This window comes from Anolis carolinensis, chromosome 3 (assembly GCF_035594765.1).
Source record: "Anolis carolinensis isolate JA03-04 chromosome 3, rAnoCar3.1.pri, whole genome shotgun sequence".
Taxonomy (NCBI): domain Eukaryota; kingdom Metazoa; phylum Chordata; class Lepidosauria; order Squamata; family Dactyloidae; genus Anolis; species Anolis carolinensis.
This window is the reverse complement of record NC_085843.1, coordinates 128339063-128411151: the sequence shown is the minus strand read 5'-3', so window position 1 is coordinate 128411151 and position 72089 is coordinate 128339063. Positions and strand designations below refer to the sequence as shown.

The following is a 72089-nucleotide window of genomic DNA, read 5'->3' as shown; positions in this document are numbered from 1 at the left end:
AATGCAAATATATCTTCCAAATTTCAAGAAATAATCAAGGCTTAATAACAAAGGAAAACTGAAAAATAAAAGTTCTCCACCACACTAACCTTGTTGGTAACACTAGTTTTGCTGCATCTCATGTCGAAGTGAAGTTCTGTCCTTGGAGGAGGAGGAGGAGGAGGAGGAGGAGGAGGAGGAGGAGGAGGAGGAGGAGGAGGAGGAGGGTACTCTAGGTGAAGAGGGAAATATGGTCCAAGTGACCCTCCAGGACAATCTTTATTTTCTTGTGCTTGTTTCTTCCTGATATAACATTTGGGCTGAATTGCCTTCTTGACGTCTGAGAATCATTTGGTTTGGTTCTGAGCAGCTCTGCATTTGTGAACCTTCTTCCTATATTCTCCAACTTCCCTTACCATGGTAAAAAGGTTACAGCTTTCTGAGATAGCACCCACATCAAGAAAAGCATGGGACTGGATGTATGCAAGCTCAGAACAAAAGAACAGAGGGAATTAATTGGAGGGGGGAGAGTGGTCTCGTCCTTTCCCCTTCCCTTTTCTGTAGTATTGGCTGCTGGGAAATATAATGTTCAGAAGAGCCATGGACATTGCAGTTGCCTTGGAATTTTTTTCGAGGGAATTACCTGAAATCTTTTGCACCCTTTAATGAAATCTAGTACACTAGAATGGGGAGGGTGAGAATAAACTTCTTTACTTTCTCTCTCCCTACTTGGTAGTAGTGGAGCACCAGCCTGATAGGTTATGAAGGAAGGAGAAATTGGCCTATCAGATGGAGCATTGGACTGACTTGGTAAAAGGTGATATAGGATGGAAATTCTTCTCCAGATTATATTAAAATTCACATGGACAAAAATAAAGGTAAAAGTAAAGGTTTCCCCTGACATTAAGTCCAGTCGTGACCGACTCTGCGGGTTGGTGCTCATCTCCATTTCTAGGCTGAAGAGCTGGTGTTGTCCATAGACACCTCCAAGGTCATGTGGCCGGCATGACTGCATGGAGCGTTGTTACCTTCCCGCCGGAGCGGTACCTATTGATCTACTCACATTTGCATGTTTTCAAACTGCTAGGTTGGCAGGAGCTGGGGCTAACAGCGGACGCTCATTCTGCTCCCGGGATTTGAACCTGGGACCTTTTGGTCCGCAAGTTCAGCAGCTCAGTGCTTTAACACACTGTGCCACCAGAGACCCCCTGGACAAAAATACAAGTGTCTTAATGTTTATCTCATACTTCACCTTGTATTTCTGAATCTGAAATACAAATTTCAGTGATGTTCACCACCACCTCCTGAGCATGCCTTTTCTTGCTTTCCTTTAATCCTTGCCAGTGTAGTTTAAAGTACATAACCTCTTGAATGGGGCAAATATCAGTCATAAAAGTGAAAAATTCAGCCAAAAAATAAAGTCATATTACTCCTGCTCTGGTTTGGGAATACACATTAAATGGACCTCAAATCCACATTGTGAACACTATTATTTTCAATGCTAATATTCACAAACTTCACACTGGCTTTCTTCCAATGGGACCCTATTCCAGGAAGTCCACAGATTTGCTCTTTTATTAATAATTACAGAGGAGTATTTCCTTTCAGGAAGGGCTGTATCTAAACTGTGTATATTCTGGAAAGAATATAGTTTCTTTTCTGATTATATCTTGGAAAGAAACTGCCTACATAGCTGTCCTGAGAATAACTCCTTCCATCAATGGAAGGAGAATAACTCCTTCCAAAAAATGAAGGAATTACTGAGCGGCATTCCATGGACGCCGATATTAAAAAACAAGGGAGTTAAGGATGGATGGGAGTTTTTCAAAAGTGAAATACTCAAGGCGCAAATGCAAACAGTGCCAACAAAGAAGAAAAATAAGACAAGTGCAAAGAAGCCAGAATGGATGTCCAAAGAACTTCTAACTGAGCTAAAGCTCAAAAGTGACATGCACAAGAAGTGGAAAAGGGGAGAAATCACCAAAGAAGAATTCAAACGTATAGCCAACTCCTGTAGGGAAAAGGTTCGCAAGGCTAAAGCGCAAAATGAGCTCAGGCTTGCCAGGGACATAAAAAACAACAAAAAAGGTTTTGTTGCTTATGTTGGTAGAAAAAGGAAGAAAAAGGAGGCGATAGGGCCACTGCAAGGAGTAGATGGGGTGATGGTGACAGGGGATAGGGAAAAGGCAGAACTGCTTAATGCCTTCTTTGCCTCGGTCTTCTCACAAAAAGAAAGCCATCTTCAACCTCAGCAACATGGAATGGACGAAGGATTGGGGGAAATCCAACCCCAAATAGGGAAACAAGTTGTCCAGGAACACCTGGCCACTCTAAACGAATTCAAGTCCCCAGGGCCAGATCAGCTACATCCAAGAGTATTGAAGGAACTAGCGGAAGTTATTTCAGAACCACTGGCAATCATCTTCGAGAGTTCTTGGAGAACAGGAGAAGTCCCAGCAGATTGGAGGAGGGCGAATGTGGTCCCTATCTTCAAGAAGGGAAAAAAGAACGACCCAAACAATTACCGTCCGGTCAGCCTCACATCAATACCAGGCAAGATTCTGGAAAAGATCATTAAGGAAGTGGTCTGCAAACACTTAGAAACAAATGCGGTCATTGCTAATAGTCAACACGGATTTACCAAAAACAAGTCATGCCAGACTAATCTGATCTCTTTTTTCGATAGAGTTACGAGTTGGGTCGATACAGGGAATGCCGTGGATGTAGCATATCTAGATTTCAGTAAGGCCTTCGACAAAGTCCCCCACGACCTTCTGGCAAACAAACTAGTAAAATGTGGGCTAGACAAAACTACGGTTAGGTGGATCTGTAATTGGCTAAGCGAACGAACCCAAAGGGTGCTCACCAATGCGTCGTCTTCATCATGGAAAGAAGTGACAAGTGGAGTGCCGCAGGGCTCCGTCCTGGGCCCGGTTCTGTTCAACATCTTTATTAACGACTTAGACGAAGGGTTAGAAGGCACGATCATCAAGTTTGCAGATGACACCAAACTCGGAGGGATAGCTAACACTCCAGAAGACAGGAGCAGAATTCAAAACGATCTTGACAGACTAGAGAGATGGGCCGAAACTAACAAAATGAAGTTCAACAGGGACAAATGCAAGATACTTCACTTCGGCAGAAAAAATGGAAATCAAAGATACAGAATGGGGGACGCCTGGCTTGACAGCAGTGTGTGCGAAAAAGATCTTGGAGTCCTCGTGGACAACAAGTTAAACATGAGCCTACAATGTGATGCGGCAGCTAAAAAAGCCAATGGGATTTTGGCCTGCATCAATAGGGGAATAACGTCTAGATCCAGGGAAGTCATGCTCCCCCTCTATTCTGCCTTGGTCAGACCACACCTGGAATACTGTGTCCAGTTTTGGGCACCGCAGATGAAGGGAGATGCTGACAAGCTGGAAAGCGTCCAGAGGAGGGCAACTAAAATGATTAAGGGTCTGGAGAACAAGCCCTATGAGGAGAGGCTTAAAGAGCTGGGCATGTTTAGCCTGCAGAAGAGAAGGCTGAGAGGAGACATGATAGCCATGTACAAATATGTGAGGGGAAGTCATAGGGAGGAGGGAGCAAGCTTATTTTCTGCTGCCCTGCAGACTAGGACACGGAACAATGGCTTCAAACTACAGGAAAGGAGATTCCACCTGAACATCAGGAAGAACTTCCTCACTGTGAGGGCTGTTCGGCAGTGGAACTCTCTCCCCCGGGCCGTGGTGGAGGCTCCTTCTTTGGAGGCTTTTAAGCAGAGGCTGGATGGCCATCTGTCGGGGGTGCTTTGAATGCGATTTCCTGCTTCTTAGCGGGGGGTTGGACTAGATGGCCCTTGAGGTCTCTTCCAACTCTACTATTCTATGATTCTATGATTCTATGATTCTATCAGCTCAGATGCCATAAATGTTTCAGTTCTCTCAACAGGGCAATAATATCACTGCATCTCTCTTCCTCTGGGGAACAGAATAGCAGCAATTTGGACATTCGGTAAAAGCACAGCCAATTCCTACAAGAGTACACAAGTACAATAGTGATGACGGACAAGTTTGGAAAAGTTAAATTTTGGATTTAAATTCAAAGGGTCTTGCCACAAGTATGGTCAGGTGGCTGTGGTTTCTAGAAGTAACTTTTCCAAGTTCTTCTTCAGAGTTTTGGATCAGTACTTGGAAAATACAGGTTCAAACTGAGTCATTGAAAGTCACTGGGTAACATTAGATTATACATACTCTCTATCTGATCCATCTTGTAGGGATTTAGGAAGAGATCATGAGGAAGAAGCAAGTTGTTTATATCACTGGAGGAAAGGAAGAAAAAAAATACTATTGCAGCACAAAGTCCATATTAAAACTCAAAGTGGGGTACTGGAATGTATGAAGTAAAATCTGTTCTCTCTCTCTCTCTCTCTATGCATGATTCCTCCTATTCAGTTCACACAGCCCACATAGGTAACTGGCAATCCTTTCTGGGCAACTGTGGACGGGATGCCAAACCATTTAGTAGGACAGATAAAGTCTACTACATAATAAATATACATTATAGAATTATGTAAGTTTTAAATCACTTTCATTGTTATGGCTCCATTCTAAGCAATCACAGATCTTGCAGCTTACAGAAGTACTTAAAATCCTTCCATGAAATAAATATACTAAAACACTTTAAGAAAAGGACTGAGGTTTAAAACCAGTTCAATTCTGTAGTGTAGATTCATGGCTCATTGGAGAATGTATTTCATATTAGGGAATAGAGGTCTCTGGCACAGAAATTTAGCTACTTCACCAAACTATAAGTTAGTCTACATGGAGCCACAAGAAAATGGTATGAAACTTACACTAGCAAGTTAATTTGGATTTGCCATTTTTGTTCAATTATTATTATCAATAGACTAAATAATGTTGCTACCTCTTCTCTTTTTTCAGACGCAATCCATGTTGCTAATTCAAAACTTAAGATACACTTCGAGAACCATCCTGATCTGTGTAGACTTGGTTTTATTCCATAACTATAATGTTTTCAATAAACAGTTTTCTATTACTGCTTTGTGTTCAGCCAGGCAACAACATTACTGATTAAAAGGCTTTTTAAAATCAAGGTGGGAAAATGTAACAGATATTCTTTACTTTCCAAGAGTAAACATAGATCCATATGCAAACTGAAAATGCAGTCTAAATATCTGTTTGAAAAGATTGTTATAGGCCAGCTTTAGTACTGTAAAGATCACGGTCACTATTTTCTACATTTAATTTCATATATACAGTTCCACCTCAGGTATCCTGAGTTTCTGGATAATCCTCTATGGTTGACATCCTGTTAGTGACATGCACAAGTATGGAGAGTAATGTTTTGGGCAAAAGACAATGGCCATGTCCAACTGAAGGAACATAGATGCACATGTGGGATTATTACGCAGTAGTAGCTTGTGAATACACATTGCCTTCATGCTTTGCTTTTGCCTATTGCCAATCACAGTAGTACAATGGGTTATCAACAATGAGCATTGACCATTGATCCAGATACATTATGCTACGTGGGTATTCAGGACAGGGACTGCTGGCAAATATATAAGATGTGCTAAAGTGATGTGATGAAGTGATAGGATCCCAACTCATGTATCTGATGAAGTGGGCTATTGCCCATGCATTTTTTTTTTCCGTGTCAGGAGCAACCTGAGTCACTTCTGGTGTGAGAGAATTGGCCGTCTGCAAGGACGTTGCCCAGGGGGCACCCAGATGTTTTGATGTTTTTACCATCCTTGTGGAAGGCTTCTCTCATGTCCCCACATGGAGCTGGAGTTGATAGAGGGAGCTCATCCGTGCTTTCCCCGGGTGGGATTCGAACCTGGCAGCCTTCAGGTCATCAACCCAACCTTCAGGTTACAAGGCTTTAACCCATTACGCCACCAGAGGCTCCTGCCCATGCAATCACATGCGGCAATAAATGACTAAATCCTGAATTTCATTACAAAATTTTAACATAGTTGCTCCTTTCAAGAAGATTTTCCTTCGGATATCTAATATACTTCAAAATAATCTTGGTTGTTTCTAACTACAGGTTGGGTATCTGTTATCTTAAATAATATACATGGAATTCATTGATGTTTTGTATATGCTTTATACACATAGCCTGAAGATAATTTTTTATATAATATTTTAATAAGCATGTTTATGAAACAAACTTTGTATAGCATGAGCAAAGGTATCACTATCTCAGCCACTCCTATGGACAATTTTGGAATTTGGAATATTTTATGCTTTAGAGTTCTGGATTAGCGTTGCCCAACCTGTACATCCTGTGAATAACCCAAAGAAACATGTGTACCAGATCCCTAAGCAAAGTACAGCAATTATCGAACCAGTTGCATCACAGCATTGCTCAAGCATATCTGAGATTGTTGGAGATTGTGTTGTAATAAATGTGGAAGAGTTCACATTTACTCTTGGAGGGGAGTGCTTCATAATCTAATCTGGGTTTTGGATTATTCAAACAGAGAGTTATTCAATCCTTGACCTTCCAATGAGGGGGAAAAGACTTAGGTTCAAACATGCTAAACATAATATATCGGACACAGAAATGGAGTGAATTTTGTTTCTGGACAATGTATGTTTCTAAACAGTGTGTAGGATAGAGAAATACTTCAGTTCATTTGCATATGTCTTGAAAGGAACATTAAGAAGCCCAGTTAGAGCGCTGTGCAATCTTTTGAGGAATGACCCAGCTTTTCCTCAAACTTGATGATTTCTGGAACTATTTAATAGAATAATTATAAATTGTCTTTAAAAGTAGCTAGTCCCTATTCCAATTTAAGTAATTAAAAGTATTTAGGTATTTTTAATAATACATTTTAAAGAGTAACTTTACATTCCTGTTTCTCAAAAAAAGGTAGAGTAGTAACTTTTAGTGACTTAGGGAAATAATATGAATTCAGCAGTATGAGTCTATACTAGTTGAGGGATTCTGGAAGTTGCAGTCCACAAACAACGTTTTAAACCTTTGGAAATAGCTAACAGTATTCATTGTTGTTTATGTAAAAGATTGTAAGGATTTTATTATGCTGTTAGCAAGAACAAAGGATTTTCCATTGAGAACGGAGCAAGTGGGGAGAAACAAATATAACAGCTGTCATGCTGATATTCAAACACGTTTGTTTGTATATGACACTGGATCCGACAAATTTTACTATGAAGGTGGACAAACAGGATTACAACAGAATGGCATGAATGGGTCATAATGAAATCTAAAACCAGGCAAAACTCGTCTGAACTCCTTTTGACCCTAAGGCCTGGACTATACAGCTATTAAAAAAATCAAGCTGCAAGTAGAATAATATTCTTTTATAAAATCAGTCCAGCCTATTGTCAAAAGCAAGAGGAAAGTTGTGTGTTATTATCATGGTTTTCAGGCTGTAGCGTTGGAAGACTGAGCTCATGTTTAGTGTGGGAATGCGAGGCTGTGCCTGGCCTTAAGCCAATCAGAGGTTTTGGAGTCTCGAAATTGCTAGCAGTTAGTTGAAACAGGTGCACGCAATAAAGAAGTCAAAAATAAAGAAATACAACAACTGGACTGTATTAGCCAAAAGCTCCTATTAATCAGGACTGTGCAAATATTCATCATAATTGAAATACCTCCCAAAAATTGGGTTGTGGTTTTTTTTAAAAAAAAATTAAAATATTCAGTTCTTAAGCACTATTATTTATTAATTTACTATATTTGTACCTCTTTCTATCTCACCCTGAAGGGGACTCAGAGTGGCTTACATTTAGGCACTGCTAAAACATCATCATCATCTTTCTGGAAGCATTTGAATTTGGATTCATGTCGTAGTTTTTTGCTAGTAAACATGGAAGAGCTATAGTTCTTTTTAGAAACTGAAGCAAACGAAGAAGAGAAGTGCTGTGGCACTGAAGGTGGAATTTGCACACTTGTGCAACATGGTTTACACAAAGCCTTCAAAAACTCCTATAGTGTGCATCTACACAGTAGACCTAACTGCTATGGCTCAGTGCCATGGAATCCTGGGATTTCTAGTTTGGAAAGGCACCAGGGTTATTTGACAGAGAAGGCTACAGACCTTTTAAAACTTTAACTCCCATGGTTCCATAGCACTGAGTTAGGAAATCAGGAGCTGTTTATATATTTGGAAGCCTACCAATATACATCCAAGAAAATATATCTTCTCCCTTCCTGCTCCATTTGTTTCCATTTTCAGCATCCCTAGCCTCAGACTGCAGTATTGGCATATAAAAAGTGAGCTCCTCTCCCTCTGTAAAAAGAAGAAGAAAGAAATGAAATGAAATGAAATAACAATGGAAAGATATGAAAGAAAGGAAAGACAAAGGCAGATGGACCACACAGTAGATTCTGTGCAGATCCATGCAAATATTTGTATCTGAAAGCAGAAATATTTTACAACTCTATTAATGATCACCAGATTGTGGTTGAACTGTTGAGAACGAAACAGTGCAAAGCAGTCAGAAAAACAGGATAAACCCAGTTTAAAATATAAAGAGCATCTAGAGAGATTATTTAGTTTGCAAATTGAACAAAACACATCTTGAAGCACCTTCAAGACAAACAGATTAATGGAAGCATTGGGTATTGTGGACTAGAGCCCAATTCAAGTCCTCCACCACTTACATTACAGTAAGTTGCAATTTCCAGTATCACCAAAATTCCTTATTGTGTCTTACTGCAGCAGACTTAAAAAGCTCCATCTCTACAATGTACTGTTTGCTGAAATAGTTGTTTCTGTATTGCAACAGCACTTTGTGTAAACTGAAACCTGTTTTCCATCTAGCAAATCCCATGGTGCGTTTCTGAAATTCTTTTAACGCTGAAATGTAATCAGCACTACCATGGTCTGTATATAGTAGCATAAAAAGATGACTCCCCCCTATTCACTTCACACATTTTATCAGTGATACCTTTGAGAACTCGTTCCCATTTCATGACCAATTTGTAAACGCCAGGAATCTTAGCAATAGGGCCTTAGCCCTTTCATGTTTTCTTCTCCTCCTATAATTTAGGAGCATTTTCTTATTTTTCTAGCTCATTTATGTTTTCTGATGGGTTATGGCAGCCCACCACCTTTTTGGTTCTGGGAAGCTTCCTATTTGAGATTTTGAAAATGTCCACCAAAATTTGCGTAAGAACCAAAAGCAATCTGATTCAAACCTGACTGCAGCTATATAATTGCACAACCAGACAAGAACAAAGCAGCTGTACATCTGATGGGATCTGATCCCTTTAGGGTGTTTAGGCTTCTACACAACCTATATGTGCCTGTCTATGAATCTCTAGTAGAACCAGAAAAATGCTATTATCATTCCCATCTTTGTTCTGCTAAACATTTAAAGCTTGTATACAATAAGAACAAGACAGAGTGAATTTCACAAAGTTCTTCCCATTCCCACATTGGAAAAGGACACAAGGATGGAATTGACAAGACTCTATATTTGGAAGTCCTAACCACAAATTCAGAAGTTATTTTGCTTCGCTATGTCTATAGATGCTCACTGGAGATTTTAGAAGAATATAATTCTCACAGTAAATAATCAAAGGGAAAATAACAGGCTCTTGCCATACAGTTGTGTGACCAGGTAGCCTCAGAGCAGTAATTTAAAATGAAATAGTATAAATTAAACCATGAAGAACTGTTCTTAAAAGTGTTTAACAGCTAATTATATGTATTGCTTTAACATGCCTGGAATGTCTTTCGGTCGCATCAGACAGGGCAATTTGCCCATTGTACGCTGCTTGCTCTCCCCTTTCACCACAGAGCCTATTACACAATGCACATCTACTTCCGGCTGGGCTCTGTGGCGAAAGGGAAAGCAAGTAGTGTGCACTGGCACTGTGGCAACACGAGAGGCTTCCTGTGTTGCCTTTGAAACCATGGGAGGAAGCCAGGCAGCAAACGTTTCCACTCATGGGATGAGCTTTTGAGAAAGTCAGGCAATGTGGGGCATAAGGCGACAGGTTCTCCACACCTCCCACTGGAACCCCACGGATTCACCATGATGCATGGTAAATCCCAACGTCAATGTGATAAGGTCGTTTGAGAAGATACATACCTAACACTACATGATAGTTCAGTGCACTATAGTTTACTATGGTGGAAGCTCCTTCTTTGAAGGCTTTTAAACTGAGGCTGGATGCCCATATTTTGGGGGTACTTTGATTGGGTTTTTCTTACATGGCAGGGGATTGGACTAGATGCCACATGTGGTCTCTTTCAACTCTATGATTCTATGATTGTATTTCACATTAGAATGTAGACAAATCTCTCCAAAAGATAAATCCCAGTATGTAACTCTGTTTATAAACCATACAAGGAAAAAACCGAAGCCTGGACAAACAGAGACAGATGCAGAGACACTCTTTTGTATATGTAGAGCAAATTTAGAAATAAGAAAAATTCACACTAAAATACTATGGGTTCAATTAAGATAAAATATTTTGCAAGAATAGGACTTACTATTTGTTTGGTGAAGCCTTTCCAATGTTGCTTGTGGTTAGATAATATATCGGACATTACGATATATTTGGGACAAATAACCCTGGTCTTGCTCTCTTTCCATCAGCAAGTTAAACATTTTATACATTATATGATTATAGAAGCAAGATTATGTACAAAAACAGAGCCAAACTACTCACAAAAGAAAATTTGATTATGAACATTCTAGAATTGGCAAAAACGGACAGCTTTCTTGTTTGGTAAAGGAGAAGTCAACTGGCAACTCTGCAAAATAATGAGAACCATTCCTATTATTCATAACAAAAAAGAGGTAAAAATATTTGCCAGTTTTGAAGATTAAGTTAAATATTGATAGTAAGATAGAATAAACAATAGTTTTTAAGATGGGAGGTGGAAAGTACGTTTTAATTTTTTAATTTTATGATTCTTGTTTTCAGAGGGAATGGTGGGGGAAGTTAGTTTTAACAGGTGTATAAGTAATATAAGTAATGTATTGGAAAATTACTGACTATACAAATTGTAAAATAATATTTTATTGCTTGGAGTGAAAGTAATAAATATATAGATAAAAATTATGCCATGTAACTTTTAGAAGCAGACTTGGATAGGTTTTTTAATGCTGTGCGGTGTTATTTTTAAGGTTTGTATGTTGTCTTTTAATGACTTCATATTTTGAAATGTTACTGATTTGAATTGTATCATTTGTTTTAAAAATAACTTAGATTTAGATCTTTATTGAAGCTTTTGTATCATTTTAATCGGTGTCATTTTTAACATGCTGCTAGTCATCTTGAGTCTCATTATTGAGAGAAATTATTAAAGTATAAATAAAAAATAACTACAATTTGGATAGTCATGAATGGCCAACCCCTGATTTTCAAGAACTAAATGGGAAGCAGCAGTTGTACATCGCTATCGTGCAGATATTTTTTTTAAAAAATAATAGAGCTTATTGATTCCTAGTAATCAGCTCAGGAGTTGAGATCTATACTGGGGCTGTTCAGTAGCTGTCAGTGAAAGAAAGGGAAGCCGCAAAGGGGTGGGGATAGTTTTCGCATTTCTATTAGTCTGCAATGTAGAATAATTCTGCATGGAATCCTGGGATTTAAGTTTGGTGAGAGACTGTAACACTCTGGCAAAAAATTCTAAATGTTCTTCTTTACACTGAATATCCCAGGATTATTCCATAAGACGCAAACACAGCAATTAATTCAGAATTGTATTTTGCTATTATTCCAATAAAACTTTTTTTCATTTTTCAAGGTATTAACATATAGTTAAATAATATGTAATTGTTTCAGATTTTTACAGATTTCTATTCATCAGTTTTTCATCCTGTACTGTTTTGCTATTCCATCATTTTAATTGTTTTGTAACATTTCAGCTACTCCTGCTCCCTTCTCTTACCTCTTTCCTGTAGGTTACACTGAAAAAACCCTTGGTTGCTAAAGAAACAGATATGCATTTCAGAAACAAATACATAACCACTGGTCTTCAATACAGTGCTTCTTCCTGCTTCTGGGTTAATGCTATCAGAAGTCAATTCCATTCTATTCAATGAGATTTCCTCTCTATTAATTGGGTTCAAGATTGTAGTGGTGGCAGCCTGTAGTTCACATGTCAGTGAGGTGATGAACTTTAAAACGTTTGGCTGAACTTCCCAGGAACTATCCAAGGTGCTGTATATATTTCAAGAATAGGATTCAGCATTACAGATAGTTGCCCTTAAAGTTCAGACTAAATCTGGAGTGGATTCCCATGGAAGCTAGTAGCCCCTACCAGCTATAAACTAAAGCTACAATTTAACACATATTTACTTTGGAATGCTATTGTACCCTATGGATCTTACTTCTGTGTTTTCTTGCCTAAAACTCTGTTTTCCAGAACCCTAACTCAGAATGATTATTTTTCTTCATATTGGGTAGTGTTTAACTGTGAAATTTGACTATCCAAAATAATTATGACTCTCAATTTGGATAATTTAAAGAAAAGGGACTGGCTACATTGACAGGGAATAGGGCTATAAAATACTACTTATAAGGATGGCTGTGTATTTCTCCAGTATCAGAGGCAATGATTATCTGTATATTACTTTCTCAGTAATGTGAGTTAGGAGTTGCAGTTACATTCATGTATTGCTGCTAGATATCCCATAGGCAACTGTTAAGCCACTGTGGAAACAATATTCTTTGCTGTGATCCAGAAGAGCGTTTCTTGAGTTTGCTTGCCCCATGAGTGTGGACATTTCTACACACATTCTAATGGAATACAATTCTTCATGCATTCCACTCCACTACAGGAAGATTCACAAGCTGAAACAAAAGCCAAGTAATTGGTTGTTGTTAACTGTCTTCAGGTTGAACTCAATTTATGGTGGCCCTCTGAATGAGAAACCTCCAAGTCACTCTGCCTTCAACTGCCCTGCTGATGTTTTCTAAACTCAGTGCTTCTGTGACTGAGTATATCTATCTGGAATGTGGTCTTCCTCATTTTCAGCTTCTCTTCACTTTCATCAAGTGTAATCATATTTTTATTGAGTCATATATTTTCAAAATATGGTCAAAATGCAACAGCCTCAGTTTAGTCATCTTGTCTTCCAGAGAGACTTCAAGCCCGATTTGTTCCAGGGCCAATTTATTTCTTTTCTGCAGTCTATGATATCCGCAAAACTCTTCCCCATCACATCTCAAATGAGCTGATTTTCTTACTATCATCATGTTTCACTGTCCAGCTCTCACAACTTAGTAAAGTGTAATAATCATCCCATTTAATATACTCTGTTTCAACACATATGAGACACCTCTTTAATTGGGTCTAGACAATTCTGCCTATCTTCTGGCTAGAGATCAGTATCTAGAGGCCCAATCCCATCTACTGTGGATTCCCCAGCTGGCTTTCAAAATGGTTAGTTGAATTCGCAGACTTAAAGCATGTGATCAATATACTTACACTTTTTTATCAAAAATAATCATCACAAGAAACAATATTTTATTTAAAAGATAAGAGAAATACATCGATACAGTGCTACCAGGTTACTGGATTATGAAAAGTACCTGTGTATCCTAAAAACAAAAAAAAAAATACTTCTCTAGTAATCAGTGTAAATTTACATAATATTGAAATACATTTGCTGACCAACAGAGTCCTTGAAATCTGGAAAACAAAGAACACTAACCAAATTATATCTAACCAAACAGCATAAACTAATTACATCTCTGGGATTTTGTTGAGGTTGGCTGAAAAGCAGATCTTCTAGTTCTTCCTTTTTCCTATTCTCTCCTTAACTAAGTCCTGACATGTAAGCAAGGAAGTCTTGGGACTTTGCTGAGTGATTTCCTCCTCCATGTATTCAGCCTGTTCCTCATTCCTATTTCCCCTTCTAAAGTTCAAGTCAACTTGCAGGCACCAATTAAAAAATCAGGCTGGCTCACTGCTTACACTATCTAACGGAAAAGTATTGTTCTACTTTGTCCCCATCTTATGTGAGTACATAGCCAGATGTACAATCCAAAATACTCATCCTTCCTTTAAAGCTCCCAACAGCTTGTTTCCGGTGCATCATTGAGTGGCCTTTTTCCTGTATGTATCCTTTTATTAAGAGATCATCCAGAAAATTTTGTCTTTGTATTCCACTAATTGCTACACTATTTTCAGGAGCATGTGCGGTAGAGATGTCTCTGCTGTGGCACTACATATGGAGAACCTCTGCTAGAAGAGAGATCAGTTTCTTCAAAATAAAGTTTTTACCTATAAATACGCAAGCTTTTGTGTTTGCGTGTGTGTGTGTATTGGGGGGGGGTTTACAAAGGCCTTCCCTAAATTTTGCTATGTTGTTCTAATAATGGTTTGAGATTGAATGTGCCTTAAGTTCTATTTTGCCAGAAAAACAATTCAGCATTCCTGTTTTGTGCCTTTGTTTCCATCCTATGGTGATCCTCAGAGGAACCCATTACAGAGTTTTCTTGGCAAGATTCATTCAGAGGAGGTTTGTCATTGCCGTCCTCTGAGGCTGAGAGTGTGTGAAGTGCCCAAGGTCACACAATCAAGCATTCCTTTCCTTCTGCCACTGCCTGTCATTCCTCCATATCAGTAAAAAGGATAAAAATACAGCACAGAAGACCTTCTTCTGCAGAGGGTGGGGAGCTATTGCTTGGCTTTCAGCACATAGAATAATAGAGTTGGAAAAGACTGCAAGGGCCATCCAGTCTAAACCCCTGCTATTCAGGAACACATAATCAAAGCACTCCATCCAGGCCCTGCTTAAAAATCTCCAGAGAAAGAGACTCCACCACACTGTGAGGAAACATATTCTGCTACCAAACTGCTCTTACCATCAGGAGGTTCTTTCTAATGTTTATGTGAATTCCCCCCCCCCTGCAATTTGAATCTGTTGCTCCATGTACTAGTCTCCAGTGCAGCAGAAAATAAGTCTTCTCCCTCTTGCTTATAACATCCTTTCAGATATTTAATCATGGCTATCATGTCTCCTCTCAGCCATCTTTTCTCCAAGCTAAGCATACCCAGCAGACCTTTGACCATGTTGGTCACTTTTCTCTGGATGTCTCTAGCTTGTCAATATCTCTCTTGAACTGTGATGTCCAGAACACAGTATTCCAGATGAGGTCTGACCAAAGCAGGATAAAGTGGGACTATAACTTCTTCACATTATATATGCCCAGGCTGTTCCTTTCCCAAGCAGGAAAAACTATGCTATCATCATCATCATTTGATACACAACAAGATTAGTACACAGCAAACAAGATCACTGTGCTGGCTGTTTATTGGATCATCACATCACATACTTCCCAAGTGTCTAGGACTATGTAATGCATTGGCAAATAACGTGGCAGATCCAAAGTAGGGAGGCCTGTTGCAGTTGACAGATGGTAATTTTGTCTGTGCTGATTGTTTTCAAGTGCTGGCCAAGGTATTTAGGCACTGCACCCAGTGTGCCAATCACCATTGGGACCACTTGACTGGCTTGTGCCAGAGTGTTTTCTGTTCGATCTTTAAATCCTCGGATCATGGCAGCTTTTCCAGTTGCTTTTCGTCAGCTCTGCTGTCACCTGGGATTGCAACATCGCTGATCTATACTTTGTTTTTAGCACGATTGCGATGTCAGGAGTATTATTATTATTATTATTATTATTATTATTATTAGAGTTCCCTCTTTTTGCATTGCCCAACAAGGGGTTAACTAAACCCTGTTGCAGGAGAGGAACCCAGGCAATGCCTTCCTGTGTGTTGGGGGAGGAGAAAGAAAGAGAGAGAGATAATAAATGTGACACTCTCAGACTATCAGTAGCAAATATTTGAGCTTATCAAATAACGGAGGAAGTCGTTTAGTTACAAATAAACCCAACTCTCATAAAAGGAGTCTCCGCACAAGGTGATTTCATTGAACTGGAGACAGCTAAAGGCCACTCGCAGGCACAAACTCCCACTCTGTGTACACTGGGTAACAGGACTGCAATGATTAATGGCCCACCAAGGGAGGGGGAGGGAAGGGGAGGGGTGGGGAGGCGGCTCTGCATGCAGGGAGTTAGGTCGCTCCAGCTCCAGCTGAGAAATGAAGCCCAGCTTCATATCAGAGCAAGGGCAATAAATAAGCATCTCCGGATTATTGCTAGGAAGTGACTCATCCTTTGGAACGTAACAGGATCTATGCTTTCCCCAGCACCTCCTCCTCCTTCTCCACTCTGCTCTTCTTTCTTTCTTTCTTTCTTTCTTTCTTTCTTTCTTTCTTTCTTTCTTTCTTTCTTTCTTCTGAGTCTCTCAAGCAAAGGCCAGTGTGTCCCAGCAGCTATAGTAGATGTCTCTGCTTGGCACTGACTGTATAAAAGGGAAAGAGAGAGAGAACAAATGTGTGGATGTGATGTGGTTCTGGAATGATACCCTTAAAGTGACAGCACTCTGCAGGAAAAAATCTAAAGCCAAACCAACAACACTGGTGTACTTCAGGCAGCTGAATCTTTACAATTTGCTGCAAGCGTTGCCACATAGAGAAATCACCTAGCACTATTTAACTGCAGTTGAGATTCTTCATTATTCAGGCTGGTACTAGGCCTGTTCCTATGTCGTTATTTTAACCTGGTAACACTTTCATTTTATCTCTGTGCCAGGACAAACTTCACCTGCTACATATCTGCCTGTGAGGTTGCCAAAATACAGCATTATTATTATTTTCTGGCATTTGTTCCTTGCTGCCGAGGAAGCAACAGTGGGCCCCGTTGGCTAGGGGGTCCCACCTTCCTGCCAAAAAAAATTTTTTACAATGAATTTTGCTTATGTGGTGCAATTCTAAATTTGAAGGTGTTCTGTTTCAGACCTAATGATAGAGTTGATAGTTTATGGCAGTGGTTCTCAATCTGGGATTCCCAGATGTTTTTGGTCTAAAACTCCCAGAAATCCCAGTCAGTTTACCAGCTGTTAGGGTTTCTGGGAGTTGAAGGCCAAAAACATCTGGGAACCTCAGGTTGAGAATCACTGGTCTATGGGAGTGCGCCACGAAGCAGACAGCCCAAGTAAGGGGCCTCATAACTTAACTAGTAAAGTGCCTCATTTGTCATAAATCTGGCACTGGAAAGCAGCCAGGCATCAGTGGAAAATAAACTTTTGTTTAATTCAGTACAAAACCAGGAGTAACCAAAGATAGGATTGCTTAAACGACAGCTGGAAAGGGTTCCCTTGAAAGCTTTGTAGGAATTGGGATTTCAGCAGGTATTGTTTGTTACCTGGTTCTATGACAAGCCAACCAGCTGATATTCCCTCTTCTCTTCTTCACCGTTAAAGGTACACATCTAACCAAGGTCCCATTTACACTGCCATATAATGCTGTTTCATAATGTACTTGAACTGCATTATATGGCAGTATAGACTCCTACAATGCAGTTCAAGTCAATTAAAGTGCATTATGAACCAGCATTACATGATAGTTTAGATGGGGCCAAAGTACCACAGGAAACTAGATAATTCTTACATGTACTGCAGTATATATTGATGATACATATTGCTGCAAAATACACACATGCGCAATAGTTCTTCCATTCTCTCATTTTCCCCAAAAAGCTGTCATCTAATTTTAGGAAGTGTTTATGAAGCATTTTAATTACTTTGTAAAACTTCAACTAGAAGGAGTACAGGGGTCACATTCACTAAAGGGAAAGAATTTTACTTAAGAAAACACACGCATGCGCTCACACGCACTCACAAAGGGAGAACAGCATTTTCCATTTGCCTTTGCACATTTTAAACAAATATTTCTTCATTCCGGTATGCAAAATAAGAAATTACAGAGAAAATAACCTCCCATCTTGCTGAATGGAATTGTAATGTTACAATAGAGATACTGTATTTCACTGCATATAATAGTTATATTTCCCCCTTTTTTTGGAGGGTGTGTGTATGACTATTATGTGGGAATTTTTTGTTGTTACAGCAGCTACAGGGCGCCTGTCTCAGCTGAGAAGCCCCATAGCTCCAAGGGGCAGGCGCACAGGCAGGGGGTGTAACTGTTAAGTGAGGAAACAGAAAATACCAAAGGCAGGACCCCAAAAGGGGGAGTGCAACTATTATATAATGGTGACTATTATGCGATGAAACACAGGTAATTACAGGCATGGAGGAATTCAATAGCTCCAAAAAGTATCTCTTTTTGAAACTACAGTAGAGTCTCACTAATCCAAGCTAAACGGGCCAGCAGAAGCTTGGATAAGTGAATATCTTGGATTATAAGGACTGATCAAGGAAAAGCCTATTAAATATCAAATTAGGTGATGATTTTACAAATTAAGCACCAAAACTTCATGTTATACAACAAATCTGACAGAAAAAGTAGTTCAATACGCAGTAAGGTTATGTTGTAATTACTGTATTTATGAATTTAGCACCAAAATATCACGATATATTGGAAACATTGACTACAAAAATGGCTTGGATAATCCAGAGGCTTGGATAAGCGAGGCTTGGATTAGTGAGACTCTACTGTACTTAAATTCCTCAAACCTGAATAATATTAGCTGCCCTATCCACTAAAACAATGGAATTTTCATAAGTGATAAATTGACTCACAACTCATCAGTTAAACAGAGGTGCATCTACACTATTGAATGAAAGCAGTTTGACTTGCTTTAACTGCCATGGCTCAATGCTATGGAATCATAGAAGTTTTACGAGATCTTTGGCCTTATCTCCCAGAATGCTGATGCCTTACCAAACTACAACTCCCATGATTCCATAGCATTGAGTAATGGTGATTAAAGTGGTTTCAAACTGCATGAATTCTATAGTTAGATTCACCTTTGGTTTCTTCTAATTGAGACAAGCATTGAGACCCAATAATCCATTACAGTCAGACATCACCACATGGAACTAAAATATGCTGCAGGCTGTTTTTGTGCTTGTTTTTTGTGGATTTTTTTTAACCCTCATCCACTCCAAACACAACTTTTCTGTCCAAAAATGGGGTAAATAGTTTATATTCCACTGTTTAACATTTTCATTAAAAAAAACTATTTTCAAACTGGAAGGCCCTGTGGTCCCAATAGAAAGATTTGTAAGGCCATGTAGTCCCTGGAAAATAGTTTCCAGATTCAAGGTAGTTGCCTACCTTTGGCCTAAATTATTATGAAAAGCTGGGATTGCAGCATTAGAGGTTGATTCAGAGCAGGCCTGCATAACCTATGGCTCTGCAGGTGTTTAGGACTCCAACTCAAAGGCCCTTTCTACACTGCCATATAATCTAGATTATCCAAGAAGATAATCCCCATTATCTGCTTTGAACTGGACTATATGAGTCCACACTGCCATACAATCCTGTTCAAATCAGATCATCTGGATTTTATTTGGCAGTGTAGAAGGGGCCAAAGAAGACCTAGCCAGTTTGTCCAATGCTCAGGAATTCTGGGAGCTGAAGTCCAAAATACCCGAGGGAGCTCAGGTTGTGCTGGCCTGATTCAGAGAGTAGTCTAGGGTTGTCAGGGTGAAAACTGAGAAGGCTTCTGTATCATGAATTGCTGAGTAGAAGAAGGAATGTCAGTTGGTTTTGCTGAAGCTCATCACTTATTAGACAGATCCCAAGACTGAAATCCTCACATATCAAACCCTGGTGCCAGCATATTATTTCCCCCCTTTTGTATTGAAGGGGAAGTCAAATCTAAACTATAATAAAAACCCAAAGTGTGAATAAGGAATCTCTTTCCTTGCCTCTCCCACCAGGGCTTATGATTTGTTGACAGGATTTAGATGCCACTCTTATTCTGCTCTGGGTCACCTCTCCCATCTTCTACATATTTAGGATTGCTCTCACTGTTTATTACAGAACGGTATACAGCAAAGTAGTTCATAAAATTATAGAATTGGAAGAGACAACAAGCACCATCCAGTCCAGCCCCACATGGCCATGCAAAAAGAAACAGTCAAATCACTCCCAAAAAATTATGATCTAGCATTTGTTTAAAAATTTCAGAGAAGGAGGCTCCGCTCCACTCCACTCGGGCTGGATCCATACTGCCAAATAAGTTTGAACTGTATTATATGGTCAGTCTAAATCAGGGATCCCCAAACTAAGGCCCGGGGTCCAGATGAGGCCCTCCAAGGTCATTTACCTGCCTCTGTCCTAAACTTTAGACTTAGGGTTGACCTAAAGCTAGCTTGTTTTTGGTGGTCTCTTTGCTTACCTATGGTCTTATGAGATCGTCTAGATGGTCTTTGAAGGTCTCTTTGCTTAGCTACAGCGTTATGAGACCATCTAGATGGCTTTTGGAGGTCACTTTCCTTGCCTATGGTCCTATGAGACCATCTAGATGGCCTTTGAGGGTCCCTTTCCTTACCTATGGTTTTATGAGATTGTCTAGATGGCCTTTGGGGGGCCCTTTCCTTACCTATGGTCTTATGAAACCATCTAGGTGGTCTTTGGAGGTCTCTTTCCTTACCTATGGTCTTCTGATGGCCTAATGAGATCATCTAGATGGCCTTTGAGGGTTCCTTTCCTTACCAATGGTTTTATGAGACCATCTAGATGGTCTTTGGAGGTCTCTTTGCTTACCTATGGTCTTATGAGATTGTCTAGATCAGGGGTCCCCAAACTAAGGCCCGGTGGCTGGATGCGGCCCTCCAAGGTCACTTACCTGGCCTCTGTCCTAAACTTTAGACTAAGGGTTGACCCAAGTCTGAAATCACTTGAAGGCACACAACAACTACAATCCTAATTTTGGACTGTTTCATAGGCAGGCCCCCCAACAGTCGGAGGGACTGTGATATCGGCCCTCCACTTAAAAAGTTTGAGGATCGGGTCTAGATCCATATAATGCAGATCCAGCCTCTGAGGCAACCTATTCCACTGTCAAACAAGTCTTACCATCAAGCTCTTCTAAATGGTTTGATGTAATATCTTTCTCTGTAGTTTGAATCCATTGTTTTAAGTACTAGTCTCTAGAGAAAACATTCTTGCTCTCTCCTTAATATTTAAACATATTAGATATCATGTCATCTCTCAAAAGTCTCTCCTACAAGCTAAGCATGCCTCATAAGGCATAGGTTCCAAACATTTTATCATTTTGGTTACCCTCCCCTGGATACATTCCTCCTTGTCCATAAAATTCTTAAATTGTACCCCAAAACTAGACATAGTATTTCACGTGAGGTCTGACTGAAGGAAAATAGAGTGGTATCATTATCTTGCTTCATATAGACACTACACTCCTATAGATATAGCTTAGAATTGTTGTTGTTTATTCGTTTAGTCGCTTCCGACTCTTCATGACTTCATGGACCAGCCCACATTGGAGTTCCCTGTCACCCGTCGCCACCTAGAATATTCTGTGGCTTTGAGTTTTTTTAGCAGCCACATCACACTATGGCTATTCATCTGTTATATCAGGCAGAATTGAAAGAGGTCCAGAAAGTAGCTTCACCTAGTCTTAGAATCTTTAGCAGCATCTCTAATGTATACTTTCCCTATAAATGAGTAGACTGGCAATCATTCCAAAGAAAAATAAATATTTGCAATTACAGCCATGTTTCCAGAGGAGTAAAAGTGGTTCTTATCCCTGACTTAAAGTGACCATTTAGATTAGATGGGAAATGTATCTTCATGACTAATGTCTCTCATCCTCTCACTGGGAACAAAAGCAAGCCTTCACTTCCTATACATGACGCCTGTCATAAAGACAAGAACTTTAGAAGAATGTCTAATGACATAGGGCAATGGAAACATTAAGTGAAAAGACTAAAAATATGGTTCAAAAATAAGGATGTATTATGCTTCTTATAATTTAGTGGGGATTATGTTTAAATCAGAGCAGAACTCCTAAAATAACTCAGGCCCATTGCCTGAAGGACAATACTCACATCTGCTTGCACGACTTGTCTCCAAGTTCACAGTTTCTGTCTTTCCGACAATTCATTTGCAGCTATTTTAAGGCATGACTCATAGAAAATTCAAGGAACGGAGAGTGAGTTAGAGCAGCTATTCTGTGGCAGGTATTATTAATGACCCTATGCTGAGTTTCTGGCAGCTTGCAAGTGTCCAGGTCTTATAATGGACTTAGTGGTAACAGGACATCATCTCCTTTCTGACACATTCTCCTTGTTCCTATGGAAAAGACACTCTTGAGCAAAGTTTAGAAAAGTTCCTTTTTTAAGGATTCTAATTCCTAGAATCTCCCCTTCCCAGATTTTCCAAGCTTTTGCTAAGAAGACCCAGGGGAGCTGTTCCAAGGATAACATATGAAACAAGTCTGGCAGATGCACTGGGCTTAAGAAGGTCAATCAATTCAAGATGTTTTAGTCACAGATGAAAACTTGTATGGTACCTTTTATTGGATATATAAGCAGTGAAATAGATAATATGTGCCTCATGCTGTCCCATGCAAATCTGTGGCATGATGTTCTCTTTGTCATTTAAACATTAGTGCTCTATTCCATTTCCTATGTGTTTTGTCCTATAATTGCCTTTGCCCTAGATCTATGCTTGAAATTTCACTTTGTTTTTCTGTGTTCATTTTGCAAAGAAAGAGCTTGAAAGATATTTTATTTGATTAACGGTCTGTCCTTGAACTACTGGAGATTAATCATTTTGCAGGTTAACGGGAAGGAATTAATTGCTCTAGCTTCACTGCTAGAGTATAAACTAAGTTTGTGGTGGTAGAACAATTGATCTAAGTAGGCATTTGTCCCCTAAAATTTTCTAGACACGCCATCACCATGCCTTATTTAGGGGCCACTGCTTGTAAGGAGCTGCAACCAGAACACGAACAGGGGCAAAGATTGCTGTTGACACAAAAAGATCTCCATCTTATTCAGCATTCACTGACCCTCAACTGCTCACTCTGGCAATTTAAGATTTCTTCTTTACACACTGCAAAACCTTAATATAATGCTTTTATTAAGCTGCTATATGTTCTTTTATTTTGATAAATAGACCATTTGCAATTTTAAAATCTGTTTATAAAACCAGAATTGGAGAAATTGTAGCTTTGAGCTTTTAGTTACATACTTTTATTGATCAGAATTTTATGAATTCCTTTAAAATGTGTTTTATTTCAGGCCTGTTTTTCATGTACCATTGGAAGTTACATAACCATGTTTCTTTTATAACTGTTTGGAAAATGAATACATAAAATGCCTTAAAAGCTGAGAGATGGATTATAGTCAGAGTGTGACTTGTCTGAGATCACCTGGTGGGTTTCTGTAACTCCGGTCTCCCAAAGTCCTAGACCAATATTCAAATTGGTAGACTAGGCTAATTTTGATTTTCATTGCTAATGGACCTTAATTTGTCAAGTCGCTTTAAAACTTGAGACATATATTTCCTGGCATTAATACTCTTATCTCTATTACATTCCACTTGGTTACAAAATGACAAAACAACAAGGAATGGAAAACTGTTGTAATTATCTCCAAGTGCAAATTATGACTTCTGAAATTCAAAATCTGAACGAAATGTTTACAAAAAAAGCAATTACTGACATATGTTTAAATAAAAAACACACACAAATAATCCCATTAAATGGACCAATAAAGTATTGCCACTATTCTACACTTGCTAGTTATACATAATAAATACATAACTAAGGCCCCATCTACACTGATCATTTAACAACATTTCAACCAGTATTGAAGAAAGGGTTTTTACTGTTCTCATAATTCCATAAATCCTGGAACCAGTTTGAGTCCTTCATGGTGATTTCACAAACTCTGATGTTCTGATACATATAACAGTTTCTTTTGCGTACTTTGTGAGAGATTGTTTTCTGGCCATCACAGTTTGGAACTAACTAGCTTCAGATTGCATTAAATACACAGTGTAGATGGGGGGTTTGCAACATTTCCTGGCTTGTTTCCCCAAACCCATCTTATGGCTTCCTTATAAAGGAAGTCTGTACATTGGATGAGAAGGAGGGTGCTTCTAGCTCCCAACTGACAATGAATGAAGCTTCAAAGGATAATTGCAACCAGTTTCTGTTTGAGATTGTTGAAGCCATGCTCTTTGGCAAGAGGGGCTGGAAACATCTCCCTTGTCCCCTAATTCCCAGCTAAACACACCTCCTTTACTCTGTGTGTTTGCTTACTACTAAAGCGGCTTTGGAAGGGTGTTTATGATCACAGCAATAGTGACTACATAGCACTACATATCAGTTTTGATTTGTAACTCTAAGTGATGAATCTGTCACTGCAATATATCCTAGCAAGCACCTCCACTATCTTCTTAATAGGACATGTTTGGCCACTTTACCCGCTCCCTGGACACCAGCAGAAAACTCAGTTACAACACCAGCAAAGGATGCCATCAGGGTTCTGCTACACTTAGAAGGTAAGCAAATGCACAGAAAAACAGCAGTATTTTTCATAGGTTAATGAAAGAGGAACTGGTTAAACTGGAAAAAGAAAGATTGAAATTCATTCTACCCAACTGCTAAAAGGACACAAGCCTCTCTGCTCCTTGGCATCAGTTATCCTACTCATCTTGCAGAAGGCACAGTTTGGAAAAATTAAACATCAATCATTTCTTTCATGTTTTAGTGAATGTACACACGCTGGGGATGAATAACTTTGAAATGCCTTTTATCAAGGGTCCTCAACCCATTTATAATCTACTATCACATACTGAGCCTACTGCACATGGTGGAAAGATAAGCACCACTTGTAACTTGCAAAAATGAGAACTATTGCTGGAATTTAATCATGACTTTTTCCCCTCTCTGTGATTCAAGGACAAGGGCACAGAACATACTTTCAAAAGCAGTCTTAAACAGTTATCGCCTAGATTCTTGAAGTGACATACCAGTAAACTGCCCTAGAGATTGATGCTCAGCAAAATCTGATTAGCTTTCCAGCTTTCCTAGGACTTATTTCATGACATGAGTATAAAATACTATATGTGGCAAAGGATTCTTTCCCCATTCTCCTAGCCCTTCTCCCTTGGGTCATACTCAAAAGCAAAATTATGGGAAAATCAAAAAATAATAGCTAACCCATGAAATCCACTGCCACAAGGCAATGCTAACCTGGACAGCTTCAAACAGGAACTACATAAAATTCATGGAAGATAGGGAGGTATCACTAAGAGTCAGAATGTATATTGCCTCCAGTGTCTAAGTCTGTACACCTCCATATCATAATTCTAAGTAATGAAAAGATGGAAGATTCAAACTTTTCTCATGTCTTTCTGTTGTGGCAATATGTTGGCCACAATGTGAACAGAACCCAAATGATATAGGCCATATCTTTTTACCAGTGATGTACCTACAGATTATGATACATGGATGACACCTTAAACTTTTTGAAAGAAAGGTGGGATAAATAGACAGAAAACATGTTATAATGCAGCAGTTTACTTATTAGAATGGTTATAAAAATATTCAGACTGATGTTGGTTCAGAAAGAAACCAAATATTTCTATTACAGCAAATGGGACTTCTTCTGTAACATATCTCAGAGCACAAATCAACGAAAGAGCCCAGGTGTATCAGTTCTTCCTGCCAAATCTTTTAAAATAAACAAATTCTTCCCATTAATGTGACCCTGTGTTGTGTTACGATGCATTTACCTTAAGAATATAAAAGTACGCTGTTGGATAGGACTGAAGGTCCATTTAGTCCCGCTTTCTGTGCCCCAAATGGGATGTTTACAGGTTTCTCTCATTGGAATGAAGCTTATGTTCCCTTGTATACTCTTGATCAAATTCAGTTCAGAAAAGTACACTTTAGTTAGTTGGGGAATGCAGTCTGCTCTTGAGACCACAGTGCCCTTAGTACATGGCTGTCTCCATAAAAGAAACAGACACCATTCTAGGTATTAAGCACAATTAGACTATGCTTTATCACACATATTATTTCAGTAGCTATTTTTTTTCTCAGCATGTTTCAGTTTGCAGAAGCTAACATTAGATATATTACCATTTCTCTAATAATAATAATAATAATAATAATAATAATAATAATAATAATAATAATTTTATTTCTTACCCACCTCTCCTCATGGCTTGAGGCAGGTTACAGAACAATTAAAACACATAAACACTACAAAAACGCCACAAATACACATATTAAAATGCACCGCTATAAAAGCTACACAAACCATCTCATTAAGTTTCCAATTCTATGCTTTCTCTATTGAAAGCAAGTCCCACTTCAATGGATGTATAGGAATGCACTGTACTTATCCAAGTCTGACTGCAGGTCTCTAATGTTATTTGTGGCTTCAAATCTATTATGGGAATTTCAGAGGCTGGAATGAGTGACTCGCCCAAAGTCACCCAGTGGGGAATGAAATCCTGTCCTACAGAATCATAGTCCTATTATTATTAATAATATCATCATCATCATCATCATCATCATCATCATCATCATTTATACCCTGCCTTTCTCCTCATGGGGTGGCTAACACTCCACACTAAATAAGTTTGAAAGGTGCAATACAAAAGTTAAAAAAAATTAAATAATAGTGTGGTAAAAACAGAATTAAAATACAGTAACTACACTAAAATGTCTTTTAAAACTCATATTCCCCTCAATCCCAGCCAAACTCCCCAAAGCCCACCCCTTACCCTTCTCCAAAAGCCTATAGACATAAAGAGATCTTGACCTGCTTTCCGAAGGCCAGCAGGAATGGGGGCCAATGCTTAAACTACTAACCACTCTGAGACTTGTGTCTCTATACAGCCAATTGTAAATGCTGTCATATGAAATAGCTCAGAGAAATGTTAATTTTGGGAAGATCCTTTTGAAACAAACTGCATTTCCTCAAATAAGACAAAAAGGGTATTTAAGCAGCAGTACAAGGGTTAAAGGGCCTTTGAAAGCTTCAATGCACTTCAGTTTGCAGGGAGGGAGAGACGGACTAGCAGAAAGGAAGAGTCTGTACTACTCGTTCTGGACACTTTTAGATTAATGCATGTCCAGCTGTATTTCCTTGAAGCTGATTAATTTCCATCCCATACTGGAGTCCTTTCAAGCAACAGCTCTACTCTGAACCAGCTACATCTAGGAGTAGAAAATTCAGCACAAGGCGATTTTTAAAAGAGAAATACACTTTAGTTCACTTTTAGTGTCAATTTCATAAGCCTATGGCCAGATAATCTACAAATAAATTGTGTTAACTCACACAAAGATTAGTACTTTAAAGGGGTTTCTTCACAAAGCCATATGTTTTATTTCCATTATCTGTAAAAAGCAAATTTCATACGTCTTGTTTCCTAAAATTTGAATTTGTAAGTACATTTAAACCCAAAGTAGATTCATTAATCAAAATGTATATTTCAGCATTGTTGTAGAAATGGAAAATATGTTATGAATAAAGGCAATAGAATGAATATCTCCAACCATATATATTCTCAAGCCATCATTCACTGCTTAGGCTTGATTCTAAAAAAAGGAAAACCAGTACCCTGTGGCAGTAACCATTGTCATCCGCAGTCATCACCATAGGATATCACTAGTGACCGAGTATGATTGCTTTCCAAATGTAGGGATCCTGGTGGTGGATCTGTAGGTGATTATAGAGACCTAATCTGGATCCACATATTATTTTGCAGGGCTTTCCAGATCTCGGTGTCTCTGCCACAGTTTTTAAGGTTAGCTTTAAGATCACCTTTAAATTTCTTTTGCTGTCCACCAACATTCCAATTTCCATTCTTGAGTTGACAGAAGTCATCCCTAAAATGGCCCAGAAGTCTGTCACCAGGGCTGTTGCTATTGCCCCATCATTTCTGCTTATTTCGGTGGAAGGTCAATTCCAGTCTTAGGTTTACTCTACAATATAGAATGAATGCAGTTTGGCACTACTTTAACTGCCATGGTTCAATACTATAGAGAATTAGGATTTGTAGTTTGATGAGGCACCAGTATTCTTTGGTAGAGAAGTTGTTAAACTACAACTCCTATGATTCCATAGCATTAAGTTAAAGTGGTGTCAAACTGTGTTTATTCCACAATGTAGATGCACCCCAGGGCCCTTTTTACACTGCCATATAAAATCCAGAATATTTGCTTTGAACTGGATTATATGACAGTGTAGACTAATATAATCCAATTCAAAGTAGATAATGTGGATTATTTGCTTTGATAATCTGGATTATATGGCAATGTTGAAGTGGTTTGGGTGCATCTACACGTGGATATTCTCACTCAGTTTTGGATCTACCCAAGATTATTACAGGTTCCCTTCTACCATCATTTGAAATAATGTGGTCCATAAAAAAGAGTTCTCAATCTTTGTGGTTCACCTTTGGTGGAAAGAAGAAACATTTTACCACCTACTGAGAATGTATAAGCCCACCTCCAAACATTGGAGCTACTCTTTAGGGGAGTGCGGAAGAGCAAGAAATTACTCCTCTGGTGTCTTTTCTCAAACATCAGGGTCTGGGGAGAAATCTCAGAGCCCTGTCAATAAATATCTCAGTGGTTCAGTATTACAACATCATGAATCAAGAGTCATTTCAGGATTTCATCATATGATACATTCTATAATATATGTGGTTTGTATGATGCCATGCTCTTTCCTTGGACATCATATCAACTGTTAAGGAGGATAAAGTGAAGGGTCAAGCTGCTATAATTGAGAGGAAATACTGAAAATTCCTTCAATTGCATCCTTTCCCAAAAATGCACACCCTTTTCTTGACAACTCCTATATAATGTGATAAAAAATACAGGCTTTTCACATTCTAGACTGTGTGTCAGTGATCCATGGTAATCTGAGCCAAGCAAAAATGCTAGGGGAAAACAATACTGTATCACAAATTGTCGGGTGAAAGACAGCTGGAAGCAAAGGGGTTAAAACAAGAGGAAAGAGCTTGTTGCCTTGTAAAGATAACAGAACTTAGGGACCATGGACAGATGTTCCATGTGGAGGCACTTAGCTTTATGGTCCCACCTGTGTTCATTTAATACCTTTAAAAGCCATCTCCTGCTCATTTCTGTAAGTAGATAGGGCAATTGAAGGGGTTTTAGGCACTTTTCCTCTGTCTTTCTCTCTCTTAAATGCAGCCATTGATACAATGTCTGTATGTCATTGGCAGGATGTGTACTGCCATTGCAGAGGGCAAAAGCATGGTTTAAATTGTCCTTTCAAAGTAAGACAATGTGATTGCTGTTTTGATTGCTATATATATTACTAAGGGCACATCAGTCCTTCATATAATGGAGTGTAACTGCATTGAATTGCATTATATGAATCTATACTGCCAAATAATGCAGTCTAACTGCATTATATTAATCTATACTGTAATATGATGCAGTTCAATGCAGTTAAGCTGCATTATGGAATTGCATTATATGGCAGTGTAGATGGGGCCTAAGACACAAACAGGGACAACTAATTTCAAACCAGAAGGCAAACAACTGTCAGTTACATGACTGTAACTTAGAGTTCTTCTGATGAATTTCTTGTTACATCTTTGAAAAGTGAATGTGAAGTACGTGGGTGTAAAAGATCTGTATGTTAGCATAATCTCAACAGTGATACATACACACACACAGCAGCCTCAAATACAAAAGAAGATCCAACCAGTCCATCCTCCAGGAAATAATGCCTGGCTGCTCACTGGAGGGAAGGATATTAGAGGCAAAGATGAAGTATTTTGGCCACATCATGAGAAGACAGGAAGCTTGGAAAAGATCATGACGCTGGGGAAAATTGAAGGAAAAAGGAAGAGGGGCCGACCAAGGGCAAGATGAATGGGTGGTATTCTTGAAGTGACTGACTTGACCTTGAAGGAACTGGGGTGGCCATGGCTAACAGTGAGCTCTGGTGTAGGCTGGTCCATGTGGTCACAAAGAATCAGAAGCAACTGAACGAATAAACAACAAAACTAGTGAGTACATAATATTTTAGAATAGGGGCTGGTAAACTTTCTGACTGCAAAGCTGAATTCCATTTATTTACTTACTTACTTAATTTTTGTCCCACCTTTCTCCTAATACAAGGACTCAAGGTGGCAATTTGGTAGGAGTTTGTGGGGGGGGGGGAGTGTCAAGATGAGCCAAAGTATGTAAAGCAGAACTAAGGGTCCTTCCAGACAGGCCCTATATCCCAAGATCTGATCCCAGTTTTTCTGTTTATCCCAGATCATCTGGAAGTGTGAACTCATATAAGCCAGTTTAATGCAGAAAACCTGGGATCAGATCCTGGTATATAGGGCCCTAAGAAGAGAGTAGGCAGAGTCCAAGTAAAGTGGGCAGGTTCTGCTGCACATCTTACCAATTTGGATGTTTTCCTTTCAAGCATACAAAATGGCTAGCAAAGAATAACTCAGGCTCCTTCCATCGAGCTGTATAAAACTGGATTATATGGCAATGTGGACTCAGATAATCCAGTTCAAAGCAGATATTGTGGGTTATCTGCCTTGATATTCTGAGTTATATGACTGTGTGGAAAAGCTCTCAGTTCCATACGACCTTTTGCAAAGCACACCTCAGTTCCCTGCAAAGAATAGTTTCAAAACTCTTTGAAAACCGTATCTTTAAAATTTAAATGCCCCTAGGAACTCTCTTATCTCAGTAAGTGGAGATAACAGCAAAAGAAACTTGCAAGTCGGATGGAAAATTTCCATGGGTCACATCTTCCATTAGGCCATAGTTCTGCTTTACAACTCTCTGGTCTGACAATTAACTGCATAAATTGCTATCCACACAAAATTCCCATTCTAAAGAACACACATCACACAACCAGAGGGTGGAGCAGGGCCATGCCAGTAGCTTTGCTCACAAAGTTGACCATGGCCCTCTGCTGGCTGCTGGCTTGAAAGAGCCCAAGTGCCTGGAAACATGTGATGCTTTCCTCTATGTTTGGCAATCTTGACTAGTGTCACAAACTGTTGTTAGAAGCTATGCTATGGAATCTTCCAACATTATTTTGACAGAATTGTATGATTTGTAGTTGCATGGCAGAGTTATGTGTATTTTGTAATGTGAAAATCAAGATTTTAAAAGAAAGAAAGAAAAGAAATTCCTCATCTCCTAGCCTTTCAAATGAAATACTTTCCAATTGTATCAGTTTCTGCATTTGGTTGTTAGTTCGCAAAGCCTGGTTTATGCATGCCTCATTTGATGGCTGTAGTGATGCATTTGGAGTCTGTTATTGCTTTGTTCAGATTGGGAATTTGTCCAGTTTATTATGATCGGATGTAATTTGAGTTTAGTATCATTTCCTTGGGAAGTTCTTCAGGGGCTCAGAACATTCCCCAGTCATTAGAAAAAGAAGATCTTGTTGTACAGTTCAGGCATTACCTTGAATTCTAGGGCAGAGAGATGTAAGATTTTCCACGCCTATCCATGCTATTCACATGTTAATGTTCCATATGTGCAACTTAACATGCACACAGATCTTTCAGTTCTATGTTCATACATCGATAGGACTCTGTGATGAGGCATTTGGCTATTTCAACATTCCTGATTCCAAAGAGGAAAAGACTTATGTGTATACAGTGGACTTTTGTAGGCTACGTGAAAACATTAAGCTGAACATGTGGAAGTAAGAAAGAAGGAGAGCACATATAAATCCATTTTCCAGGCTCTCCTACAACTGGAGCATTACCATTTTAATATCTCAAGAATAAGAGAGGAATAGAGGCCACACTGTCACAACAATCTGGTATATTTTGTGTGATAGAAATGCAACAATGACGAAATGGTCTAGAACCTGGAGGTATAAAGCCTGGGAGTACACAAACACAGGGAAGAAAAAGGCTTGAAGTCTTTGACATGTACTGAGGACATGAATCTAGACTTACATATGCCTATAGCTGGCTGGTTGAAATCAATGGAACTTCAGCTACCCGTGACTAACATGTTCCATTGAGATAAATGTATCTCCTCTAGGTAAAGCCAAATACAACCCAATGTCACAGAGAACACAAAAGGCTTTCTGAATTTTGGAACAAACATGGAAAACAGATGCATATATTTGCTTGTTTTAAAAATGAAAGTAGATTGCATTTCATGGGCCCATTCAAAATCAAGCTGAAGCGGGTGGTTGCTTGACATTAAGGTGTTGATGACACATTGTCTGTATGAATGGGTCATGAGAGACCTAAAATCACTAACAGTTTTAGCTCCCTCTCCAAACATGGTGTTTTCCAGTAAACCATTCACACATTTAGCTATTAATCAGCAAGTTTAGAGAAATAGATATCTCTTTCTCCACAGTTGTTTTATTCCAAAACAACGATTTGGGAAAAACAAGGTCCCCTCTAGATTATACATTCATAGGTACCCCACCATGATTTAAGGTAAAAGATCCTACCCATTCAAGAATGTGTAGTTTGTGGATGTGTCCTACAGATTTTATCATAGTAATCTTTGCTCTTTTTGAATGTTTATCACAGAGAAAGGAACATGTAGACCTTCAAATGTAATTGGAGGGCAACCACAGAAATCCTAGAAGTTTTGGTCCAACAACATCCTTGTTTTATATAAAAATATCCAATGGGATGATACCTGTGCATTGCACTTTCCAACAGAAGAAACACAAGAAGCTTCCACTTGATCTCTATGAGTGGGAGAGAAGAAGAGTTTTGCTTTATCTTAAGAATTCTGTTTTTGGAGCAGCATCTTATGGGTTAAACTGCCAACTAAGGAACCCTAGAGGTTGCCTCTCCCTTGTATCATTCCTCCAATGATCCTTTGAGCAGCTGGCAAGTCGAAGAAGCTGACTAGTGGCTGGAGCGGAAGGCAACAGATGGCAAGTTAAAGATTCCTTTGGGAATTGGTCCCTTTGACAGTGCATCTATAAATAATACATTGAATTTTGACTATTCTTCCTGTGAGTAGGGGTTGTTTCAAAAACTCATTTCCAAACACCCTTCTTTCTTCTTGGTCTGTTTTCATAACAAAAATATCTCCAATGAAATTACACAGGAAGGCATCCACATCCTACACAATTTCCCTTTATGCTAAACTCAGAAAAATTTGTAGTCAGCCACTACACCCACAGTGTGAACCCCATGCTCCAGGAAAAGGAATTTTTGTGCACTCATTCATACAGCAGGCATGCATACTGCATACATCTACCCAACTTTATTACTCAGCAACAATTAGGTGATGCTTCACATACTATCATTATTTCACTATTAGTCCTCCTTTACTCTGAAGAGCTCAGGATGGAATTTATTGTTTCCTCTATCTTTACAACAGTTTTACAAGATAATTTAGCATGGGAGGCACTGACTAGCTCAAAGTCACCTAGTAAACTCTTTGGCTAAACAGGGAGTCAAACCCAGGCCTCTGTGTTGTAATCATGCAGTGTTCCAAAAGCCACAACATACTGGCTCATAAGAATATAAGTGAAGGCCAGCTGGATTGGGCAAAGACACTGCCTAATTCAGCACACAGTTCACAATGTGGCCAACCAAATGTCTCCAGGAATATTGCAAGCAGGAAATTAACAGAATAGCACCCTTCCTCTGTATTCCCCAGCAACAGAGAGTCTTACTAAATAGAACCCCTAGTTTCACTTATCTACATCTGTCAAAATATGTCCTTTTTATAAATGTCCTATGTCCTCCAGGTATGCTTCTGTTGGAAATCACCATAGAGTCTTGCTGGAGAACCAAGCAAAGTCCTGGAGAGGATATTTATTTATTTATTTATTTAATTTATATACCGCTCTTCTCCCCCAGGGGGACCCAGAGCGGTCTTACATAATGGCAAGATTAATGCCACGTATAATACAAAATATAGTAAAACAAACACACTTAAAAACCAATATTATACCCCATTTAAAACAGTAAAGCACTGTGTGGCCATTACAACAGGGCCAGTAGCATTGGGCCAAAAGTCAGAGCCAGTCTGTATTCAATTACACATTAATCCAGCGAATACATCAGATTATATCGACCGTATCTTAGGATGGGCCAAAAGCTTGGTCCCACAACCAGGTCTTCAGCTGCTTCCTAAAAGACATGAGTGAGGGGGCTTCCCTAATCTCCCTTGGCAAGGAGTTCCACAGCCGCGGAGCCACCACCGAAAAAGCCCTGTCCCTCGTTCCAGCCGAATGCACCTGTGACGGCGGCGGGACCGAGAGCAGGGCCTCACTGGAAGATCTTAATCTGCGGGGCGGCTCATAGGGGGAGATACGTTCGGAGAGGTAAGTTGGACCAGAGCCGTTTAAGGTTTTGTAGGCCAAAGCCAGCACTTTAAATTGTGCCCGGAAGCTAACAGGCAGCCAGTGGAGCTGCTTCAACAGAGGAGTTGTATGCTCCCTGTACGGCGCTCCAGTTAATAACCTGGCTGCGGAACGTTGGACTAGTTCCAGCTTCCGAACAGTCTTTGAAGGCAACCCTACGCAATAGTCCAATTGCGTGTAACCAGAGATGTAACCAGAGCGTGGACCACCGTGGCCATGTCAGGCTTCCCAAGGTATGGGCGCAGTTGGCGCACAAGTTTGAGTTGTGCGAAGGCCCCCCTGGCCACCGCCGAAACCTGGGGTTCCAGGCTCAGCGATGAGTCCAGGAGGACACCCAAACTGCGAACCTGCGCCTTCAGGGGGAGTGCGACCCCATCCAGCACAGGCTGTAACCCTATACCCTGTTCGGCCTTACGACTGACCAGGAGGACCTCTGTCTTGTCTGGATTCAACTTCAATTTGTTCGCCCTCATCCAGTCCGACACAGCAGCTAGGCACCGGTTCAGGATCTGGACGGCCTCCTTGGAAGCTCTATCTTTTATATTTTATATTTTAATTATTATTTTTATTATTTTATTTTACTAAACTATATGAAATTGAAGGCAAAACCTACATGAACTTGTGAACTTTAATAACCTCTTGAGCAATGTCAGACCTACCAGATACTCTTTCCACACTTTGTGTGGGAACTAGAGATGAGATATAATCTGTTGGACAAAAAATCTTCCTACATGCCAGTGGGATGCCATCCGCCTGCCACCCAGAACTCCCCCTTTGGTGATCTCAGCTATCCCCAGGACAAAGGTTTAGAAAGAAACTTTGATTCCACCCCCATTACCAATAGATATTTCTGGGACCCTATCTTTATCTTCCCACAATGGGAGGATGTCTAAGAATCCAACGCTCATTGTCTTTGCATCCAGGATACAGAATCTGCATAATCCTATCATTCATCTTTTTGGACTTTCTTGGTCTCCAGCATTCTATTGCTATGCACCCAAAGGTTGGCATAGCCCTAGAGACCTCTCTGCCCCAAAACCCACCTCTTTTATTTATTTATTTATTTATTTATTTATAACAAGATTTATATCCCGCCCTTCTCACCCAACAGAGGACTCAGGGCGGCTTACAATAAAACACACATATAAAACCTGTACAATACACTATAAATCAGTTAAAAATTAACTTACATAAAATATTCATAAAACGCATTATAAAATACAGATAGGCGTGTTCAAGTTTAAAAGACTGGGTCTGTCAATTGAGTTCCAGCGTACATAATAGTAATTAATGCTGCTGATTCTTATTGGAAGGCCTGGCCCCACAACCAAGTTTTAACCTTCCTATGGAAGGATAAGAGGGAGGGAGCCTGCCTGACTTCAATGGGGAGGGTGTTCCATAGGCGGGGAGCCACTACTGAAAAGGCCCTGTCTCTCATCCCCGCCAGCCGCACCTGTAAGGCTGACGGGACCGCGAGCAGGGCCTCATCTGATGATCTTAAGCTTCGAGGTGGGTCGTAGCGGGAGACACGTTCGGACAGATAAGCTCATTGGAAGCCCCAGGGCTTCCCTGCCCAGCTGGGAGGGGATCCCCAGCTGTGTCATTGCTGCCTCCTTCAATCAGTGTGAGCACCAGCTAAGCCCCACCTCTCAAGCAATCAGAGGCCTGGGAAATGCCAGACCACTTTTTAGTGCCATCCAATGAAGGGATGGGAGGGAATTTCGAATGGTAGTAATGTTAGTGCATGAAAACTCTTACGTAAAAAAAAAAAATGCTTGCTTTTTGCTTATGATTTGCACTCGTACCCTTTGAGTACCCATTACTGTACAAGTTTCCCTTCTGCTCAGAATGAATAAACGCTTCATCTTTTTCCTTCAACCTGGTGAGATTCCTGATCCCTGACTCAAAATATTCACAGTTAGCAAAACTTGCCAGGTATCCCTCAATATCCGCAGGTCCTTGAAAAACCTCAAATTTCCAGCATCACTTCCACCCAAAGCCATTCATTTCAATAAGATTCACCATTGTTCCCTCTTTTTACAATAGGTTCGGGAACATATCAATCGCCGATATGGGTTTCATACAGTATGCAGTTATAGTGCTGTAATTCCACTTTACTCCTGGAGTGGTGAGTTTGTAATTCTGTGAGACACTAGAGCCCTCTGGCTAAAAATTCTAATGAAACCTCCCTGAATGCAAGACCAAGAATTCCATATGGTATTGCTGTGAGACCTAAAGCCTTTCATACTACCCAGTCAGAGCACTTAAAATGCCATGTCTCCATCCTGTGATATCTTGGAATTCATAGCTTAGAAAGGGGTATTTAAAATTTTCAGCCAGAGTACTCTAGTGCCTTAGCAAACTTCAAAACCCAGGATTTCAAATAATGCAGTGATAACATTTAAAGTAGAACCATAGGCCACATCTACACTGCCATATAATGCAGTTTTAAACTGCATTATATGGTCAGTGTAGATGGGGACATAATAATAAAAAAATATGTCTTACCCACCTCTCTCCACAGTTTGAGCCAGGTCACAGCACAGTTAAAAACATACAAATACTATATAAACATTTTACAAACACACATTAAAATTCAGATTATAAAAGATACAGATCAAAACATTTCTGTAAATACACATTAATCACACAGGACAGAGACCAAAACACATGACATGAGTTTAAAATTCATGTTTTCAACTGGCTGGATAGGACTGCCGGAAGAGATAGGTTTTTAGATTATTTTTAACTTCTGACAGCTGATCTAACTGTCTGAGCTCTTATGGCAAATCATTCCATAGTTGTGGAGAGGCTGATGAAAAAGTCAACTGGGTGATGATGGCCAGTCGAGTTCTGGCTGGTTGGAACAGATGATCCCCAGTAGACCTACGTATGTAAGGCAGATTCTATGGGAGAAGGAGTAACCTGGACTCAAAGCATGCTGGGCTTTAAAGGTTAAAACCAACACCTTGTACTTTGCCCAGAAACTAATTGGCAGCCAGTGGAGTGACTTTACGCTCACTCCTAGATATTCCTTTAATAATCTTGAACCAACTAGAGTTTCCGAATTTGGTATAAGGGCAGACCAATGTAAAGTGCATTGCAGGAATCCAACCTTGAGGTTACCAGTGTGTGCACTACCATCTCCAGGTCCTCCAAATCTAGCAAGGGGCATAGCTGGTAGATCAGCCAAAAGTAATAGTAAGCAACACTGCTGACTATTGCATTTACCTGGACTGACATTTGGAGGGACAGATCTATGAGCATTCCCAAGTTGTGAACACATTCTTTCAGGGGTGTGTGTAACCCCATCCAGAACTGGTTGACATACCTCCATCCCCAGATTAGGACCCTTGATGGCAAGCATCTCTGTTTTGTCTGGATTCATTTTCAATTTGTTTTTTCCTCATCCAGCCCATAGTGCCATAATTGTGTAGTGTGAACTGGTTCTGGTATGCAGAGGCATATTATCTCTCATAACAGAGATAATATATAGCTACCAGCCATCATCATTACAAGCCACTAATAGCATTTCCACCAGTGAATTTCTGCAACCCCCTTTGAAAGCATTTTCTGAAGTAATGTTTGGCTATGCACTGTGTGAAGAAGCAACTTCATTGTTTCTTCTGAATCTTCCATCATTTTGCTTCATTGATGATTTCTCCTAAGTTATGAAAGCAGGAGAAAAACCTCTATCCAGTTTTTCTACAGTATGCACAGTCACATGCATCTGTGGCACACCTCTTCTTGCTGCTGCTCAGTCGTTTAGTCATTTCCGACTCTTTGTGACCTCATGGGCCAGTCCACGCCAGAGCTCCCTGTCGGCTGTCACCGCCCCCAGTTCCTTCAAGGTCAACCTAGTCACTTCAAGGATACTGTCCATCCATCTTGCCCTTGGTCGGTCTCTCTTCCTTTTTCCTTCCATTTTCCCCAGCATTGTGATCTTTTCCAAGCTTTCCTGCCTTCTCATGATGTGGCCAAAATACTTCAGCTTTGCCTCCAATATCCTTCCCTCCAGTGAGCAGCCGGGCATTATTTCCTAGAGGATGGACTGGTTGGATCTTCTTGCGGTCCAAGGCTCTCTCAGGATTTTCCTCCAGCACCAGAGTTCAAAAGCGTCTATCTTCCTTCGCTCAGCCTTCCTTATGGTCCAGCTCTTGCATCCATAGGTTACTATGGGGAATACCATTGCTTTGACTATGTGGACCTTCGTTGCCAGTGTGATGTCTGTGCTCTTCACTATTTTGTCAAGGTTGGCCATTGCTCTCCTCCCAAGAAGTAAATGTCTTCTGACTGCCTGGCTGCAGTCTGCATCTGCAGTGATCTTTGCGCCTAGAAATATAAAGTCTGTTACTGCCTCCATGTTTTCTCCTTCTATTTGCCAGTTATCAATAGGTGTAGTTGCCATGATCTTGGTTTTCTTGACGTTTAACTGCAACCCAGCTTTTTCACTTTCTTCTTTCACCTTGGTGATAAGGCTCCTCAGCTCTTCCTCACTTTCAGCCATCAGAGTGGTATCATCTGCATACCTAATGCGCTTCCAGCAGTTTTAACTCCGGCCTTGGATTCCTCAAGCCCCACATGTCGCACGATGTGTTCTGCATACAAGTTGAATAGGGAGGGTGAAAATATGCAGCCCTGCCATACTCCTTTCCCAATCTTGAACCAGTCTGTTGTTCCGTGATCTGTTCTTACTGTGGCTACTTGGTCTTTATACAGATTTCTCAGGAGACAGACAAGGTGACTTGGTATCCCCATACCACCAAGAACATGCCATAGTTTATTATGATCCACACAGTCGAAGGCTTTAGAATAGTCAATAAAGCAGAAGTAGATGTTTTTCTGAAACTCCCTGGCTTCCTCCATTATCCAGCGGATATTGGCAATTTGGTCTCTGGTTCCTCTGCCTTTTCTAAACCCAGCTTGGACATCTGGCAACTCTCGCTCCATGTATTGCTGGAGTCTGCCTTGTAGGATCTTGAGCATTACCTTACTGGCATGGGAAATAAGTGCTACTGTATGGAAGTTTGAGCATTCTTTAGCATTTCCCTTTTTTGGTATGGGGATATAAATTGATTTTTTCCAATCTGATGGCCAATCTTGTGTTTTCCGTATTTGCTGGCATATGGCATGCATCACCTTGACAGCATCACCTTCCAAGATTTTAAACAGCTCAGTTGGGATCCCGTCGTCTCCTGCTGCCTTGTTGTTAGCAATGCTTCTTAAGGCCCATTCAACCTCACTCCTCTTCTTACTCAGCTTTTTTCTAAGCATCAAGTGAAGTGCCTTTTCCTCATCAAAGAGTTGGCCAATCCACTGGATTATTTTGACTGCTCTGTGTGAAAGTGACTCACATTCAACAGTACGGTTGATGGGACGTGACAGACAGGAACCTTCACACAATATTCCAAGCATAATTTATTTAAGACCTAAATACCCTGAATACCCCAATTGCCATCTGATATTAGAATATAAGCAGGGTCTGGTTAGTACTTCACTGGGAGGTTACCTAGGAATACCAGATGCTGTTGGCTACATTTTAGCAGAACAAACAGACAAACCCATTTCTGAGTATTCCCCTGCTAAGAAAATCCTGTGAAGTTCATGGGATCACCACAAGCCAATTAGTGTCTTGAAAGCATAGGCACACAGACACATAGTGATATTGGAAGGTTTGTTTGTTTTTATTCTTTTCTCAATGATGCCAAACATTGATTTCTACCCCCACCTGATTTTTTCCAGTAAGTTGTCAGCCAACTCCACATGATCTCTTTCTTGATGGTGATGGATGATGGTTTCACGTGTTCCATCCATCCCCATAATAGGGTGTTTGTATATTTTTCCCCTACTAAAAGCTGGTCTTCATATCCTCTTCTTCTCTTTTGTACTTCACATTTTCAAAACATCTTAGTTCCCATACCAGAAGATGGAATTATTAAGCAATGTGAAAAAAGACTCACCAGAGGTTACAGCAGGACAGCAGGGAAAAACAGTGTCACAAGAGTTTTGTTCCATTTTTGTAGACAATCCCTGCAGCCTTTCCCCCTCAAGGCAGTGCATTAAGGTATCATGAGTCAAATCTTCATATAGTGGGTTTAGAGATAGCAAAGCCTCTTCCTTTCCCTGCAGCCATAACAAAAAATAATCAGGAACAAATTTAATTAACTGAAACCACATGCTGCCACGGATACAGTGAGAAGTTTCCGGAAGTAAGGCAAGATTGTAATTGAGTAAAAGTTGTGTGTTTTCCGGGCTGTATGGCCATGTGCCTGAAGTATTCTCTCTTGGCCATACAGCCCTGAAAACACACAACAACCCTGTAATTCTGGACTTGAAAGCCTTCGACAACACATTGAGTAAAAGTTCATATTGAAATATAAAATAAAGGGGGAAAAGATAAAAAGAAGAGACGATTTTGTATAATTACTATTGTATCTCCATGCTACTTTAACTCCCAGCCCCACATTTTTCTTTCAAAAAGGTATTTCTGAAACTTCATATTTGCAAAGAGGGTTTGTTTTTTCAAATGCAGATGGGAAGAAAATAAACCTTAGGATTTGACTCAATTTTAAAATGATATATTTCTGCCGCAGGGCCAAGTTTTAGGGGTAGTTGGCGGAGCAATGGAAGCACCAGGTTGCAGGTGGCATTGACAGTTTGCAGAATTATTCCTTAAGTAGTGCAGTATCTTATTAGGATGTCCTGGGGACACCCAGAAATAGGATCTGATGGCAATCACTCTTTGTCACTGTTATCCACAATGGCTGGTGTTCTAAGGGACATACTTGCTACCTTTGATCTTGAAGGTAAGCACAGCCATCATAAAACTAACTACCTCATCAGATGGGCCAATTTGCTTCCGCTCCACTTTCAGACATGACTGGACTTAACATCAGGGGAAACCTTTACCTTTACCACTTTCAGCATGGAGCCCATTAGACAATGCATGGGGACTTCTGGCCAGGCTCATGCCGAAAGAGAGGAAGTGGTGCATGCCATAGGGTTCTTAAAGCAAAGTTGCTACGCAAAGAGAGAATTATTTAACAGTCTTCTCTGCAGCCATATAAAGAATCAATGATGCTTTCTCTGTAGGACTTTTAAAAAGCCCATTTAGCAAAAAAAAAAGAAAAAAGAAAAAAAGGGGGGGCAGGTTTACATCTAAACTCCAAACTTTCCACACCTGTTCTGACTGAATGCCTGGCTGCAGTCAAACCTTTTTCCATTAATAACTTTTACTGACTAAACTCAGATTTTCACATGGAGAGGAAGGGAGTGGGGGAGATTCTCATTCCTTTCTAGGACTGGTTGCCCTTAATGCTGACAGCTGGTTTAGTCAAGAGGCCCTCTACATGTTTGTCAGATAATAATTGCGTGGTTCATGCTTCTAGTCATTTTGATGAGTAAGATTTTCTATGGATCCTCTCTCTCTCTTTCCCCCCCTCTGTTCAAAGAACTGGCAGTGGGAAAGGAAGAAAGAAGTGGGAATTCTGAAACAATTATTCTATTTTTGTTTAGAGCACATGAAGCTATAGAGTTGAGTAGGCAACTTAACACTGTTGAGGACCATGTTGAAAATACATCATGACTCACAGAATAGCAGTTAGTTGAAATGTTTACACATTCTTCCCTAAAAGAACTTCTATATTATGCTTCCTAGGTCTTTTTTCATACATCATTTCAAAATAATTAAATCTGCAAAAGTTAAACTGCAAATGTGGAGGGTCAATTGAATGTTACTCTGCCAGTGTGAATTATTATTATTATTATTATTATTATTATTATTATTATTATTATTATTATTATTATTATTATATGCCTCAAGTACCACCTGCCAGCAGCAAAGAACTGATGGGATCACAAACCTGCAAAGTATTGGAAAATGAGCACGCAAAGATACTGTGTGACTTCCGAATCCAGACTAACAAAGTTCTGGAACACAACACACCAGACATCACAGTTATGGAAAAGAAAAAGGTTTTGATCATTGATGTCACCATCCCAGGTGACAGTCGCATTGACGAAAAACAACAGGAAAAACTCAGCCGCTATCAGGACCTCAAGATTGAACTTCAAAGACTCTGGTAGAAACCACTGCAGGTGGTCCCGGTGGTGATGGGCACATTGGGTGCTGTGCCAAAAGATCTCAGCCGGCATTTGGAAACAATAGACATTGACAAAATCACAATCTGCCAACTGCAAAAGGCTACCCTACTGGGATCTGCACGCATCATCAGAAAATACCTCACACAGTCCTAGACACTTGGGAAGTGTTTGACTTGTGATTTTGTGATATGAAATCCAGCATATCTATCTTGTTTGCTGTGTCATAATAAAATAATAATAATAATAATAATAATAATAATAATAATAATAATAATTTATTTTTAACTTACCTCTCATCATGGCTCGTGATGGGACATGACATGACATCATATATAAAATACACATCTTAAAACATTTTGATGAAATACATATATTAAAACACAGAGCAAAGATTAAAATACTTTAAATTTAGTAATGGCTTGAACATTGGGGTATGACTCTGAGGATGAGGGTTTGTATTCCTGCTTGAGCATGAAACCTACTGGGTGACCTTCAGCAAATCACACCCTTTCAGACTCAGAGTAGGCAATGGCAAACTCCTTCTGAACGAATTTGCAAGAAAACCATGTGATACCACCTTAAGTCACCATAGATAGAAAATGTCACACAACAATAAAAACTCATCCTAAAACATAATAAATCATCAGAAAGCTAAAATCAAATTGTCAGGAAAAGTAGGTAGCATAGTCCTTCCAAGAGATTTCAGTTATGACCATTACTCATGGAACAATCCCTTCATTTGGAACTGATCAGAGATAGCTTGGAAGTAGATAGTTAACAAACTAATTATTGGTAATTCTCAAATAAATAAAGTAAATAGATAAATAAACTGTAAAGTTTTATTTCATGTCAAAGGCATTGCATAAATAAGTATAAAACTAAACTGTAAATAAATAAATAAATAAATTGTAAATCCTTTCCCCATTAATTAGGGGAAATAACCACATTACAGTTGTAATTTAATGAAAAACAAACACTTGAAAGCTATTTTTATCAACATCCAAACATAATGTCACTAAATGATGGAGAAAAAAGTGACTTGGTCCAAGTGTTTTGCCTCTTATTGCTGTTTTGTGCTCCATTGTGGTGTTAAGGTAATGGCAAAGTAGACTAGAGGAAAATGAACTTTATACCACAGACCAACAACTTGTAGCCTTCAAATGGTAATGTTTAAACTAACTGAAAACATAATTAGAGAAACATGGGAAACTTTAGAAATAGTACAACTATAGTAACTGCTATTTTTAAACTGGTTGCTTTTAAAAGTAACTTTCCAAATGCTGGTTCCAGGCAGATTACATTGCATAGGGTTTTAAATTTATTCACGTGGCATTTGCTTCTCTGTCGTAACCTACCCCACAGCAATTCGCTATGAGTGTTTCTGCTAGTTAAAATATTTTCAAGACTGTCTTTGCATTTAGACTGGCTCAGTGCTTCAAATTCATCTGAAACTATCTTTATTTTTATTTTTTTGCTTGGAAAAGAACTTCAGAGTTTGGGCTTGTCAGATCCAAGATCCAACAATAGTTCCCTCAGCTCCTCCATCATTTCCAAGGTGCAGGGAGACATAAAGCAAATCTCTTTTCCTCCATTCCTTCTGGGCAAGAATTTCAGAGTCTCAGGTTTAATCAAAGTGCTAATCCTAGGAGATTTACACAGGACAATGTTGTATTCAGCTTTTTACATGAAAGCAACTAAGTGCTACAAATACCTGCGAGTAGTAATTTATTCCCTGGGGTTCCTCAAAGAAACAGATCTTAGAAAGAGTGGAGAAAGTTTTGCCTTTAATTAACAAGTGGAACAGTCTTGTAGCTTTCATAACTCAGTACTCAAATATGAAGCACCTTGCATTAAGATTACTTCTTTTCTTATTTTCTTCTTAAAGTCAAAGTGAAGGTGCAGCAAAAATGGAAAGAATTCTACCTCCCCCTTCTTTGAAACTGGATGCCTTTCTTACAGGAGGGAGCAAGAGAACAACTCTCTATATATGGTCTCATCATGCCTAAATACATAAAGAAAGTATAGACAACTTATTTTTCTCACAGATACTGTTGAATAACAACTCCTATAATACCTGTCTACGGGTTATACAATATCTGGATGCATATTGCAATGCCCATGTCTTCAAGGCCCCTAGGTAAATGAGAAGCTAAAATAAACTTACTAATCATGAGAATTTTTAGTATCAGGTGATAAGAAGAAGCAACAGGGAGTGGTTTTTATCCTAATACCCTGGTTATGATTCTTCAGTGTATCTGTCTGGAAAACAGGCATTGCTAGACTATATGGACCCAGAACAGCTCTCGTTATAATCCAGTGGATGTTCAAAAATTTCATTATCCTTAAAGAAGAAATTTATCCTGTAGCCAAAAATGAGGGGAGGGGGGAACCACATGAGATTTGTCCATGTTGTGAAATCACATTCACATTGCATCTCCATGCTCCTGCTCCACGTCACTCACTGATAAATGATGCAGCTCCAGAATTTAAACCCTGAACTGATAACATTTTGGACAGACATTTGAAGCTGACTGTAATTAATTATATGCTCTTAAACTTGAAATAATGTATTTTATGGATTATTGTTAATGGTTTTGTATATGTTGTTGGTTTTTTTATTGATTTTGTGTGGCATTGAATTTTGCCAGTTGTTGTAACAAACAAACAGAGGTTGTCAAACAGAGGTGGTCAAACAGAGGTGGTCAAACAATGTCAAGCAGGAAAAGTCTTCCACTTTTTTAGATGGCCGTGCAATTGTCCATATATTAAGCACACAAAATGATTTTTCCCTTGATGTATCATTTTCCCATCTTTCAAAATTGGTTCTACATTTCTCATATGGCATAGAAAGAAAATCTTGTTTGCCAGCCATGAAGAAAGCAAAGAAGGGACAACTCATGGGATGTGAAGTTTTATATTTTAAACTGTAAGTAAAAGTAAAGTAAAACTTATGTTATTGAAGGCTTTCATGGCTGGGATCACAGGGCTGTTGTATGTATTCCGAGCAGTATGGCCATGTTCCAGAAGTATTATCTTCTGATGTTTTGCCCACATCTATGGCAGGCATCCTCAGAGGTTGTGAAGTATATGGAGAAACTAAGCAAGGAAGGTTTATATATCTGTGGAAGATCCTGGGTGGGGAAAAGGACTCTTGTCTGTTGGAGGCCAGGGTGAATGTTGTAATTAATCACCTTGATTAGCATTAATTGGCCTTCCCAGCTTCACCTCCTGGCCTGGGGGAATCCTTTGTTCAGAGTCTTTAGCTGCCCCTGATTGATTCATGTCCAGAATTCTTCTGTTTTCAGAGTGTTGCTCCTTATTTTGGAATTTTTTTAATACCGGTAGCTAGATTTTGTTCATTTTCATGGTTTCCTCCTTGCTGTTGAAATTGTCCACATACTTGTGGGTTTCAATGGCTTCTCTGTGTAGTCTAACATGATAGCTGTTGAAGTGGTCGAGCATTTCTGTGTTCTCAAATAATATACTGTGTCCAAGTTGGTTCATGAAGTGCTCTGCTATGGCTGATTTCTCTGGTTGGGTTAGTCTGCAGTGCCTTTCATGTTCTTTGACTCGTATTTGGGTGCTGCATTTTGTGGTCCCTATGTAGACTTGTCCACAGCTTCATGGGGTTCCGAGGTGGTTTGGCGCTTTGAATTTAACCTTCCAATTCAAAGCGTTGGTGCCCATGCCTCGGAATACCTTTGGATAACCTTCAGATATATGAGAAAGTGTTTTAATTCAACCAATCTCCTGGCTAGCATTGGAGTTTAAGACCCCCATAGAAACCAAGCCTGGAGCATTTTCTCTCCTGACTATCCAGTAGAGAAATCCCCCTTCCCTTCCTGGTTGGTTTCTATGGGGCTCTTAAAACTGTTGCTATTCAGGAGAGAAATCCCCCTTCCCATCCTGGTTGCAGAAGCGGAGGGAGCCTGGTTTGCAAAGGGCATTCATTGGTGGCTGCTGCTTCATCTCTGCAGAATCTCCCTTGCAAACCACTTCCTCTTCCCCATTGCAGCCTTCCCCTCCTGCCTTTGCGAGAAGCTTTAAGTGAGGAAGGGGAGAAAAGGAGGTGGGATCAATCCGAATCCATGATCCAGATCACTTCACTTTGGTTTTGTGCTGGCAAATCCCCAAACTAGACCTCTAACTTAACCTCCACCCAGGTTGGTGTGTGACTTTCCACTTCAGGGGGAGAAGAAAATTGGAAATGGGCAGGGAAAGCAAACAATCACCCTGCTAAGGATTTTCCACAACTCCCCTCTTTTATTTTAAATTACCCTGATATTATTATTATTGGCACCCCACTTTTCTCTCTAGATTTGAGACGGAAAGGGACTCACTTTAAAATATCTATGATAGTATCATTCTGGGAAGGGAAAAGGTTGCATTTTAAATCTGTTTTAGTAGCATTCCTTTTGAAATTTGCTCTATATTTGTATGTGTGAGCCCCATCAGAAGAAACCCATTCCTGAGCACTTTCCCTCCTGGTTAGAAGTGGGCTAAACCCCATTGAAAGAAACCCACTCCTAGATTATCTTCTTATCCCAGATTATCTGTCAGTTTAGATTCATATAATCCAGTTCAGAGCAGATAATCTGGGATCATATCTTGGGATATAGCAGCAGTGTGGAAGGGGACTCAGGCTTGATCTACACTGCCCTAATTCCCAGGATCTGATCCCAGATTATCTTCTTATCACAGATTATCTGGCAGTGTAGGGAATCAAATCCTGGAATATAGGGGCAGTGTGGAAGGGGCCTCATGATGAATCTACACTGTAGATTCCCTATATCCCAGGATCTGATTCCAGATTACCTGATTAAAACTGGATTATATGAGTCCCCACTGCCATATAATCTGGGATAAGAAGAAACGTGATGGATCTGGACCAAACATGGCACACAGACCCAACATGGCCCACTGTGAATACTGGCAGGCTTTGTGGGTGATTGTCCTTGGCATCAGAGAGTTATAATTCACCTGTATTTGAGAACACTGAATCCAGCAAGTTGGGCACACAGGCCCAACATGGCCAACTGTGAATACTGGCAGGCTTTGTGGGTGATTGACCTTGGCATCAGAGAGTTGTAGTTCACCCATATTTGAGAACACTGAACCCAGCAAGTGACGGACAGGGCCGGCCCCACTATTGAGGCACCTGACGCCGCCGCCTCGGGCGCAGGCCCGGGGGGGCGCCGTCAGGCTGGACGGGAGGCGGGGCACCGCCCTGACGGTGCCCCGCCTCCCACCCAGTGCGCCCTGGCCCGTCTGGCCTTTTCTAGCTGGCCAGAATGCAGCGGAGGTCCCTGCAGGCCGCAATCGCGGCCTACAGGGACCTCCGCTGCAGTCTGGCCTGCTAGGAAAGGCCAGACGGGCGAGCGGGAGTAGCGGAGGCGGAGCCAGCTCTGACGCCGCTCCCCCCCCCGCCCAGCGTGCCTTGGCCCCGCCTCCCACGCAGCGTGGGAGGCGGGGCCAGGGCACGCTGGGTGGGGGGGGCGGCGCCAGAGCTGGCCCCGCTTTCACGCTACTCCCACTCGCCCGTCTGGCCTTTCCTAGCAGGCCAGAAAGCAGCGGAGGTCCCTCCAGGCCGCAATCGCCAGCTCTGACGCCGCTCCCCTGCCCAGCGTGCCCTGGCCCCGCCTCCCACGCTGCGTGGGAGGCGGGGCCAAGGCACGCTGGGCGGGGGGGGGGAGCGGCGTCAGAGCTGGCTCCGCCTCCGCTACTCCCGCTCGCCCGTCTGGCCTTTCCTAGCAGGCCAGACTGCAGCGGAGGTCCCTGTAGGCCGCGATTGCGGCCTGCAGGGACCTCCGCTGCATTCTGGCCAGCTAGAAAAGGCCAGACGGGCCAGGGCGCACTGGGCGGGAGGCGGGGCACCGTCAGGGCGGTGCCCCGCCTCCCGCCCAGCCTGACGGCGCCCCCCCGGGCGGGGCCAAGGCACGCTGGGCGGGGGGGGAGCGGCGTCAGAGCTGGCTCCGCCTCCGCTACTCCCGCTCGCCCGTCTGGCCTTTCCTAGCGATTGCGGCCTGGAGGGACCTCCGCTGCTTTCTGGCCTGCTAGAAAAGGCCAGACGGGCAAGCGGGAGTAGCGTGGGAGGCGGGGCCAACTCTGGCCCCGCCCCCCCCCCCCGCCCAGCGTGGGAGGCGGGGCCAGGGCACGCTGGGCGGGGCCAGGGCGCGGGAGGCGGGGCCGGTGGCGGGGGCGCTTTTCAGCACCCCCGCTTCCCATTAAAAAATATCTCCGGCCGGCCCTGGTGACGGATCTGGACCAAGCTTGGCACACAAACCCAACACGGCCAGCTGTGAATCCTGGGGGAGTTTTGGGAGGGTTGACCTAAGACTTTTGGGAATTGTAGTTCACCCACATCCTTATACATTTTCTCATGGGAGCATTCATAAAAAACAAAAGACTGAGTTTCTTTCCTAAGTCATAGTGTAACATTGGAAGAAACCCACACATGACTGCTTTCCCTCCTGCTTAGAAGCGGGCTAAGCCCCATAGGAAGAAACCTACTTCTGAGCGTTTTCCCTCCTTGCTAGCAGTGGGCCCGTTTTGAGACAGCATGGTGTAGTGTAGTGGTTTGAGAGTTGGACTATGATTGTGGCTTGATTCCCCACTCAGCCATGGAAACACACTGGGTGATCTTGGGCAAGTCATACACTCTCAGCCCCAGAAAACCCAATGAAACAGAAAATAACACTTTGAAACCAGGAACAGATTTCTTTATTCAGAGGCTGATGGCCATCTGTCAGGAGTGATTTAATGGTGTACTATGATTTCTGTTCCTGGGTGATAGATGTCATTTCCTAATTGGTCCTGTCATAGAAACATGGCAAAACTTTATTACACTTCCAAAACTTTGTCTTTGTGCAAGGGACATCGTGCTATGATAGCACATTATGGTTTGCTGGGACACTGTCCACCAATTTCTCTGATTTGCAGCCACAAAAACAAAGCTTCTGAAGTAGAACAAGGACTTTCAAAGTAAAGACAACCCAATGAAACAGGAAATAAGACTTTCAAACCAGGAACAGATTTCTGCAATTATTAAAAAATGGTTTATTATAAAAGCTATGAAAATTTGCCAAAAATCAGAGGATAAGGAAACATTCTGAAATGGTAAATGTGTTCTACCACTATACCAAGTTTGATCAGGATATCTCAAAAAATGAGGGCGGGAGAGTCCTCTAAATTTTCCCCCTAGTGCTGTTTTTGCCATTGCGCATGTGTATCCGCTATTAACGAGGTAATTGCAAATATTCCGAATTTTTGTAAAGTTTCAAATTTTTTTTTCAAAATTTGGAAATTACTTTAGAAACAAAGCGCCAGAAACCCCTACTTTCGAAGCGAGTTTTTTAACTTTTTTTCATGGATCACACATGCCTACTATGCATACTGACCAAGGACTTCATCAGGCAGGCAGGAAGGAAGCAGGGGAAAGTGGGGGAAAGCATTGGGAAGAGTGGGGAAAACATTTTACTCCGTTCTCTCCCATCAGGGTCCTTCTTCTGGGATGACCAGCTGGCTTGGAGCTGACCTTTGCATCTTGGTCACTACATTAAAAACAATAATGTCCTAAGTGGTCTGTGAGTTGAAAAAAATGTCTTGTCAGACCACCAGAGAGATTAATTTGTAAGCAGAGGCTTCTTTTCAAATTGTTAATCACACCTTTTAAAGGAGTTGTCAACTGCAACAGCAAAGGGACCAATTTTCTGCCCGTCAGACATTTTAGAGGCCTGACAGAATGTCAAAAGCATCATGTCAAAACAGCTCCCCAAGAGTGAAAATTCCAAACAATCTAGAAGTGGCTTGACATTCACTTCTGGTTTTCAGAAGTGATTTGATTTTAATTTCAAACTTTCAGAAGTTTTAAATTAAACCTCTGCAACACCTTGAACTCCATTGTGGGTGAAAGGCCATGAATTAAATAAATAAATAAACTTATTAAAATGTGTTATTTCTGTATTTTATGTTCAGAAAATGGTGGCTTAATGATCAAGGGCTACAAAAAAGTCATGGGGTTTACATTTGACCCGCAGGTGTGCGCTGTGGCACCCCTGCCTTATACAAAAATCTGGTGCCATTAAACTAAGAGTGGAGAGGAGGTACTATTGGACAAGGGCTCCCATGATTCTTTACCAAAGACTATAGCTTTGGAATTTGATTAATTAAAGAAGTCATGTCAGACTGCCAAAGTGGGATGACTCTGGTAGACATTAAGGAGTGGGATTCCTTGTAGTAGGACATGCTGTGCTGTTATTTATTTCTTTACTGCATTTTTGCCCCACTCTATCTCAACCCCAAAGGGGATTCAGAATGTCTTCCAAATTGGCAACAATTCAACGCCACAATAAACATAAACATGTAAATACAATATACATTATACATTAAAATCAGTACAAAATAATAAAACCATAGCAATCAATACATTAAGTATACTGATAAAAGCTCAAAGACCCAAAATCATAATCAGGAGCCATTCCAATCATATTTCAGCCACTTCGTAGCTGCCTATTGCACTGTGCTACCCTCCGAATGCTTGGTTCCACAGCCAGGTTTTAAGTTTCTTTCTAAAGACTAGGAGAGAGAGAGCTGATCTAATTTCATTGGGAAGGAAATTCCACAACCGAGGGGCCACCATTAAGAAGGCCCTGTCCCTCGTCCCCACCTGCAAAGGGGGTGGGACTGAGAGCAGGGCCTTCCCAGAAGATCTTAGCATCTGCACAGTTCATAGAGGGAAATATGTTCGGACAGGTAAGCTTGGCCAGAACCATTTAGGGCTCTATAGGCTAAAGCCAGCACTTTGAATTTTGCTTGGTAGCAAATTGGCAGCCTGTGGAACTGATGCTGTAGGGGGGTTGTTTGCTCCCTGTGCGCTGCTCCAGTGAGAAGTCTGGTTGCCGCCTGTTGGACTACGTGAAGCTTCCAAACCATCTTCAGAGGCAACCCAACATACAGCACATTGCAGTAATCTATTTGAGATGTAACAAGAGTGTGGACCACCATGGCCAAATCTGGCTTCTCAACATACAGGTACAGCTGGTGCACAAGTTTTAATTGGGTAAAAGTTCCTGTGGCCACCACCGAGACCTAGGGTTTCAGGCTCAGTGATGAATCCAGGAGGAGTCCCAAGCTGTGAACCTGTGATATCAGGGGGAGTCCAGCACAGGCTGCAACCCTTTTCAACTGACCAGGAGTACCTCGGTCTTGTCTGGATTCAATTTTAATTTGTTTGCCCTCATCCAGACCATCACAGCTGCCAGGCACCAGTTCAATGCTACTGAATCAAACTTTACCAAATTGTGTAATAAATGAGAATCATTTCTGAATCATTATTAGCAGAATCCAATCATGATTCACTTAGTAAGTATTTGAAGAAACCTGTAAGTGGGCAGCCCTGAAATGGCAAAGTGCTAACTTTTGCCACCGCCACCCTCAGCACAGTAAAATTGTATGAGCTGTGTTTATAAGATGAGATGTTTTTGTTGGCAGTAGTTGTGATGACCAAGAAATACTCCAACTCACAGGAAAGTATGAACAGACTGACCACTCACACAGCAGAGCTACAGCACTAAATACTATTCCCACTCAGACATAAACCTTGTAATTTTAGAACACGTTGGCAGAAACTTTATTGGCGAGTGGGTGATGTGGCCACAAAGGAATGGCAGTGCAGGAGCCAGCCTTTAAGTATTCTGGTGTGGGATGGAGGAAGTGGGAATGAAGTGGTAAGAACAGAGGAGAAAAAAATAGATTCTGGCTGTCTTGAAATGTGTGCTCAGTCACTAGGATTAACACGATGAGTTGGGGAAGACCTTCCTGTGCCCCAGTGGATATGCTGAATGAGTCACTTGATAAATCTCAGCTTTAACACATACACACTCAAAGGCAACTAGAGAGGTTTTCCAAATAGTGTACCATCAAAAGGAAGGCAGGAGGAGGCAGTGAAAGGTTATAAAATCAGACCATCACCACACAGTTCTCTAACAACACCTTCTATCCAAATAAGTTGGGGGAGAACCACACAGTTCTCTATCAACACTTTGTACCCAAATAAGGAGGGTCACTGCAAAATCAGAATATGCCTTTGAGTTGGATTAGGCAGACAGTGGTGGGTCCAAGATCCCCCCTTAATATTTAATTCATAGAATAATAGAATCGGAAGAGACCACAAGGGCCGTCCAGTCCAATCCCCTGCCAGGCAAAAACTTACAGTCAATGCACTCATGACAGCCCCTGCTTACAAACCTCTAGAGAAGGAGAGTCCACTGCTGAACAGCTCACCGTCAGTTTTTCCAAATGTCAAAGTGAAATCTCCTTTCCTGCAATTTGAATTCATTGCTCTAAAAGACTGGTCTGGGAATTTTAGAGGATTGCAAAAAGGCCTATCCAGAGAGACCCAAAAACTAGGACCTGTCTTGATTTAGGTGAGGGTGGGGAACACAAATCCAATGAGGATTTTGGCACTGTCAGGAAGCACCCTTAGTGCAATCTGACACCACTGTAACAGCCATAGCTGTAAATTATACTTTAGTGAGGCACCAGCACTCCTTGGCAGATATACTGTAGCTAAAGGCCTTGTAAAGCTCCAAATCCCATGATTTGATAGCATTGAGCCATGTTAGTTAAAGTGGAATAAGACTATTAATACTACAGTGTAGCTCCATCTTTTATGGCTATCAGGTTCTCTCTTCTAAGCTTCGTTGTGAAAGTTACAGAAATATAAAAAATAATGCAAGGCAAGGCAAAAGTAACATAGAATTATTTAAGATAAGACAAACTGAGCAAATGTGTATTTAGGTTGCCTCCACTAAGTTTTACTCTGCTACCTCAACATGCCATGAAAATGACCCTAAACTCTTGAAAGCTTGTCAGCAAAGTGGAAGTTCTGTTTATTTCTACAACATTTGTCAAGCTGAGTACAGGAGCAGTGATGGGTTGCATGTCTATCCACTGAGGGATAACCTGGTTAAGTTCTGAAAGGTTCATCAGCAGAAGCTGTCCAGATGCTAGACTGATTGTTGTAATTATGACCAAAACAATGGTGTGAAATAGTTGAGATCTACAGTTACAGAGGGGCCTCCTGTATTGTTGACATCTGAGATCATCAAGGTATTATGGGTGTATAGCTTGCAGAATCCAGCTTTTATTGTGAAGGAACTATAGTTTACAGGCAGATAACATAATCTGCCATCAGAAGCTCCCAGCTACTCAGTGTAAATAGTCAATGTATTGATTAGCCCTTAGGCCATATCACAATACCAAACCAAACCAAACATGAAGGCTGGATAAAACATGGTTACACTCTATATAGTAAGTTAAATAAAACACTTACAACAATACAGTAAATAAATATGATAAAACTGAAAATATACATCATGTTTCCGTATCACCCCTAAAATTTACCCCAATCTGTGAATTTCATATTTTTCCACTTGAGGAAGACTTTTAATAGTCGAAATCGGTCTGAGAATTGGAAATCCTCTATGTGGAAATACTTCTCACAAGAGAGTAAGAACTCTGCGCCCTCATAGAGAAGCCTCTTGCAAATCATATAGGGCTGCTTCTTTGGGACCCCTATTGAATGACCATACATTTTGCCTGCCAGATGGTTATAATTGTTATAAGGCTTCGTGTATATAACAGATTTATGCTTTACTGTACATGTCTATTAATATTGGGTTAAAAAACCCATTGTAATTGATGCACTACTGTTTGTAGCAGCTTTTAAGACTACCAACTCACTACAAACTGCACTACAAAAAACTGTTCTCATCACAATTGCTCCAAAAATTGGTGGTGTCTTTAGATGACATAAGACAGTAACAGTAGTAGGCAGAGAATGTTCAGATGGTAAGAAGGGGGTCGCATAATCCATGTATTTCCCTCTCCATGAAATAGTTGGATTCAGCATGTGTGTACTTAGTATGTTCATATTTTATATTTTAACAATGTTGACTGGGCTCATCTCCATGTAAGCCGCCCCAAGTCCCTTCAGGGAGATGGAGGCAGGTACAAAAATAAAGTTGTTGTTGTTGTTGTTGTTGTTGTTGTTGTTATGTTCTATCCGCTTATTTTCTTATTTAACTTTTCAGACAGATAGCTATATAATTGACAATGCAGATTTAGCCTTGTAGGTCCTTTTTATGCCATTTTAGTTTGTTTTCCCTCCCAGCTAGTGTTACTTCATTGCACAGAGATTTCAGTTCTATATATATTACTGTGCTTGAGTTTTCTCTCCCCCCCAATATACACATATTTATCCAATGTTTTTTGCAAAACTGTCCTAGAAACAAAATAATCCATGGTGATTCATCATATGAATGACTAATTCACAGAACCTTGAAGTGTGTGAACTCAACTTTAGTCACTGTGACTAATGAAATAATATCTACAATATTGGAGCACAGAATAGTGGAAGATCTTTGGGATGGGCCTTGCATTTTAATAAGGATACAGTCAGATCGGTATTGGTTACAAAGGAAGGCAATGAAGATGCTCAAATGAATGGAAAATAAGTTATGAGGAAGTTATGAGGAACATTGGAGATTTGGGAGATATATTTCGCCTATGAAAGAGTGGACTCGAGGACATAATACCCTTTAAAACCTTTGGCTGGGCTCCTTTTGCAACAGAATCTATCCTACAGCATGTCCCAAGTCTCTGAACATATATCAGATCTGACTCCACCCCTCACACACCATATTTACTGGTGTTGTGAACCAAATGGCTTTCTTTCCAGTGTAAATTTTAATGAAGAGATTATGCCGGTGGCATTCATGTGTATTTTTATTCACATGAAATCTAGTAATGTCCTGGCCACACAGTGTGGGAAGAAAAGCAGCCCTGCCCTAAAATATCTCATATGTGTGTGTGTGTGTGTTTTGATATACTAATATAGGTAAAGGTAAAGGTTTCCCCTGACGTTAAGTCCAGTCGTGATCGACTCTGGGGGTTGGTGCTCATCTCCATTTCTAAGCCAAAGAGCTGGCATTGTCCATAGACATCTCCAGGTCATGTGGCCAGCATGACTGCATGGAGCGCCGTTACCTTCCCACCGGAGCGGGACCTATTGATCTACTCACATTTTGCATGTTTTCGAACTGCTACATTGGCAGGAGCTGGGGCTAACAGCAGGCGCTCATTCCGCTCCCAGGATTTGAACCTGGCACCTTTCAGTCTGTAAGTTCAGTAGCTCAGCGCTTTAACACACTGTGCCACTAGGGGCCCCTTTATACTAATATACACACATTCATATCTTCCAGCTATCTAAATCCTCCACTATCCATCTCCTCCAACTGTCCTAAATTGGCAGGCATAGTCCATATTAACCCTTTGCCATCATTCTTTTTCAGCTACTTTTAAAATGTCCCCATTTCTCTTTTCTCCTCCCAATTTATCCATCAGTCTTAGGGCCTTTCCACACAGCCATATAACCCAGCTTTAGTTTACTTCAACTGGTGCAAACGGAGGCCTCTTCTCCACTGCCATATAAAATCCAGATGATCTGCTTTGAACTGGATTATATGGCAATGTAGACTCATATAATCCAGTTCAAAACAGATAATGTGGATTATCTGCTTTGGTAATCTGGATTATATGGCAGCGTAGAAGGGGCCTTAGAATACCACTTGCATAACCTCCTAGAAAGTTCAGTGTGGCTTTGACACCAGCGTAGTATAACAAAACATTTCTGGCTATTGATTCTGCTTACTAATATTCTGCTGTCTTCTGTTTTCTTCTAGGGTCTTTGTCTTGCAACAGCACTGTTAGAACTCTGCTACTTTCGAATTGGATGTTTCAAAACACCATCTATTTAATAGCAAAAGGATCTGAATCCCACTCTGGGCTTTTTGTTTCATTGATTCAATCCCTGGACGCCTGTAATATGATAAATGCGTGGAAACTTGAAAATGGTATTTTGTTTACCCGCCTTTGCAGCTGCCAAAACAGCTGCCATTCAGCTTCTTTTCATTTTCTTTTTTTTCCCTTAAGGAAACAAGGGTCTCTTATCTGACAGGGCAGCAAAACAGCCCTATTCCCACAACTACAGCAATGCATCTCAAATGTGAACTTTGCAAAGAGGGGAAAACTGCAAAATTTTAGATAAAGACCAAATAAGAATGTACAAAGATAAAACAATTGTCCCTCATTGTTTAATGTTTTATTTTAAAAACAAAGAGACAGGTCTTTGGTGTTTCATCCAAATCCTTTCAAGATCACATGCAGAAACTGCAAGTCCATTTTAAAAATGCTGACCATGTAGAGGACCTTAGATTACAATCCCTTTCTCATTATGTAAATATGTAAGCAAAAAAATCAAGTCTAGGAGTAACATTTGAGGCACAGCACCAAATGGTGCAATATATTAATTTCAGAACTCCAGCCAGCCATGTCCTTCTCCAGAATGCCCCATTTCATTCACTGATCCCAGTGATTTTCCTCAGCAGTAACAACATTCAATCAGCATTTTGGATTTTTGAGATGCCACTTTGAGCTCCCCCCTACCAAGCCCGTACCAGGGGAGATTCAGGGTTCAAACTACTCCCAAAGAGTTTTTTACTCTTCAGGTAAAAAAAAAAAATCCCTAGTTTGCTCATGGATTTTAACTGCTTAACCAAATCCCCATGCCACATCTACAAGAAGCAAAATTTAGACTCTCTCTAGAACTGCAAGCACAATCTCAACCAAGTTTTGATTATTCACACTGTCATTACCTACCTTTCTACCAATTTACATTGCATTAGCAGCAATAGCTGGCATAGTGGAAGTGACCAAGTTGGCCTACCCACAGCCAGCAGACAAAGCCCACGGTACGGGGATAGGTGTTTTGACCTGAATTGCAGGTCAAAACTGTGGAAACTGTGGTTTTTCCCACTGGTTCATCTAATCCAAGTCCTGCCAAATAAACCATGGAACCAGAGCAAAGACAAGAAGCTCTGTCATTGTTAGACCTTGGACTTTATATGAACAAGACTGTTTCTGATGACCAAGTGGAAGCTCAATTAGTGCAAAATCCACAGACTCCATTGCCAGGATAGTATTTCCTGTAGATAAGAAGAGGTATCTTAGGTTTTAAACCAAAATGGTTCAGCAGATTTCCCTGGCTAGTATACACATAGCACAAGGCGCACTCTGTAAGTACTGTGTGGTGTTTGGAGGAGAATTAGAGGTAAAGGTGCTCATGAGAAGCTTGGTGCATTGGTTGCTAAACCATTTGTGTGATGGAAAGATGCAATACAGGTCTTCAATAGACACCAAAACACAGAGTACCACCACAATAACTTGTGCTTGGCTGAATACTTCTTGCTATTTCGCAGTGTAAAGAATATAAGAAGAAAGCAGAAGGAAACAGAAAGAAACTTCTGCCAATTGTGGAAACTACTATTCTTTGTGGCCAACAAGAACTGGCTTTGAGAGGGAGCAATGATTCAGGATCTATTACCTGTGAAGAACCTTTGTATAATGGCGGTAATTTCAGGCTTTGTTGAGATCTTGTGCCTGATCAGGATACACTGACCTCAAAAGTCATCTCGGGGGGTGGGGGGGGGGGTTCAACCCATCCCAATAAGTTTTTCTGGCTATGGGCCTGCCCCCAACCAAACCCACCCCCAGCTATTTGCAGTTCTTTTTGAGTTTTTTTTTCCAAAACTGCTGAAGCTTCCTTCTTGTTTATGGATTATGCTCCTTAGTGAGAATTCATGTTTGCTGAGAGTGACTGGCTGTTAGTATCAATATATTCAGGATGACGAACCTAACTGCCTGTGGAGGGCATTAGTGCAGCAAATGGTGGTTTGAATGTGGATTCCCCTTATTGATCAACTGTGGAAGCTTGCTCCTTAAAATCAATGTCAAGGAATATTTCAAGTCAAGATAAAATCAAAAGAAAGATGCATATGGAATCAAAAGGTTACACTGCTGTAATGTATTCTACATCACTTTTGAAGAGTGTTTGGAAGTTAATGCCTGGAGCAAAATGCAGCAATCAAGATGCAAATGAAACCCCCTCCTTCATCCCAACTGCCACTGCCCTGGCCTCAAAGAGAGAGAAGAAGAGGAATTTCTGCTAGACTTAATTCCCTCCCACACTGCCCTTCCCTTTTCTTTTGATGATATAGCTTTGAGATTTCTACCTTCAGCTAGGGTAAAACTCTTTCATCTGGACTACAATTGGCAGAATTTACCTATACAACGCTTACAAGTGTTTGGAGGTGTGTCAGTACAGTGACATCTTGAGAAATTAAATGTTCTGCGTTCCAGGCTAACTCAGCCCTGTACAGGATCTCAATGAAAGTTAGTTTTAAAATGTTATTGCCTATTTATTGCCCTTTGTCTCTGGTCCTCAAGAAGGAGATTGAACTTTTCCTGCATTAATATCCCTCCAGACCATCAGAAGTTAATATCTGAGCCAAAAAGTAAGCCTTTCTTTTCCTATAAATTTTAACTTCTTTGCCTGATGAAGAAGCCAGTGAAGTTTCAAAAATTTGCATGGTGTATTTTGTGCTTCTCTCATTGTCTAACGGGTGTCATTCTTTTGTGGCTTTTGCATTTTGTTGTAATTTATCATCTTGGCTCCATCTCAATGTTGTTTTCTCACAAGGCTCCCAATCTCCAGCTGTAAAGTGTTAGTGAATTTGTCCCTTTTGTAGCAGTCACTTGCTTCTTAATGGATCCAAGCACCTAAACTGGTCTAAGCAGGACTCCAGCACCATATGAGGCCTGAAGGAGGATGGGGAAGACGCTGGCATGCTCTATGCAAGGTGCAGTTGCACTTTTCATTGAAGTTCAGTGCTTGGCCAGGTATGGTGGCTACAGAAGCTTAACAGCACCTCATGCAACATAACAAAGAAGGGTCATAACTTACAAAGTGACACTTTAAAAGTAACATAGAATCATAGAGTTGGAAGAGACCTCGTGGTCCATCCAGCCCAACCCCCTGCTAAGAAGCAAAAACATCACATTCAAAGCACCCCTGACAGATGGTCATCCAGCCTCTGCTGAAAAGCCTCCAAAGAAGCAGCCTCCACCACATACTGGGGCAGATAGTTCCACTGCTTAACAGCTCTCACAGTGAAGTTCTTCCTAATGTTCAGGTGGAATCTCCTTTCCTGTAGTTTGAAGCCGTTGTTCCGCGTCCTAGTCTCCACGGCAGCAGAAAACAAGCTTGCTCCCTCCTCCCTATGATTTCCTTTCACATATTTACACATAGCCATGGCCATCATGTCTCCTCTTAGACTTCTCTTCTGCAGGCTAAACATGCCCAGCTTTTTAAGCCGCTCCTCATAGGGCTTGTTCTCCAGACCCTTGATCATTTTGGCCGTCCTTCTCTGGACACATTCCAGCTTGTCAACATCTCCTTTCAATTGCAGTGCCCAGAATTGGACACAGTGTGATTCCAGGTGTAGTCTTATCAGGGCTGAATAGAGGGGTAACATGACTTCCCTGGATCTAGACACTATACTCCTATTTATGCAGGCCAAAATCCCATTGGCTTTTTTTTTTGCCACAGCACCGTATTGTTAGCTCATGTTTAACTTGAGCCAGCAATGCGATGCGGTAGCAAATGTTTCTGTATTTGATTGTAGTGTTTAGCCATTACTGCATTGTTATTCTTCTATATTCCTCATAATGTCCCCCTGAAGCCACAGGTCTGCAGCTTGTGAGTCTCCTGGACTCTGCACTGAATCTGGAGGCCCAGGTGTCTGTGGTGGCCGGGAAGGCCTTTGCACAATTAAAACTTGTGTGCCAACTGTGCCCATTCCTTGAGAAGCCAGATATCACAACTGTGACACATGCCTTAGTTACATCCTGTCTGGATTACTGTAACATACTCTATGTGGAGCTGCCATTGAAGAGTGATTGGAAACTTCAGCTGGTCCAAAGAGCTGCAGTCATAAAAATGCTACTAACTATACTCATAAAGTGATTCTATCCCCAGTTATAATGTTAGTTTTAGAATATAATTTTGTTGCATCTTCATTACTTTAAAAATAATATTTTGCTTCAACATTTCAAAAGAGGCTTTGATTTTTTATTTAAAAACCATTCTGATTAAGATAAGGTACTAACTGCTGTTACCCCATGCAAAATGGGGAGCAGGCATGCATTGCCAAATGAGAGGAAATACAAGCTTGGATGGATTTTGTACACACACAAACACACACACACACACACACACATATTCCTAACTGCAAATTCTTTCTCTCTTTTTAATAGTTACTAGATTGAAAAAGAAATCAGGATGAAGACCTGCAGGCAGAAAGCCAAACAACTCCTGATTATCTCCAGTTTAGCTTAAAACAAGTGGAAAGTAAATTGCTTAAAAACCTCTTGAGAGGCTGCAGGTTTCGGTCCTTGAGGACTGTGCCATGATTACGTGGTACTCTGGGGCTGTTTCTAACAGCATTTTGTTCAATAGTAAGTGAAGAGAAGGGTGAGGGGTGGTTTTGTTTTGCTTTGCTTCATCTTTATCAAAGTTCAAGATGAGGGCAGAGGCAGCATTACTTCACTTACTTTATACCCAGGGGTCCTTTTCCCACAATATAATTCCACTTTAAATGCCATAATTGCATCCAATGGAATCCTAATGTTTGTAGGTGAGACAGCTCTAGGGGAGTAATAGTAGCACCAATCTACTTTGGTCAGACATCTGGAATGCCGTGTCCAGTTCTGGGCACCAGAATTCAATAAGAATATTGACAAGCTAGAACATATCCAAAATAATCCAAGGTTTGGTATCCAAGCCCTTTGAGGAATAGCTTAGGGAACTCGATATGTTTAGCTTGGAGAAAAGAAGGCTGAAAGGGGACATGATAGCCATGTTTAAATATCTGAAGAGAGGGAACAAGTTTGTTTTCTGATGCTCTAGAGACTAGGGCATTGGGTTTAAACGGGTTTAAACTAAGATGCCACCTCAACATGAGAAAGAACTTTTTAACAGTAAGAGCTGTTCAACAGTGCAAATGGCTGCCTCAAAGTGTAGTGGAGTCTCCATATCTGGGTCCCAGATTATCCCACAGATAATTTCTTGTGTACTTTTGAATGTCTGACTTTTTCTTAATAACTATCACTGCAAGTAGAGCTCACTGGAGAAAGGTCAGCATAGAAAAACCTAACAATTCCAGCTTGACTGAGACCTGTTCCTAGTTACCTGTTCATGTGGTGTATAATCCTTCAGGCCTTGAGGACAAGTTTTAATTTCTTCAGTGTTGGGCTTTCTCTCAGTCTGTCCACCAAATTCTATTCAAGGAGTCAAGAAACTAAAAAAAAAAAAAAAGAATATTACAACCTCATCAGACGAAGGTGAAGTCAGCGGCATGTGCTGGATTGCCTCTTCCTTTATGACGAAGTCCATCAGCTCCCATCCCACAATGCACTGCAACTTCTGGTGGGGCTCCATCATAAAGGAGAAGGTGAACCAGCACATGTCACCACCACAGCAACACAGGAGACTTCCCATGTTGCCTTGAATCAATGGGGGGAAGCCGGGTGGCGAACGCTTCCCCCCATGGGATTTAGATGTGGATGAATTGGGCAATGTGGAGCATGGGGCGATGGGTTCCCCACACCCCTGGGCGGGCACCGGCGGAATTGCCATGATCCGTGGTGATTGTAGCAGCAGGTGTGAAGAGATTCTTAAACACATATTTATATGTTCCATGAGGATGTTTCAGAAATTATCCCTATTTGTGTCTTTTGAGGAGTAAATGTCATGGACAGCTTGGAAAGCATGGATGAGGAGATGCTGATGGAAGGCCCAGCGGTCGAGTTGGAACCCAACAATGCCCAGCAGCTCCCTCGATCAAGCTTTCAAGAAGCAGCCCTGGAAGAAGCTATTACTTCTTATTTATTTATTTATTTATTTAGCCATATTTGTACCCTGCCCTTCTCACCCCAAAGGGCACTCAGTGGCCCTTAGTCTGCAGAACAAGTAAAAGCGAGTTGCTCTGAGCAGGCTGAGGAAGAGTTAAGTCTTCTAGCTTTCATGGACCTGGAACAAAGAGGTCTCAGCTATGGAGGTCCTTGAGATTAGCTGAGAAGAGAGCCAGAAACAGGGAACACCTGTGAATTAAAGATTTAAGGAGCTCGGGATGGTACTTGTTGTTAGCTGCAACATCAGTTCTAGAAGCTATGAATTGGGGTCGAGGCTTCTGAGAGTAAGTCAACATGCTCAATGGGACATAAATCCAGATAATAATGAACCATTCGTTTTTTTAATCAATTACATAATAAACTTTTTTAAAAGAAATTTTTATTTTCCCACCTATGTTATCAATAAAATGAATCCAGATAAAGATTTCTCTAATGCCTCAGTTTGAAGTGTGGTTCAGATCAAGAGTTTCCATTTTTGCAGTTTAGTTTAAGAAAGTCAGTCGCTCAATTGTTAATTGAACAAGGGGCACTTCTTTCATTTGGTCCTCTCTGTGTAATCCTATACAAATGCAGTAAGCTCAACTGGAAAAATTGACACCTCCTTTTGAGTAGACACATATAAGACTATATTCTGAGAAACATTTTTTACAAATTTACCTAGAAGTAAGACTCTTTGAATTGAACTCTCAACTCATTTTGCATGTGACTGTATTGTTCATTGTTCATTACATATGATTCAGCTGATTCATATCCGCCATGTGTGTACTTGGAAGGATTTGCTAGACATTTCAATAGGATTGACTTATAGGTGAGTGCTTCCAGCCTTAAATTTGAATCTTTGGCCATCAGTCCAAGAGTTAAAAAAAAGTTATCCTTTGCCAGCTAGTGTTAAATTCATGATTTGGGTTTTGAAATCCTTTTGAACACACAGACAGTGGAAAATATTTTTATCACTTTGGAGATCATTGTAAAGATTTCGTAACAAAGCACTTCTGTGTTTAAATCCACAGACCATGTTTGCCAGCAAGCATATATTTTATAAATGGACTTGAGCTGGTTTTTCCCACCCCCTCCATTTCAATGAAAAAAAGATACAATTTCTATTCAAAAGTGGGAAAGAGAGCATCTTTATTACAATCTCAACCTATTGTTCCATGATTTCCAAGCTGTGACCTGCCCTAGAAGTTCTGTCATTGTTCTAGTGGCTGACTGGCAGAGCATGAAACAAACATGTTAAATTTGAGAGGTTGACTGTAATGTTATTCTATCAAAATGGCAATTTCCGAAAGGGATTTGAAATGGAGCTTGCCATTCCTTAAAAATCAGGGAGGTCCACCCCTATTTGCCAAGATGGTCTCAAGCTCAAGCTGGTCCTAATATATCAACACAAAAACATTCCTTGCACTTTGGTTTATTTTTAGGCCTAATCTTAAACAGATTTGAAAGAAACATGCAACATGTTGAAGTTGTCTGGAGTTAGCACTGTTCAGCTGAAAGGGCTTCATCACAGTTTAATGAGCTACGGTGCACGAAACCTTCTAAAAAATATTAATTTTAAGGATGGTAAACCCCATCACAATAATAAAGATGACCAAACTCAAACAAAAAGAAGGCATCTATAAGTCTATATGGAAAGTATCACTAGTACTTTTTTTTTTGCAAGTATGTAAACCATGAGGAGGAGGAGGAGGAGGAGGAGGAGGAGGAGGAGGAGGAGGAGGAGGAGGAGGAGGAGGGAGAAGAAGAAGAAGAAGAAGAAGAAGAAGAAGAAGAAGAAGAAGAAGAAGAAGAAACTTTATTCTTATATCCCACCCCATCTCCCTGAAGAGATTTGGGGCGGCTTACATGGGGACCAAGCCCAGTAATACAACAATAAAATACAACAACATAAGATACATTCAAGTACAATGAATTAATACATAAAACATATAAAAATCATAAAAGCATAAACTCAACAGCAAACAATAACCAATAACCAATGGCTGGGTACAATGGGTGTGTTCAAAAATTGGAGGCAAGATAAAAAATTATACATGAGCAATATATTTCAAGGTCACTAATAAGATGGGCCAGTAATAAAGTACAGTGGCTGGGTATAGGTGGAGATAAAAGGACTCCGTCAAATTGTGCCGAATTACTCAAAAGCACATTGAAATAACCAGATTTTCAGGTCTTTCCTGAATGTGCTTTCTTTCCCAGTTAATTCTGCTTTCTCTCTGCTTTTCCTCTCCTCATGGCAAGAGGTCATTAATTTAAAGAGGAGAGGCAGCCTTTTTGGCTTTGACTTGCTTCCTTGCGCTGAAAAGATGACTTTCAAAGGCTTCCTAGATTTACAAAATGCAAATGAAAAAGTATTGGGGAAGTCTCGATTCTTACATTTTTGGTGTGGCCCATGCCCACATGTTGGCTATTGCCTCGTACGTACAAATGTAATGAATTTGATATGACTTACGAAGACTAACAAGAAAAATGCACACCCCTACTAAACATGTCTTAAGTCTAGATTTATCTTTGATTTGGAAATCACCAAGAAGCCTATGAACATTCCCAAAAAACCCCCCAGCAATAATTAACATAATTGCCGTTGGGCTTTGGTTTAGCATTCATTTCAATACTCAAATTAGAACCTGCATCTTCTAGAGAATAGTATACTATATTAAATATAATCACTGAGGACCTCATCGGACGGAGCGAGGTGGGGGGAGGGGGAATGGGGAAAACCCATTCCCTCCTGTATTTCCCTGTCTTTAGGGATGGCCAGCCATCCGTCATGCTTACTGCATCTTTCCCCTGTCTTCTCCCTGCTTTACTTTGTCTTTCTCTGTCAGGAGTCTATTGACAGCCAACTCCTGATAGATCTTTGGGTTCTGTTCCCATTCACTTGGGAAATGGAGCACCACAGAGTCCCACTGGAAGAACCCTTACATCATCTGATATCCTCTGGGGGACTCCCATAGGGGTCAGTTTCCCAAGGGAATGGATGTAGCTATGAGTATGATTTTGCTGTTTTCTGTCCAAGCTATTTTGGACCCAGTTCCTCGCCTCACTCTACAACTGGCAGTGTTTTCTGGTCACTTCTGGTTTTGAAGAACAAAAACACCTTCCCCCAAGTGTAAAACTGGGAGAATGTGATTAAAATCCCCCCTCTTCTAGAGGAGGGTTTCTGAACCATAGTTACCTAGTATCCTAGAGTTCTATGTGAGGCTGCTATGAATCCCACAAGACTTTTTATTTGAGGAGTATTTCTAATAATTGCTATGCAGATATTCCTTGAAGCCTGAAAATTATTTTAAGAGTTCATCCAGGTGGAAAAGGTTGAGAAATACAGTTTCAGAGAACATGACAGCATTTCAAACTAAAAATAATGGGTGATGATGGGGAGGTTATCCCAGGACCTGTGGGAGCTTTAGAAGGGAAAAACATTAGTGGTGAGTCCCAAAGCAGCCTAATGTGCACTATATATGTTCAATAGCCAAAGAATGCTGACAATCAGTTAGGATCATAGAAAATGGCAGTAGGGATAACTGAATAAAATGAAGCTTATAGAAAGAGGAACAGAGAATTCCCTAGAAACCAAATAGAAGTCCTTCTTTCTTGTTGCTGGTCCCAGTCATATTAGAATATCACAAAATCTGGAAGACTGGATGTTTGAAATACACATGTGCAGAAGAGAAGCCTGCAGAAGAGAAGGCTGAGTAGAGACATCATAGTCATGTGTAAATATGTGAGGGGAAGTCATAGGGAGGAGGGACTAAGCTTGTTTTTTGCTGCCCTGGAGACTCCACCTGAACATCAGGAAGAACTTCCTCACTGTGGGGGCTGTTCGGCACTGGAACTCTCTGCCTCAGAGTGTGGTGGAGACTCCTTCTTTGGAGGCTTTTTAGCAGAGGCTGGATGGCCATCTGTCGGGGGTGCTTTGAATGCAATTTCCTGCTTCTTGGCAGGGGGTTGGGCTGGATGGCCCATGAGGTCTCTTCCAACTCTATGATTCTATGTGTATTTACACATATGAAATAGTACAAGACAAGTCAGTTTTCCTTCAGTTCTAGAAATCTTCAGTAAGACACATTAGACAAGTAATTGGGAACATCTCCGAAACACTGGATTTGTGAAGTGGGATTTTTGTGTGTGAGAGAGGGGGTTATTTGCACCTAGTGAAGCTATTTTTAAGTTCTGCAGAAAACTAATCCTTCTCCAATCCTTTGAGTAAGAGCTGTAAAAATATTTTTGCTAAGGAAAGGTATCAGCCTTTTAATCTTGCATGCATTGATAAAAGGCAAAGGAGGGGGGAAACTCCTTTTCACAGCACAAAACAGAGAAGAAACAAAGTCTTCTTTGTTTGCAGGAATATTGCACCTGTGTTAACTTCACTGCTGACATCCTTCGTAGAAATTTGATTTCCCATCCCCCCTTCCCCACCCACTTTCATTATTTCTCCTGCTGAGGAATTTGTGGTACGCAAGCCATCTTTCTTGTCACTGACAAATTTCTTTCTTCGACTGTGCAGAAAAGGGAGAAAGAAAGAACAGCCCTTCCTCGGCTATGCTACCATCAGCAAGCCCTCTCAGCGGTGCACCTGTGCCTTGTAACAATATCCAGTCTTTTGCAGGGGCAGCTTCATACCTGCCTGACAGACCCGGGAGATCAATTTCCTGCCCTTCGAAAGCTCAGGGTTACAGTCTGGTTGGAGGAGAGAAGATCTTTGAGACAGCCAGCGGCACAACAGGCAGAAAGGAATGTTGTGGGTTTCCTTCAAAGGGGAAAGTCGGAAATTCAGCTTCCACTTTATGTAGGGCTATCTGTTTTGACCTTGCTATGTAGGAAGCTTTCACAGAGCAACCCAAGCCCTTAACTTGTCTGAGGGATGAGAAACTTTTGGTTTGCAATACATTCAGATCTGGCTAATGCCCTCTCCCCAGTTGCCCCTAACCTTCCTCAGGCTTCTATCTCCGTTCATCCATCCATGTTCTATCTGGAGACAGCCAAACAACCTGGAGGAGGAACTCTAGGTTGGATCACTCTCATCCTACAGCAGATTTGGTTCCCACTGCAACTAGAAAAGAACCTGCCTGTAATAAAGGCTTCCCCAAGACCACACTTCCCAGGCCCCTTCTATATTGCCATATAAAATCCAGGTTATCTGCTTTGAACTGGATTATATGGCAGTGTAGAAGGGGCCCTAGGCTATTTCCCATCCTTCCTATCCTGCAACTGGCCAGCTATTGAACAGGCCCTGAGACCATTAAAACATATGTACATATCTTTAATGCTTAAATATCCCAAAGGCATTAAATTCCTCCAGGACAGCTCTTTGATGGCATCTGAGGGAAGCATACCATAGAATCACCTGAAAGAGTTAGCAAATTTCTAGGGACCATTTTTTCCTCAGCACAGATAAGGATTCTGTGGATGTGACAGTTTTAGTTTCATTAAAACAGTTGTGCTGACCCCCCATGGGAGAGTTGATTCAATGGATCTACTCCATTTGGAACTAACTAATAGGATTCCAGCCATGCAGTTAATATATTCTTTAATGGCACATAGCTTTGGTCAGTGTACCAATTTACTATTTTCTTTTCCCTTATTGCAAAAACAATGACCATGCATTTTCCATCACATAGTGGGACAATAAGCAAGCCTGTTACTTGTTGCTGTAAGTAGCAAAATACAAATGCAGCTATGGCAATTCACTGTTTGTAGCTTGCTAAACAAAATCAGATTGCTGAAGTAGAAACTTTGGCCCCTTCTACACTGCCATATTAAATCCAGATTATCTGCTTTGAACTGGACTATATGGTAGTATGGTCTCAGATAATCCAGCTCAAAGAAGATAATGTGGATTATCTGCTTTAATAATCTGGGTTTTATGGCAGTGTAAAAGGGGCTCTAATCTTAGCAGGGCCAGCCTTATGGATTTCAAGTTTCAGTTCAATATGCTTTAATAATTCTCCACAATAACAGAAAAATTGCAAATCTAGAAACACATTTCCCCTGGAAATCTAGTTTCCTATGTGCAATGAACTTTTGTCTTACATCTAGTTCCCAGTCCTTAGTATGGCTCACTGAATCAATTGCTGTAAGGTCTATACATATCCCATTGGTTCAGGTAAACTCTATTGATTCAACGAGTCTACTATACTTGGTACTGGCAATTGGAATTAGTCGTTTAAAAAAAAATGTGAAGGATCATTTGAATTTGTAATCAGTGACTGAAAACCAAAAATAGTATAGCTCACAAGAAGTTACCACACAATTCTCTTGAATGTATAACCTAGCCCTAACTTCCTCTGGATCAGGGCCAGTTTATGTAGCTGCACTGAGGTTAGAGCATTAAGCCATAATGATCTTATTATAATCGGCCACTCTGAAATCCTTGGAGTATAAGGTAATTGTGAATTGTTATATGTAAATATTTGCAGAATAAATTTAGTTCCATCACTCTGAACAGCATGCTGATCCAGGGCCCTTTCCTATGCTGCAGTAAATTTTCATCCATGACATTTAAAAAGTCAGGCCTGACATTTTTCAACTTAATGGTCAGGATGATGTTTCTGAGATTTGCAAACCTTTCCATATGCTACAGCTTTATGGTATAGAAACAATTACTGTTAGGCTCATAGATCTCCCGACAATGTTTTTCCATATAGTTTGCCTATAAGGTTTAAAGTTTTTCAGCCATTATTGCTTTGGATTCTGTTATTACATTTACATTACATTAGTATTCCATCATTTCTTCAAGCAGTGTAGACTATAGCAAAGGAGAATACAATTATTTTCATAATTAACCTATGAGTTAGGTTAGACTGAGACAAAGAGTCATAATATCCTAAGGTCATCCAATGAGTTTTATGGCTTAACAACAAAGTTATTTTAAACTGAATGCAGTATCCACTGCAATTGCTTATTTCTACCTTTGAGACAGCCATGGTTTTCATTTAAGCCTATGGTTTACAGTATCATAAACTGCTGACAGGTCTATGAAGACAGCTCCTGTAATCTGCTGTCTTTAAAAACCATGTTCTATGTGCTGAGTCAGGTTCAGCATTTGTGATCTTCAGCTTTTGCCTTTCCTGAAACCAGCTTGCTGTAGGATCATAAATAGGACTATTTTTTCCATAATTCTGTGCAGGATAAATCTCTCCAGAGTGTTATAAAGATGGCACAACAAGGAAATTGATCTATAGCTTTTTGGATCATTACAGTCTTTGCCTGGTTTTAAAATGGCTATGACTCTTGCTTTCCTCCAGATTTTAGGGATCTGACAGGATGCAATGCAATTGTTCATCAGCTTCAGCCAGCACCTTGTTTTGGGCCAAAGTTTTTAATTTGATCCATCTGTAGATCATCCTGACCAGCTGTTTTGCCATTTTTACATTTATTGAGAGCCATTTCCAATTTGGTAGATGTAAAAGGTTCATGAAGGTTATTGTTCTCATTATCAGGTTGTCTGACTATTGGTTTCCTTCCTAGTTTTGTGGCAAGGTTGGGTTTCCCATTCTTCAGAAATTGATACACTATCTGATCTGCCTTTATGTTGGCATGGATATTAGTTTGTGAGAGTTCATTGTTCAACCATCTTAACAGTCTCCACGCCTTCTGACTACTCCTGCCCATATTGACTTCTGTTATCACCTTTATCCACTGTTCTTTCTTGGCTTCAGAGATGGAGGACAGAATGCTCTGCACTGCCTGAAGAGTTTGCTCACTAAATGTGTCTTCATTGTGGAGCATGTAATTGTCTTCTGACAAGGCAGCTGTATCAGGGGTGTTGCTCTGAAGGTAGTGTGTTCTGCAATCTCTCGGTATAGAAGCCCGTGAGCAGGTTTTTACTATATCGATAAAAAGCTCATATTCCTCAGGGATTGGGGTGACCAATATGACCCTAATCCTGACTCTCGTGTATGTGAGGCAGCAAGAGTTCTGATCCTGCTTCCTTCTCAAACAGGGTAATAAAGCACACCAATGAAGGTTCAAGTGATTTCTACATGCAGGCAGAAAGCAAAACAGATTGAGCTAAATAGATCTGAGAAAGAGAGGTAAAAAAACAAGACAGAATGCATGCATTACAGGTGTCCCTCTGTCCTCAATTGCACTATATACATATTATTATATAGCTTGCGCCTGAGCCATATAGGTCTTTATAGGTCAAATTAATCAGCTCTTTGAATTGTGCCTGGAAACAGATCTGCACGCCAGTGGAGATGTTGCAAAGGGGGGATTGTGCACTCTCTGTCACCATCCATAGTCAATAATCTGGCAACAGTTCTTTGGATCAGCTGAATTTTTCTGAAAACTCTTCAAAGTCAGCCCTAGATATAGCACATTACAGTAATCCAAATGGTATGTAACTAAGGGCCCTTCCAGACAGGCCCTATATCTCAGGATCTGATTCCAGATTTTCTGTTTATCCCAGATTATCTGGCAGTGTGGACTCATATAATCCAGTTTAAAGCAGAAAACTTGGGGTCATATCCTGGGATGTGGGGCCTGTCTGGAAGGGCTCTAAGGCATGTATCACCATGGCCAGATCCGTATCTAAAGAAACAAGTGCAGTTGGCACACAAACTTTAACTTTGCAAAGGCATTCCTAGCCACCACAGAAACCTGGGAATTCAGATTCATTGTCGAATCTAGGAGTACCTGTAACCTACAGACCTTTGTATTCAGGGGCAATGTAACCCCATCTAGCACTGAGTGGATTCCAATTCCCTAATCTGACTTCCAACAGACCAAATGCACCTCTATCTTGTCTGGATTAAGTTTCAATTTGTTTACAATCATCAAGTCCATTACTGATGACAGACTGATTTAAAACCTGGATAGGTTCCTTGGCTTTGGGTGAAAAGGAGTAGTAGAGTTGGGTGTCATCTACATATAAAGCAACCAACAAGACTCCTGTTGCGTCCTGGCTACCTTGACCAAAAGAACTGAGGGGAAGTGAGTGCCATCCATATCTGCAGGCTGCCCCAGCCCAAGATATACAAGATGCCATGTAAACAATTGTGGATGGTTCAAGTTCAGACCTGACCCAACTTTTTAAATGGGCCAATTTGCTCTGCATTCTGGGAGGACATTTGGAGCAACCTGTGACTTTGGTGAATGCATTTCAATGCAACATTTATCAGCTTTGCCCCACATTAAAGGCCCTTCCACATAGCCATATAACCCAGAATATCAGGGCAGGTAATCCACAATATCTGCTTTGAACTCAGTTATCTGAGTCCACACTGCCATATAATCCTGTTCAATGCAGATCTTACACAGCTGTGTTGAAGGGGCCTAATCCAGATCAGGGATTTTGAAGTTCCTTAACCACAATATTGTATAGAATTTGTGAAAGAGTAAAGACTTTATAGAGAAAGGGGAAAGGAGAGAAAGAGAAATGACAGAGATAGGTCATGGGATATGCATAGCAGGGGCGAGTTATTTTTCCTTGTACATTTTATGTTACTAAATCTGTTTTTGTTGGACCTTTGTGAATTAAACCTCTTGTTGACATCCACAGAATTAAACAATACAATGGGCTCAGCTCCTCAGAAATCCCAAGGTAACTATTTTTTATCCAGTCAAGAGTAGGGTCAGGTGAAAGGGAGAAAGAGAGATCTACTTTACATCATTATCAGAAACCTTTCTCTCTCCCTTTATATTTTCTCAGTGGCGAAACACAAAGTTCCCTCATATCAAACAAATCCGTCTTTCTTCTTCTGTGAAGAAAGTATTGTGTATCTGTGTTAAATGTAAGATTAAGAAATCCTTGGCAACATGGGACAATTACACAATTGTGCTCGTTGACTCAATTTTAAAAGGCGCTTCTAATAAAAAGAGAGAGGAGGGAAATATAAATATATGATGTGGTGATCTGATACAGATAAGGTGCACTCATTCCTTACCCTTGTAAGCTGTCTAATTCAAATGCCAGTTTTGAGAAAGTGAACTGAATTCAGTTCTCTGTTCCACTGTAACTCCATCCCTAGAAAGCTTTTTCACTTACCAAAGTCTGTGTCACAGATTTATTTTAATTAAATGCTTTAGA

The 72089-nt window shown here is 40.6% G+C and overlaps 1 long non-coding RNA gene across 1 annotated transcript; it reads right to left on the bottom strand.

Annotated features, from left to right (window-relative positions):
* Positions 1-14255: 14255 nt before the first annotated feature.
* On the bottom strand, positions 14256-61547 carry LOC134297581 (uncharacterized). The gene is made up of 3 exons (XR_010004378.1): positions 61335-61547; positions 40045-40207; positions 14256-16291 (listed from the first exon to the last, which is right to left on the bottom strand). It is a non-coding gene; the product is annotated as an uncharacterized LOC134297581 (long non-coding RNA).
* Between the last annotated feature and the right edge of the window lie 10542 nt (positions 61548-72089).